General features: G+C 37.5%; 4 protein-coding genes, 1 long non-coding RNA gene and 1 pseudogene across 12 annotated transcripts; 4 read left to right on the top strand and 2 right to left on the bottom strand.

The window, feature by feature from the left end:
- Nucleotides 1-30145: 30145 nt before the first annotated feature.
- LOC120259980 (LRR receptor-like serine/threonine-protein kinase EFR) lies at nucleotides 30146-31350 on the top strand. Its single transcript, XM_039267430.1, has 2 exons — nucleotides 30146-31233; nucleotides 31326-31350. Exons 1-2 carry the CDS (start codon nucleotides 30146-30148, stop codon nucleotides 31348-31350), a joined length of 1113 nt encoding a protein of 370 aa, XP_039123364.1.
- LOC120259844 (probable LRR receptor-like serine/threonine-protein kinase At3g47570) lies at nucleotides 31286-33649 on the top strand. The gene is made up of 2 exons (XM_039267291.1): nucleotides 31286-32708; nucleotides 32796-33649. Exons 1-2 carry the CDS (start codon nucleotides 31442-31444, stop codon nucleotides 33155-33157), a joined length of 1629 nt encoding a protein of 542 aa, XP_039123225.1. The 5' UTR covers nucleotides 31286-31441; the 3' UTR covers nucleotides 33158-33649.
- A 587-nt stretch (nucleotides 33650-34236) lies between these two features.
- On the bottom strand, nucleotides 34237-37538 carry LOC120259845 (annotated as a pseudogene).
- On the top strand, nucleotides 36160-38622 carry LOC120259846. Of its 6 annotated transcripts, XR_005536352.1 has the most exons (5): nucleotides 36160-36757; nucleotides 36954-37073; nucleotides 37668-37842; nucleotides 37928-38006; nucleotides 38419-38622. It is a non-coding gene; the product is annotated as an uncharacterized LOC120259846 (long non-coding RNA). The 6 variants fall into 6 exon arrangements; XR_005536354.1 differs by having other exon boundaries at nucleotides 37726-37842; nucleotides 37928-38622; XR_005536350.1 differs by having other exon boundaries at nucleotides 37928-38622.
- A 22089-nt stretch (nucleotides 38623-60711) lies between these two features.
- Nucleotides 60712-67089, bottom strand: LOC120261593 (probable 1-deoxy-D-xylulose-5-phosphate synthase, chloroplastic). Of its 3 annotated transcripts, none has more exons than XM_039269533.1 (11): nucleotides 67020-67089; nucleotides 66272-66509; nucleotides 65567-65686; nucleotides 65297-65461; nucleotides 65017-65167; nucleotides 64267-64535; nucleotides 63523-63778; nucleotides 62863-63170; nucleotides 62022-62303; nucleotides 61560-61844; nucleotides 60713-61278 (listed from the first exon to the last, which is right to left on the bottom strand). In XM_039269533.1, exons 2-11 carry the CDS (start codon nucleotides 66449-66451, stop codon nucleotides 61129-61131), a joined length of 2166 nt encoding a protein of 721 aa, XP_039125467.1. In that variant the 5' UTR covers nucleotides 66452-66509; nucleotides 67020-67089; the 3' UTR covers nucleotides 60713-61128. The 3 variants fall into 3 exon arrangements, with proteins under 3 accessions (XP_039125470.1, XP_039125467.1, XP_039125469.1); XM_039269535.1 differs by lacking the exon at nucleotides 67020-67089 and having other exon boundaries at nucleotides 61129-61278; nucleotides 66272-66334; nucleotides 66467-66481; XM_039269536.1 differs by lacking the exons at nucleotides 65567-65686; nucleotides 66272-66509; nucleotides 67020-67089 and having other exon boundaries at nucleotides 60712-61278; nucleotides 65017-65189; nucleotides 65297-65359.
- A 211-nt stretch (nucleotides 67090-67300) lies between these two features.
- Nucleotides 67301-68959, top strand: LOC120260501 (E3 ubiquitin-protein ligase XBAT33-like). The gene is made up of 4 exons (XM_039267987.1): nucleotides 67301-67866; nucleotides 67998-68057; nucleotides 68355-68422; nucleotides 68519-68959. The coding sequence occupies exons 1-4, from the start codon at nucleotides 67588-67590 to the stop codon at nucleotides 68520-68522; spliced, it is 411 nt and encodes a 136-aa protein (XP_039123921.1). The 5' UTR covers nucleotides 67301-67587; the 3' UTR covers nucleotides 68523-68959.
- Nucleotides 68960-72089: the final 3130 nt, after the last annotated feature.

The following is a 72089-nucleotide window of genomic DNA, read 5'->3' as shown; positions in this document are numbered from 1 at the left end:
TAGGCAGAACCATTTCCATTATTTCTAGCACAAATATTTAAGTGATGACATGCATGGCATTACATATGTATATATATCTATATATATAGGCAGAACCATCTCCATTATCTCCATCACAAATATTTAAGTGATGACATGCATGGTATTAATTGGCTATGCAGAAAGAACAACAAGAGTGTAATCAGCATGGGTGCCCCCAAACAAAAGGCACTAGTATTAGAATTGTTGAGGATGTTGCTCTGAATCTTGATGTTGAGTATTCACTGAAGAGTCAGCTATTCTGTTTCTCTTGGTATAGACTAGCGGCTGATTGGATGGAGAAGCTGAATTGTGATCGGATGTTAGTCATCTTTAATTAAGGTTTCTATTCTTCAATTTGTCTTTATATACCTTTTGTGTGCTATCTTGCTAGCTGAGCACATTACTTTTTTGTCTTTAAATAGTCTTCTAGTCAATGTTTTAGTAAGCTTAATACAAGAATAGCTTTAGTTACTTTGCTCTATTATCCACTACAGAATACATAAATTTAAAATCCTGTGAAACATACATAGTCTTATCTTCTTCTTTAGCTTAATCAGTGGTATTAGAGAACTAGACATGGCCTGTTCCTCTTCATCCGCTAGAGAGGCCAATGTGCCATTCTTTGCTGGAGAAAACTATAACCTGTGGAGCTTGATGATGAAGACGATGTTTCGATCGAAGGACTTGTGGAACCTCGTTGAGAGGGGTTTCAGTGATGAAGGAGATGGAACTCGAATTAATCAGAGTGTGAAGAAGGATGCGAAAGCTCTCTTCCGCACTCAATAGACCCTTAATCGAAGAGTTCTTATAAAGATCTCAGAGGCCAAGACATCCAAGGAGGCTTGGGACATTATCAAGACGGAGTTCCAAGGAGATTCAAACACAAATTTGATCTCCTATGATTTTGATGTGTGTTGAGACCCTTTTGTGAGTATCAAGAGGCAGCGGTGAGACTCTCATTGATAGCTCCCATACATTGTACCTCATAGAGAGTCTTTGTCTTTAACATGAAGCCCGAGCATCAATATTAGTCTTGAGACTCTTCTATAAGCATCAAGAGACAATTGTTAGACTCTCATTGAGAGTTGTTATACATTGCAATTTATAAAGAGTCTTTGTCTTCAACATGAGGCTTGAACATCAATATAAGTTTTGAGACCCTTCTGCGAGCATCAAGAGATAGTGGTAGGACTCTCATTGAGAGCTCCCATGTATTGTACCTCACAAAGAGTCTTTGTTTTCTTCATCATATCTTTATCAACTCTTTCAAAACTGATGTCAACCTTCTAACCTTCTAACTATGTTGATTGAAGCCTTGGACAATAATCTTTTTGGTTGACAACTGATATGTCTCCAAAGTTAAGGCATGCAGAGTCTTTAATATCATCAAATTTATGAGGAGCCTGGATCCATTAGAATTCAGTTCACTCTAATTCTGTTATAAGATTTAGTGACATATAAGAGTCTATTATACTCCCTTTTCTCAACAACAGGTCTTTTTCAGAGAACTTAATCGATGGTGAACCAAAAATATAGAGATCTTATATTATGTGAGCTTCAACAAAATAAGCTTGATATTCTTAAGGGTTCTACCAAAACATGGATAAAAGTATCTCTCAGCTCTTGCAACATCATCAATGTGTCGAAGATGCTTGGTTGAGCCAAAATATTTTTTAAGTGAGCAGAAATATTATGGTCTTATTTCTTGGAAGTAGAGGTATTCTATGGTTTGTTATCTTCATTGATGTCAATTGCTTTCTCCTTGCCCTTATCTTTTCTTCCACTTGCTTGCTCCATGAGCCTTCACACACTATGAATCATCAGAGGTTCTTCTTAATCATTAGGCCAATTGGACAAGTTGTACCCAACATTGCATCCTTCTTTAATTGTTAAGGCATAGCATGTACTTGACAACTCAAAGTATTCTTCAGATAAGTTTGTAGCACTAGACTTAACTACATTGTGTAACCATCATTTGAATCCATGACAGTATTCTAATGCATGCCCTAGTACATAATGAAAAGGACAATAATTAGTGTTATTTTTCATACATGGAGCAATTTCCCCTTTGGCCTTTGGAGGGAATAGGCCCTCGTCAATCAACTTCTGAAACAACTTTTGGATTTTATTCCTTCTTAGAATGAATCTTTGGTCTTCTGTATTTCTCAAAGTTTGAGATTTACTTCTCTATTTCATGATGTCTCTTGATCCTCTCTATGCTGAGATTGTGACTCGTTCCTGCTTGAGAAAGCTCATGTAGCATCCATAACTTCATTTTAATTCCAAGGAATATCATATTTAGGGGAATAAGGCTTTCTACAGGTGAGGTCATATGTCATCCTTTAAATAAAGGATGGAATCTGCTCACATGGCATCACTTTTCTAAGTATCTTGTACTTAGGGTCCCTTCTTAGTTTCTCTTTTGGAGATTGTTGACTTGATCCATAGGATTGTGTTGCCATTTTTGCAATCTCAATTTCGCCATATAAATCCTTTCTTTAAAAGCTTGTCTTTTCCTTTACTTCTTACTTATATAAGGACTCTCATATTGATCATACAGTTGCTCATTCACTGAATCATCTCCATTTAGAAAATAATGCTCAAGCTCATCTTCATAATCATCATCTTCCTGTTATATCTCATCTTCATAGATAGTGATAACTTTACATGTATCAATCATGGGCTCCTCATCTTGAGGCTCATTCAACTTTGCAAGTAGCTACTTAACCTCATCATGGAAGTAATCTCCTAGTTTAATTAAAGCTCTTTCCTTTTGCTAGTAATCTTCTAAGGAGTCAATATATTCTTCTATAATTGACTTCTTAGAATGGAACTCAGCTAGCTTCACATGCTTTTGTTTCTTTTTCTTGTCTTTAGTTTTCTTATTCTTCTTAATTTTCTACTTGGGCTCTCTGCCACTTGATACCAGGGAGCTCTCCTAATCTCCTCAATATTTTTCTCGACTTTATTGAAATGAAAATCTCCACAAGCCTTCTGGGACTCCAAGAGGAGTAGATTCTTTGGGAACTTGAGAACTTGCTCTAATTTGCATGCCTTTTGATATGCCACATGTACTTTGCCTCCATAAAGTTTTCTTCTTGTGGTGCAACTGATACATAATTATTATATTCAACTAGATGATTGAGAAGCACACTTTTAGACTGAGTAATCTTCCCTTCTTGATATTGTTGCTCAACCCAATCTTTGAACACATAGAAGTTCTCAATCAAATGGCCCAACCCTATTTGGTATGGGTAGAAATTTGGGTGGTTTTTCTTATTTGCTTCTTCAGGTAGCTTGCTTTCTTGTAGTTGTAAACTCACCTTTAGTGCATCTCTAAATATCTTCATAACCTTATCCTTTTTAAAGGATTACTTCTTGCTCATCCTTGCAGAGAGCTTGAAGGCTTTGTTGGTTTGCTCAAACTTTCGAGAGCTGTTGGCTTTGATATATGTAATTTGGAGGTGTTGAAGCATCCTTCACTTTGCAGTCATAAAGGCTACATGTTTGACACCTTTCGGCTTTTGTGACTTTTTCTTGTCTAATTTTGTGGGCTGCATTATAGTGATTTCATCACTTACTCCTCCAAATCAAACTTTGAAGACTTCTCTCATATGTTGCCATGTTTGGATAGATTCAAATGGCAAATTTGTATATCACTTAAATACTATACTAGTTAAACTTGCTGCAAATTAACATAACAGGAGGGAGGGATTGTTACTTGTGTCTCCACATGCTGTCACAAAGTGGGCTAGGTGTTCATTTGGGTTTCGTAAGACATTGGACTACTTGAACTTAGGGGCATTGTATCCCTTGGGATAAGCCACTTGATAATGATAACTCAGGTAAATTTTATCACCATCGTTTTTGAATGTACCACCTTTAGCTTGCATTAGTTCTACAACAACTATCTTCTTGATTTCTTCTTTGGATATCATCGACTCAATAACTGTTGATGTTCCATCTCACTCATGTAACCCAAGAATTTCCACGTCATCATCTTCTTCTTGAGTTCTCTAGGAGTAAATTTCAGAGTTGATCGCTCAACCGAGAAATAACACCAGTCAAAAAGGCAACAATCTATATCATTGATATGTGATCTTTCTTTCATTGATATAATTGTTTCTTAATTTTTACAAAAATTGGGTCTTTATTGGATGTGAAAACAATATTGTCATCTTCTTTATCACTTGAATTATTATTCCTCCTAGGAGGAGTTTAAAACCCTGCTTGGGATATAGCCTTGGCTTTTTCTTGCATTACTTGATTAAGATCTTCTTCTGGCATGTACTTCAAGGTCCTTTATTATTATTGATTAAGATCTTCTTCTTCCATTACTAACCATGGTCTTCTTCAACCTAGTGAAGGAATGATCCGTCTAAGGTGGATGTTCCAACCTTTCAGTAATTACCTATATGGTATGTACTTTGAGGTCCTCTATTGCTTCATCAGTTTGTCTCCATTGGGACTTCGAGCTAGATGCTGAGGGTGTGGCCCTTGTACCTCCTTTATCTTCTTGTATACTTGTCCTTTTCGAATTGTAAGTCTCTTAAAAAAAAGCTCGCGACTCCAAGAGTAACTTCTTCTTCCTTAAGGAGAATTCCTTTAGTGTCATCTTCTCCGTCTGCAACTTCTTATAACATAATTATTATAAATCTTCTTCCTAAAATTCTCCTTATGACAATGAGACTTTAATGGCCTAACTCTTTTCCTCCTATCACTATACTAAGAGCGATGCTCACCAGTCATTGAGTTCTTCTTGACCATATGCAGTGCTTCAAAGGAGTTTGTAAATGAACCAAATGAATCCCTTCTTGAATCTTGGAATGTAATGAAATTTTCTTTCTCCTGAGGCAAAGGCGTTTTTCTCTTAGTCGGCCTTAGGCATCCCATTGTAAAGAATTTTGTTGGAATCACCTTGGGTTTCTTTCAAATGCCACTCTTGTCTGCTACAACAATGATAGTGAATGAAGGTTCTTCATCATCCTCTCCCTTCTTGACATTCACAACTCTCTTAAAAAAAAATGAGTCTATCAAAGACAGATGTTCTTGTAATAGGAAAATCTTCTTTGAAGTCAGTAGGTGGTATCACCTTCGGGTGGCATATGCTTGATGGCAAACGTGGAACATGAACTTTAGTTGATGATGGTGGTGGACTTGGAACAAATGTAAGGTAGCTTCACTTTAGTACCCTCTTCCAAAAAAATGGTGCAAGAAGTCACAGTGTTGTTGCTTACCAATGCCATCACGAAATTCTGCACAAGGAAGAATATTCACATTAATATTTTAGAATTAATTTCTTAAACTCTCAAAGATAGGAGAAGAAGTAATGTCCCACCGAGCGTGGCAAAATTTGCGGGGTCCTGTATTCTTGCTTGATCTTTAAAAAAAAGTTGACCAGGCCAAAATAACTAGATCATAAATCAAAATTTTCATTATTTGAGGTTTCAAGTGATTGTGGGCTCATGACTTCCTTTAAGGGGCAAGCTCCAAATGTTAATTACCCATACAATGTCATGGGAACCTCCGATTAAGAATAAGTGCAACCAAGAAATGGAAAAACATAAAATTATTTTTATTGACTTTAAAAGACTATGAGTACGTGGAGTTAATTTAAAATATATAATCTAGAAATTCTAATTCTCATAACCATATTTTCCTAATTTTCTCCCATCTTCACATGATTTACACCTATTCGACTATGTGAATAAGGTCATGATATTTTGGTTTCTTATGACTTTTTAGCTGAAAAAAAAGCATGCTTGAATGTCTCTCTTGACTTTGTTGACTTTGATCATATTTGAATTCTTAAGTTTGCATCGTGAGAGTTATTTTAGGCTCAAGGTGTGATCCCACTATGTTTGTGAGTAACAACTTGATCCCCTTTAATTTTGATGTTTAAAGACTTCAATGTTTCATACTGATGAAGTCTTCAAAGGTTTGGACTTGTGAAGCTTATCTATGTCACTAACTTCTTGATGTCTTTAAGACTCTGGAGTTCATTTAAGTTTTTTTAAGTCTTAACTCTATTATGCCTTGGAGCCTTAACCTGTACATCATTATGACTCTTACATGATCAGGCCACTAACTTGATGACTTGGACTTATATACTTTTAGAATTTCTTGTAGATCTCAAGTTGTCTCCCTATGGTTACAAATCACAAACTTGATCTCCCGTGAATTTGATGAGTGGCAAGACCTTTTTGTGAGCATCAAGAGTGATAAGTGCTTGTGTGATAAGAATGCAAAGTGTTCTTTACTTATGTTGAGCATTACTTTTAGCGGGTTTAAGTGCTAATACATGTGTATTTGTGTTCTTTTGCGCATGTAGTGTTGTGAACCTAAGTATTGAGAAAAGAAGCCAAAACTAGATCGTAAACGCATTATTTGGTGGAATCTTGGAAGGAACAAACGCGAAGACACTAGTAGGACTCCAAGATACGTGAATGTGTGCCAACCTCCATGAATTCAAGTCACTACAATGAGTTGGAGAGGCACAAAAGCTGTCACATTTGTGTATCCCGACTTGTGTATTGATAACAAGACCTCCACCAATGAAACTTTTGATTGAAGAAGACGTGCGATCTACGGCATAAACGTGTGCCCGTTTATGTTACCTCGATGAAAAGCATGGAATCAGGAGTGTTTTGACAGAGTACTGTAGCAGGCACTGTAGCAAAACACTGTTGCAAGTACTATAGCAGTTACTTTCGATTTCATTGTTGATTTTATTGTGCTCCATGGAGAGCTAAACCCCCTAGTGAGTACTTGCATTTTATAAACCCTAGGATGTTATTGTTTCATTGATCTTTTATTATGCTTTCCTTAATTGATGTTTCAATTGAGTTCCAATCTTGAATGCTTGTTGAATGATTTCTCCCTTAGAGTGACACTAGGGTTGAGAGTCCATCTTGGTAATCGTTATAGATGAGTGACACACTACGAGGGTTAGACATTGCTTGATTGGAGAGAGTTAAGAGGGTGAATCAAGAGATAGCGGAGCATCCCCTTTCCCCTCCGGTGTGATTTATCCTACCTCCATTTCCTTGAGTTCTTTGCGGTCACAATAGAGTGAAGTTCTAGAGGAGAACTCCGCTGGGGCTTAGTTGCGCGAGCAATAGAGTGAAGCGTGGAAGTGACTCTAGAGTCTAGGGCTTAAATGTGACTAGGGGCCTTTCGCCTGGACCAAAGGGTTAGGTCTATACATAGGAAAAGGGTTTATCACTTGGATTCCCTAGAACTCCATGCAACTTTACACAGTGTGAGGTATTGAGACTGAGCGATTTCTCCGCCGAGACATAGTGTAGAGTTAGTTACGGTTAACCTTAGATTTTCCACCGTGTGCTTAAGGATTTCCATGACTCATTGAGCATTGATTAGGAAGTATAATAGTGGGTCTTGCACTTGAAATATTAATCCTAGGGAGAGCATTGTCTGAGTACCCCACTTCTATCGATAGCCTTACCTCTCACTTACTTGTGCCTCTCATTCTTGTTTCTTTTATCTTTGTTCACATTACATTTAATCAACACTATCATTGTTCACTTTCACGTGGTTAAGTAGCAATTTAAGTATTTTTACTCCCTACTCCCTGTGGATACGATACCCCACTAACCTGGGATTTATTACTCGATAAACCCATGCACTTGCGGGTCACACGCAAGGGACGTTGTCAAGTTTTTGGCACCGTTGCCGGGGAATAGGCGTTTAGAGATACTTTACACTTTGCTATATTAGCTATTCATTCATTTATTTTTCTATTTCACATCTTCTTATTCTTTCATCGTTCTGATTTGTTTTTCTTTCTTTTGTGCAACTCCAAGTTATCACCTGGGGGAACCCTTTGACATTGCTTAAAGGTGATCCTGAACTTGAATATACACTCAGAAGAAAGGGTAAAGAACCTGTGCAAGAACTGTTAACTCAAGCTAAAATAAATATTGAAGGGTTCAAAAACATTGCGGAACAGAATGAACAACACAGAATACTTTCTGATTACGCCAGACCATCAGTATTGGGGACACAATCTAGCATTGTGCAACCCCCGATTACAGCTCTGAACTTTGAGCTGAAGCCAGCATTCATCCAGATGATTCAGCAGTCAGTGCAGTTCAATGGTTTGGCCGATGAGGATCCAGACAATCACATTGAAAACTTCTTGGAAGTTTGTGGCATGCTGAAAATCAACGGTGTTACGGATGATGCTATTAGATTGAGGGCTTTCACATTTTCTCTAAAAGGAAGAGCAAAGCAGTGGTTACATTCTTTACCGCGAGCATCCATCACGCCTTAGAATGAGATGATCAAAGCTTTCTTGGCTAGGTACTTCCCTCCGGGAAAGTCAGCAAAGCTTCGCAATGGGAGCATTTCAAAGATCTTTTGCGGAAGTGTCCACAACACGGATTCCATGAGTGGATGAGCATTCAAACCTTTTACAACGGGTTAAATCCAAGTACAAGATAGCTTTTAGATACCGCCGCAGGAGGTACAATGGGTAATAAGACCCTCGATGAAGCCCAATAATTAGGAGAAGAAATGGTCATGAATAGCTACTAATGGAATGCAAGAGAAAGAAAAAAAGTGGCCGGACTCCATGAAATTGATGCGGTTACATCGTTGGCGGCCCAAGTAGAGGCATTAAGTAAGAAGTTAGACACTCTAACTTCTCCTAGATTGGTGGATGTAACAAATTATGATGGATGTGGGGGAGGACATGCCCCATCTGATTGCCCGATAACCGTTGGTGGCACTTCATCCGTTGAGCAAGTTGACTTTGTGGGTAATGCAATGAGAAACCAAGGCAATCAGTATAGCAAAACCTACAACCAAGGGTGGAGGAACCACCCCAATTTCTCATGGAGTAACCAAGGGCAGCAAAAGGCTATAGCACCACCGGGTTTCCAACAACAACAAGCTCCGAACATGGAGAATAGAGTTTCAAGCTTGGAGATTCGGATGACTAATTTGGAGAAAGCCTTGACTAGATTTGTACAATCATCGGATACACGGTTCTAATCGGTTGAGGCTACACTTTGCAACCACACCGCTTCATTGCACAACCTAGAGAATCAAGTGGGGCAAATCATAAAGTCTCTATCGGAGAGACAACAAGGTAGTTTGCTTAGTAATATTGAAACCAGCCCATGTGAACATATGAAGAAGACCACTTTGCGAAGTGGTCGTGAGGTGGAGGGCAAACTTCCTAGTGAGAAGACCAATGTTGAGGCACCGGAGGTTGTGGAGGTTGAGGAAAGAGTTATCAAAAAAAAGAGATGGCACCCCCATCTTACAAGCCAAGAATCCCTTATCCTTCAAGATTGAAGAATGACCAAAATGATGAGCAATACAAGAAGTTCTTAGGTCTATTTAAGCAATTGCACATCAACATTCATTTTGTAGAGGTGTTGTCTCAAATGCCTAGGTATGCTAAGTTCTTGAAAGATCTTTTGACTAACAAGAGGAAATTGGAAGAGAGTGCATTGATGATCTTAGATGCATCTTACTCAGTGGTCTTGCAAAAGAATATACCGAACAAGAAGAAAGACCTAGGAAGCCTCATTATCCCGTGCAATATTGGCAATTTGGGTGAAGAGATGGCATTGGCGGACTCAGGGGCCAGTATCAACGTCATGCCATACTCTTTCTTTCATAAGCTAGGCTTGGGAGAGCCTAGGCCCACTCGGATGACATTGCAATTGGCGGACCGAATGGTGAGACATCTGAGGGGCATCATTGAAGATGTGCTTGTTAAGGTGGACAAGTACATATTTCATGTAGACTTCGCAGTGTTGGACGTCGATGTGGATGCAGATTTTCCTTTGATACTTGGGAGGCCATTCTTGCACACTTCCAAGGCATTGATCGACATGGACAGCGGGGCATTGACACTGAGGGTTGGAGATGACAAGCTCATATACCGCTTTGCCAAAGCCATGCGACATTCTCTTAATTTTGATGATACTTTATATTTTCTTGACACTACTGAAGAACTAGTCGATGAATATGTGCAGGAAATGTTGTATCCAAACCCATACGAGAGGTTGCTAGACCAAGACAAGGAGAACGAGGAGTTTATGATGCTTGGTCTAGAGGAGAAAGTACTACCTACTCGGGGGATCATGAAAAATATGCTCTGGAAGATAAAGCGAGCGAGAAGACGCCACAAGAAACAAAAACCCAAGGCTGTTGGGAATGTGCATGAAAGGAATAAGGGTGACAAGCCCTCAAGTGGTAACAAGATCGACAACTCCCTCTACCTTCAAGAGGTTATGTTCATCATGCTTCCAAGTCATGGGTAAAAGGAAAACCTTCATCTATGAGCCCCCGTGAGGTAAGACAAGGTACGTCAAGCTTAGTGACGTTAAACAAACAATTTTTGGGAGCAACCCAAGTCTATACTATTTTTCTAGTTCTTAGTTTAGTATTTGCATAAATAAGGTTTTGAGTGTTGGTATCCTGATTTTGAGATGCTATTGTTGTGATTTCTCGTGGATCTTTGGTGCACACGCGTGTTTAAATGAGTATGGTGAAGTTTTTAGTCATTTGAGCATGTTGTGCGTTTTTCTCTGGTGTAATTGCATGATGAAAATAAGCTCTGATTGTTTTTTAGATATTTAGGAATTTTCTGTAGAACCTGCAGAGTTTTCTAAGGCATCCAAAGAAAACGCACGGGCGTGTGGAAGGGTCTCTACTGAGAGCTCATCCAGAGAAGGCACAGGGGCATGGACTCGCCCATTTGAATGACCTTGTGAGATTCACACGCCCGTGGGTAATTTCTGCATGGGTGTGTGTCTTCCTGCAGAGACTTAGAGATTTTTCCCGAGAAGACACAGGGGCGTGGACTCGCCCCTGTGGATGACCCTGTGATAAACACAAGGGCGTGGATAATTTCCTCACGCCCGTGTGTATCTCTGCAGAGAAGCTCTCTTTCATCCCGAGAATACACATGGGAGTGCGAGTGCCCCTGTGAGCTGGCCTTGTACAAGTCCACGCACTTGAGGAATTTTCACACAGGCATTTGAAACACTTAGAGTTTTCTCGGGTTGGACAGAGAAGCCACAGGGGCGTGGGTCTGCCCCTGTGGGTCGGGCGCACGGGCGGTGGTAATTTCCGCATGCCTTTGTGGTTGCGTCCAGAGGGCATTAAGTGTTTTCCCGAGAGCACACAGGGGTGTGCGTTCATCCCTGTGAGTCTCTCTTGTAGAGTCGCACGGGTGTGGGTAATTTCCACACGCCCGTGTGGATGCGCAGAATTCGAAGAGATGCGAATTTTTCTTTAAAATCTCATTGAGATTTTTCTACATTACACCTTCAACCATTCGAAGAGCATTCTTGATCAGTTGCTCGACCTCGCATTGCTGGGTTAGAGGGATTTTATTTAATTTCCGCGCCGATTTCGAAGTTTCCATACTCATTTAATTGATAAACATTTTACCCCCTCTTTTATTCGCCATTTCTTGTTTTTTTGGATTAAAAGTGGTAGTGTGGTGCGATTTTCACTCTAGTTTGGCTTATGCATGTTTAGAAAGAGTTTAGACATAGTTTTAAGTTGTATTTTGGGAATATTGCCATACCTCTCACTTATTTGTGCCTCTCATTTTTGTTTCTTTTATCTTTGTTCACATTACATTTTATCGACGCTATCATTGTTCACTTTCACATGGTTAGGTAGAAATTTAAGTATTTTTACTCCCTACTCCCTGTGGATACGATACCCCACTCATCTGGGATTTATTACTCGACAAACCGAGTGCACTTGCGGGTCACACGCAAGGGGCGTTGTTAAAGTGGCAATGGTACGACACTCATTGAGAGCTTTCATGCATTATACCTCACAAAGAGTCTTTGTCCTCAACATGAAGCTTGAACATTTGCGTTAGTCTTGAGACACTTCTGTGAGCATCAATAGACAGTGGTGAGACTGTCATTGAGAACTCCCATACATTGTACCTCACAGAGAGTCTTTGTCTTCGACATAAAGCTTGAACATCAATATTAGTCATGAAACCCTTTTGTGAGCATTAAGAGACAGCGGTGAGACTCTCATTGAGAGAATTCATGCATTTTCCACAATTTTTGCAAATAAACCCAACTTTTTATACTTTCTACATTTTTCTAGCCATTATGCAATTAAGACCTATAAAATTTTAAATCTTCTCATTTTTTTCATCAAACTTTACAAATAAATCTCTCGATTTTCTACTTTTCACAATTTCCTTTAATTTTTCAAATAATCGCTTTTTTGTTTTTATTCTTTTTACATCAAACCTAGGAATTTTGCAACTAGGTCCCGAACCTCACATTTTCACATTTGTACCTCTTCTATAAATTTATGCAACTAAATCCTTAAAAATCCCCTTTTTTATTTTTTTATTCTTTTTTATCTTTCATCATGTTCATCAATGAAAACATATTCAATTTATTTATCATTAAACCGATGTTCATATGTTTACCAATATATTAGCTATACTCTTAAAACAACCTGTGCCATGAACCATAGATATATCAAATCATCTTCATGTTCTTATCACAAAACATGAAATCCAAATTCTAAACAGTATATAAATCCAAATTCATGTATGCACCGATCAAGTAGTGATGTGTGCATGAAAGCAGGGTATCGATCCACAAGGACAATTGAGAATACTAGTACTAGTTCTAACCTTAAAAACTAACCTACCCAGAGTTATAATGTGTGCAAACAAACTAAAGGGAATAGAAAATAAGAATCAAGAGAAAAGTAAGGGAAACGGGATGCTCGAGCATAGAATCCCTCAAAAAATTAACAGTCAAGGACAAATATTATATAAGTATAGCAATTATAATTGAACCGTGAGAAATCCTAAAATATACTAAATCCTCTTGCAAGGGTGAATAGTAACTGATTCAGTATAGTACTGATACAGACACCCCACAACCGCATTGCACTCTATGAAATCTCAATGTGAATTAACAAGAATTCAAAAGTAGACAATCCTTCTTGCAAAAGAGATTATCGTTAATCCCATAAAGAATAGAAATGTGATTTCTCCTAAAAGTTATTCCCTACGATCATAAAAAGCATAGAATTACTTATTAATTCACTCAGGACAATTGAGGGAGGAGAACTCTCGACTCCAAAGTATCCTATTTCTAGGGTTACTCCCAATCCCCTCCAAATGCTGCTTGCATATGCTAGGTGGGTATTTCTACCCATCATAAAGCACATCAACAAGAAACTAGGGCTTTTTCCTTAATAGCATCCAATACATTGAAAACACGGAATTAGATTCAAATAGAATGGATTGCAATTATGAAATAATGAAAGCATAATGATCCACAACCAATGTCAAAATAGAATAAACCCTAGAGTTCATCTACGCCCAAGCATCCACAAAATTAACTCTCCATTAAAGAAGAGCAAGCATACAAACAACAAGACACAAATAATAAACCAAAGAGACATGAAAATCCCTTTCTCAATTAAGTTGATAGGTAATTGAAGTAGAACGCCTAAGAACCTTCCAGGAATGCTGCCAAGACAACCCTTGATGGCTCCAATCCCTCTAATCCAAGCTAGGTGGACTGATTCTTCCTCTTGATTTGCCTTCAAAGCCTTGGAGATTCACCCTCCTTTCTTTCCCCAAGCCTTGCCGTCGAATAGAACAAAAGATACCCTCAAAACCCTCATCAGAAATATTTATACCTACCCACTTACGGGCTGCTTACGGGCTTAAGAACGCGGTCGTAAGGAGCTGGAGATAATAGATCACGAGCCTTAAGATAACACTTACAGCCGTAAGTCCTGTTTGTAAGGTCTTTTGTCTGGTGTTGCAGTTCAACTTACAGTCATAAGCCCTGGATAGAAAACTTCTCTAGATAGCCCTTGTGACCACCCTTATGGGCATATATTGTGCTCGCAATCTCTACTGGAACAATCCTTACAATTTGACTTACGAGCTTAAGTCCTACCGATAACTCTCTTTGACTGTCCTTATGCTTCTCCTTACGGGCATAAGCATGCCTGCTAGGTTCTCTAGAAGAGGCTTATGACCATAAGAACAGCCATAAGGTGCCCATAAGTGAGTCTATCTGGCCTGTTCTTTAATGAATGATGCCTAGAGAGCTCCATCTTCATCGCTTTGGCTCTAGAATACTTCTTTTCTCTCTCTCTCTCTCTCTCTCTCTCTCTCTCTCTCTCTCTCTCATCCTTAAGCATTGTTTGAAGCCTAAGAATGCAAAATACACCGTGTTTAACATCAAATTCGATAATATTACTCTAATACATGCCTAATGAGTGTACAAAATGATATTAAATATTATATACTTATACACTTATCAAATTCCCCCACATTTAAGCTTTTGCTTGTCCTCAAGTAAAAAAGAAAACATTACAAACCTAGAGGGAAAAGTGCATGACCTCGGGTGATCAAAAATTGGGAAGTTCTGAAAGTAATCATGTGAGACAAAACAAGAATGCTAAAAATTTCAAGTTCTAAAAATAGTTCAAAATCTATTCAAAGTTATTGGGTGCGTATGTGTTACAACTCTCTACTTTGTTTCTTTTGATCTACAAGATTTTAATAGCAAAATTCACAAAAAAGCTTCTTTTTCTTTTCATGGTGGTAGCTTCACACAACTCCTAAGATAATCTTTTCTCACGTGGCTCCATAAAGTAGCTTTCACACTTAGAAGTGGTAGCTCTTTCCACATCTTTTCCTATAATACGGTAGCTTTTACTAGTCTAAAGAGGTACTTCTTTCCTTCGTTAGGGCATACATAGTATCTAACTTAGCGAGAGTAGCTTAACATCTAATAGGGGCAGCTCTTTCCTTCTCCAACATTTCTCTTTTTTCAACAAATTCTTTCAAATTTTACAAAAATTTTTGACAATTATTCCACTTGAAGTATGATTAACGAAAAATATACAAAGTCATAAAAGGTCTAAGTTGCTACAATAGAGAAGTCATGCGCTTTAATTGGACAAATAACCAAGAATAGAGTGAAAACTAAAAAAATAGAACTAAAAAAGAAACAACTCATATATGTCCACTCTTATACTAAGGAACTCCCACTAGCTTTCAAATGCCATTATGAGTCAACAACTTGAAAGTAAAAGAGTTCAATAAATCCTAATCAACAAATCCTAAACTCCTCCCCACACTTAAAATCATACATTATCCTCAATGTGTGTACATGATGATAAAAGATATGAATAACAATGCAACAATAAAATGGGAGATGAATGGAAATGAGTACTTCCCCAATTTATTGTCCTTGAAACCGGCATGGTGCATTCCTTAATGTGCCAAAGTGGTGGGGGTCACTCAAGGTCAAGGAAACAAGGAGTGAGCATCCTCTTTAGATCGAGGGTATTGGGTGTTACAATACAAGTCCTGCGAGGTCAAGTGTAAAGACATTAAATCCCAAGAAAAATAAAATAAAAAAAAATAAAAATAAAAAACCACTATAAGTCTCAAAATAAGTACAAAATCGGCAGGGTCAACCCCTGCTATAGAAATGAATACATGATATGAAAAATAAAAGATACAACTAAAGCTACAATAAAATCAATGCTCAGGCTCTGGTGATAGATCGGGATCGATCAGTGGGTGGTGCAGTGTCTCGGGTGGCATCTCAGGTGGCTTCTAGGTCGGAGCTAGATCAGTAGAGGAAGTGGCCAAGTGACCCAGAATCTCCAAGGTAAAACCAAGGTCAGCCTTAAGCCGTACACAGGTGGGCCGCACATAGTTGGTGGTGATCACCTGTTGGCCCTTTCGAAGCTGTTGAATCTCTGCACATAGCTTCTATATCTCCAATCGGCATTTGGGAAGAGCAACTTACATTGCTAGGCTGGTTATCACAGAGGGGAGTGGTGAGTCACTGTTAGACTCTTAGTCTAAATCCTTATCTAAGTCCTCACCTGGACCTGGTGGAAGTATACTGTGGCGAGAAGTGAGGATGTACATAGAACCCCGTCTGGTGACCATCCCCATAGAATGAAGAGTATCCATGCTTAAGGGTGTCGTGTTACCAACAACCTCCTCCGTGTCAAGCCGATCTACAAGACCCATTCCCCGAATGAGTCACATGATATATGGTCCTGCAAAGATGGCGCTCAATCGGGTATGCTAGCCATAATGTGTGATGTACTCAGCTAGCATATACCAGAGATGGAGGTGGTGACGCTCGGCCAAGTTATGAAGAAACAACATCTCCTGCCACTCCACCACACCTGTACTATTGGCTCACCCTGCAAGAGATTGAGCCATCACCCTGTCTACATACCCCTAGATTCTCTCCAATTTTTTATTTTGCACAATTTTGCAAATAGACGCAACTTTTCATATTTTCTACATTTTTCTAGCCATTTTACAAATAAGACCCTGAAAATTTTCACTCTTCTCATTTTTCATCAAACTTTACAAATGGATCCCTGAATGATATACTTTTCACAATTTCCTTCAATTTCACAAAATAAATCCCTTTTTATTATTATCTTTTTACATCAGACCTAGGAATTTTACAACTAGGTCCTCGAACCTCACATTTGTATCTCTTCTATGAATTTTTTCAACTAAATCCTCAAAAATCCACTTTTTTGTTATTATTTTGTTCTCTTTTTTTTATATTTCATCAGATTCATCAATGGAAACATTTTCAATTTATTTATCATTAAACCAATGTTCATATGTGATGAGTGCACTTTATATATATGTTTTCATCCCTAAATCCATCAATGTACTTGTTCTTAAGCTTACTTCTATGCATATGCGGTGCTATTATGAGTATTGTTATTGTGTGTGCAGGAATGGGAGGGCTAGACATAATTTAGAGTGAAATTGGGAAAAAAACAAAAGAATACTTGGAAAGGGCTTAAGTACCCAAGCTGGACACGTGTGAGACATTCTCGTGTCCTTCCTACTGAATATTTCAACTTGATGTGTGTCCCAGTAAGAATACTATGTAGAAGGATGTTCTCAAGCTTAACACGGTCTAGACACGGTCGTGTCTGTGTTGCTGAAAAACTCAACCTGAAGACAATTTTACTCAAGAAGAAGTGACACGTGTTGGGTGCTCCTGACACATTCGTGTCCCACCACCGCATGGTCGAGACACGATCGTGCCACTTCGACTGAATCTTCCAGGCAAGCCTTTGCCCATTTCATTCAGAATTTCCCCGACACGACATGGTCCCGACATGCTCGTGTATCGACCGTGTCGAGCCCGAAATCTACCTTTTTAACTCCAGTTTCTAGGGTTTCGTTGCCATCTTTTTTCGGGGATTTTCTTCTCTACCAAGAGGACATTGATGAGAATGAAGATCAAGCTGATCCACACATTCTAAGGCAACAAGGAGCGAGTTGGAGGCTCAAAGGAAATGGTGCTAGCACATGGAGCACGACATCAGAGGAACATCTTGAAGAAAAGGGAGTCATGTCTTCTTTTTATAGATTTATTGTTATCTTCTACATGTTGTACCCACCAGGAGGGGCTACTCAGCCACAGTGCTCTGGGATGGGATCTATGCCACTTTATATGCTTTGAACACTTGTATTTTTCTTAATTTACGGAGTTCTTTTGGTTCTTGTGTTAAAACTTGTGTTGCAAAACTTAATGTGCTTGATCTGCATAGTTGTTTAGATAAAACTCGATGGTGGAGGCCATAGTTGTTGTTGCCCTAGGCAATGACAAAACTCAGTGTGCTTCAACCCATAGTTATCTCTGCAAAACTTGATGCAGTTGAGAGCTGTAGTTGCAACATTGCTCTTGAGCACACACTAGAACCTAAGAATGTACCTAGTAAATCTTGAGAGCAAGCGAGCATCACTTAGTGCATAGGAAACATCCCGGGGCATTGTTCTCTTATTGTTAACACTCTATCCATTCTGTCTATTATCTTCACCTGTTCCTTCCCCTTTATCTCTTTTGCTATTCTATTTGTCTGAGTTATTCCAATTTCTAATCCATTTTTAGATAGAGATCAGTGTTAAGTTAGTATTTTTAGTCCAGTCCCTGAGGTTTGATAACCTATCCCTCACGGGGTACCACTGTATTACTTGTGTTCGACCCGTGCACTTGTAGAGAACATATCAATATGTTTATAAATATAATATCTATGATCTTAAAACAACTTGTGACATAAACCATAGATATATCATATTATCTTCTTGTTCTTATCAAATAGTAAAACTGTCACGCCAGAAAATACAAATACATGAACACCATATAGAGGTCAAGTCTAGTGGATCCATAAAGTTTACATGCACACTATAATAAACCTAAACAAGGAGAACAGATAAATCACTCTACTGCTTGCACAGCACAACTTTGCCCAACGTCGCAGTCTGAAAAAGAAGAAAGGGGAGTGGTGAGTAATAGATGTTACCCAGTAAGTGGTGACAACATAGATGTAATAAAGTGATAAAGTATTTCAAATAGTGATTCCACAAGAATAATAATGTATAAAATCAGTTCCAAGTATTTAACATATTAACAAGTAACACAAGTTTCATCAATAGTAAAAGCAAATAGCATTTTAAAAACACAATGAATATAGCTCCAAAATACAGGCTAGCCTAAAACAATTCCCACGCTAATCATGACTGAGACTAGCTATGGGACCACCAAGGAGTTTTAAAACTTTTTAAAATTTATAAAGGTTGTCTTTCCTTGGTGTTGGCCACTGAGATCCCCGTGTGGTGACCCCGGGTTTCTCACATAAAAGAACCCCCTGTCAATGGCTTCGCACACCTCTTGACCAGGGTAAACCAGGGTTAACCACACCGTCTCCTATCAGACTGGACCATGGAACCCCACACTGCAGTGTCGGACTAAAGTCCGCCATCACCATCAAAACTAAATGCCACAATATAATTCTTTCCAATTTCCAATTCAAAGAATCCATCATACAATGTTTAAACCAGGAAATGTACATCAAACCATGTTCCATTTGCATATAAATACGGAAATATACATCAAACTATATCTCATTTGCATATAATTACGGAGATGCCAGTAAACACATTTCTTTCAAAATAAATAGGTATAAGCATTCTAGGTTTAACCATTTCAAGTAAATTCGTGTTCAAAATATATATCAAGGAAACCAATTTATCATCAAATTTAATGTGATAAAACACATGAAGAAATACTTTAGTACTCTTATTAAATCTATGCAATTATAAATTTAACCACTCACAGAACCTGTCGTCTCATCCTGAGACGCGCTCACTGATCGGCGTGCTCATTCCCCTTAGAGGACACTTCGCCACCTAGATACAAGTAGGGAATTCAAATTCTAATGAACACAAAAATGATAGCCAAAAGAAGATGCATCAAAATGCAATTATACATGTCTAATACGAAACCTTAGGGTTTTAGGGCAAACATCATCATTTTCAACCCAAACGACCTCAGAATGGAGTAAACCTAGTTCCAATGAGTTTAGGGTAAGAAGAGCTTCAATGTGGACCAAAGAATACCAGAGAAGGCTCAAAATTTTCGGTGCTACAGTAATTTCGAGGTTACTACAGTACCCGACCCTTATACTATGGTTTTCTCCCAATTTACAACACTAAATCAAGAAATTTCTTCAACAACATTTTCACACATGAATCATAAATCATTGGCTTCAATTTAAGCCTATAAACCATCAAATCTATGGAGAGATTGAAGTTTTTATACATTTCCAAAAACAAGGAAATACGGGAGAAATACATAATAAAAACATTGGATCTAAGGCTTACCGAATTCAGGAGTGAGAGAGGAAGGATTTTGGTTTTTGAGTTCGCCGGAAATTCTCACCGGAAAAAAAATTCTTCTCACGTTGAGGTCGGCTGAACAAGAAACAAAGAAGAAGAAAATGAAGGGGACAGGTCGGTTCCTTTTTCTCATTCATTCATTCTTTATATATATATATATATATATATAAGAAATGACCTAATTTCCTTCCTAATAGAAAAATCATAGAGAATGGATCCAAATGACGGAATTGCCCCCAATTTTTCACATAAAAGCCTACTATGCAAACATGCAAAAATGCCACTACTACTAAATGACCATTTTACCCTTAATGTAAGCATAAAAATCTAAATAGGCCCGAGGTCTAAATCAGGACAGGGTACAACAAAAGTGTTTGTGAAAGCAGGGTATCGATCCACAAGCAATATTGAGAGTACTAGTACTAGTTCTAACCCTGAGAACTAGCTTACTCAAAGTTGTGATGTGTGCAACCAAACAAAAGGGAATAGAAAGTAAGAATACGAATATAGAATCAAGGGAAAAGCAAGAAGAAACAGGATGCCCGGCATAGAATCCCTCTAGGGTTTTAACAGTCAAGGACAAAGGTTCTATAAGTATAGCAATCCTATTTGAACCAAGAGAAATCCTAAAATATAATAAACCCCTCTTGCAATGATAAATAGTAACTAATTCTATACAGTGCTAATACAGACACCCCATAACCGCATTACACTCTATGAAATCTCAATGTGAATTAACAAGAATTCAAAAGTAGACAATCCTTCTTGCAAAGAGATTGTTCCTAATCCCATACATAATAGAAATTCGGTTTCTCCTAAAATCTATTCCCTACAATCGCAAAGAGAATGGAATTACTTGTTAATTCACTTAGGAGGATTAAGGGAGGAGAACTCTCAACTCCAAAGTACTACATTGCTAGGCTTACTCCCAATCCCCTCTAATCACTGCTTACCTATGGTAGATAGGTATTTCTACCCGTCATAAAGCACATCAAACAAGAAAACTAGGGCTTTCACCTTGATAGCATTCAAAATGTTGAAAACACGCAATTGGATTCAAATAGAATGCATTACAATTAAGAAAGAATTAAAGCAAAAAGATCCACAACCAATGTCAAAAAGAAATCACAACACCATAATGGCTCGTTAGTGGAGTTTAGTTTGCAGCGTTTTTAAAAAACACCGCTATATTTGGTGTTTTCGCTGCATTTTTCCCTAAACGCCTCTAAAATCACAATTTAGCGGCGGTTTTTAACAAATACTACCAAATTACTGAAATTTAGCGGTGTTTTTAACTAAACCGCCACAAAATTATTGATATTTTCAATTTAAAATTCATAAAATTTATATTTAGTGGCATTTCTCAAAGCAAGCCTAGAAGCTATAGATACTTTTTTATTTTAAAATTAAACTTTCAAGGCATTTTGCAACAAATGCCTTCAAATTATAAAATTTTTTAATTTAAAATTTATAAAATTTATTTTTTGCAGCATTAAATTTAAAATATTTTTCAAAAAACGCAACAAAACTATAAATATTTTTTAATTTAAAATTTACAAAATTAAACTTTAGCGGCGTTTGTGCACAAAAACACCACTAAATTAGAAAATTGAAAATTAGAGCCATCTATTTTGGAAAATTTAAATTTGGTGCCCTTTATTTTAAAATTTATATTTAACTGTGTTTTCTCTAAAAAAAAAAGTCGCTAAGTGCCATCATTTTTCATTTCCTATAAATACCCCTTAATTAGAAGATAATAAAAGAGAAAGAAAGTGGAAGAAGGAGAAGAGAAAAATACAAGAAGGAAAGATGAAGATGATGATGATGATGATGATGATGATGATGACGGACGACGATAAAGCTAGGATAAGAAAAAGAAGAAACAACAAGAAGTGAAGAAAAAAAAGAAACTAGAAGAAGGAGGAGGAGGAGGAACTAGAAAAGAAGAGAAAAGAAAAAATAATCAAAAATAAAAGCAAAAAAAAAATCTGAAAATAGAAAATTATACTAATAAAAATTAAAGGAGTGGATTTACTTGTTTAAAAAAAAATCAGATTAAATTAGCCTTATTTAAAAAAAATCATTTTTTAATTTAATTATTTTTTTTAAAATTATTTTTAAAAAACAACTAAAGGTCACAAAAAAACCGCTAACATAGTGGCGTTAGTCTGAAAATGCTTGTAATTTAGCTATGATTGCAGATAAACGCCGCCAATTGCTGGAACATTGCTAACACCATCTTCGCCGGCCTTTTTCTGGGCATTTTTTGAAAATGTCGTTCTGATATTTAACAACGTTTTAAAATTCCTCTAAAAAATTTAATGTTGTAAATAAACCCTAGAGTTCATCTACGCCCAAGCATCTACAAAATTAACTCTCCATTAAAGGAGAGCAAGCATCCAACCAACAAGACGCAATAAGAAACCAAGAAGACATGAAAACCTCCTATTCAATTGCGCCGAGAGGTAATTGCCATAGATCACCCAAGAACCTTCCAGGAATGCTACCAAGACAACACTTGATGGCTCCAATCCCTTAATCCAAGCTAGGTGGGTTGATTCTTCCTCTTAACTCGCCTTCAAAGCCCTAGAGATTCCCCCACCCCCTCTTTTTTTCTTTCCACAAGCCTCACCATCGAATAAAAAAAAGATGCCCTCAAAACCTTCGTTAGAAATATTTATACCTAGTCATTTATGAGCTGCTTATGGGCGTAAGAATGCAGTCGTAAGGAGCTAGAGATAATAGACCGCGAGCCTTACCAGAACACTTATGACCGTAAGTCCTATCCATAAGGTATTTTGTGTGGTGTTCCGGCCTAGCTTATAGCCGTAATCGCTAGACCGTAAACTTCTCTGGATAGCCCTTGCAACCACCCTTATGGGCGTACACTATGATCAAAATCTCCTTTGGAATAGTCTTTATGATCTGACTTAGTAAGTCCTATCTGTAAGTCCCTCTGACTATCCTTATGCTCATCCTTACGGGTATAAGCATGGCCACATGGTTCTCTATAAGAGGGTTACATCGTGAGCATGGCCGTAAGTTAGTATGCCTACCCTGTTCTTCAATGAATAATACTGAGAGAGCTCCATCTTTATCGTTTTGGCTCTAGAATGTTTTTTTTTTTGCGCTCTCTCTCTCTCTCTCTCTCTCTCTCTCTCTCTCTCTCTCTCTCTCTCTTCCTTAAGCCCTGCCCAAAGCCTAAGAATGTAAAATACATCTTGTTTAACATTGAATTTAATAATATTACTCTAATACATGACTAATTAGTGTACAAAATGATATTAAATGTTATGTAGTTGTACACTCATCATAAAATTATACACTGCCCTAGGATTCTCTCAAAGTTAGAAAAATTAAAAGAAATATGTAATGTGTACATGTCAACATGGTCTAGAGGAGATTAATATCAGGCTTTGGGGTATGATGGTCAATTTGTGGTTGATATTAGAGAAAGAAGTTGTAGTTGTAGAAAATGACAACTAGCTAAAATTCCTTGTAATCATGCAATATCAGGAATATTCTATAATGATGATATGCTGAAGAACTACTTGCATGAATGTTATAAAGGCTCTACTATCCTTAAAACTTATGGCCATATTCTACACCCAAGAGTGATCAAACTTCCATGCTTCGACCTAAGCCAATAAATAAGAAGAGAGGCAAGAAGACCTTTCTTAGAAGTAGGGAGGCAAATGAGCAAAATGTGGGTCTCACCAATGGCAGAGTATGCAAAAAAGGAATTGCAATGAGATGCAGTATTTGTAAAAGGTCCAGCCATAAATAGAGGTTCCATGGTGTGCAAGTATGTTCAGTTTAAAAAATTTTGTTCATTTTTTTTCCATGACCTAAACATATTTGCCTTGGATTCAAGGCTAGAGGAGAGCAAGTGGACAACCTAGTAGGCATTTAATTGGAATAGGCAATGCAGATGATGTGAGTTTTTTTTAGTGTTAAATAAAAAAGGTTCTTTTGCAATTGTAGAGTTTAATTAATTTTGTTATGCTTACTAGGGTGAAAACAATGATCCCATGGCAACCGTTGATCCCAAGGTTCTTGACGATCATTTTGTTCAAGTTTATCATTAAATTTCTTTTGCATTTTTTTTGGTTGACATCTAATTGTATGACATAAAACTAATTGTCTTTCTATGAACATTGTAAGGTGAATCACCTTAACATAAACAATGAGTTGGTGCACTCTCACAATAGGTTAAAGTTGTAGTAGAAGCTATATCATAGATGAGTTTAAATGCTATAACATTGATGCTACTTTTAATTAGGATTAGATATATGAACAAAATTAAATCTGGATGATAAGTGCTATTTTATATATGTTTTATCTTTATTTTTTTAGCACTTAATCAACCATATTGAGCTCTATTTCTATGGATAACTGGTACTTAGTTGTCTATTTTGTATCTCAGGTTAAAAGAAGCACAACAAAAGCCAAATGAAGAAAATCAGGAGTAAAGTGGTGCCAAAACCATCAAACAGAGGGATATACTTTTAGGATACATGCCTAGTGTACCTGCCCGTGTACATTTTGGCCGGGCAGCACTCAACAACCTCCTGATCACTTCTACTGGGAAAAACACGCCTATGTATACCAAGTACATGCCCGTGTACATTTGAAAGATCATAGAGCACGCCCCAAACAAGAGCACGGGTAGAGTAAAGATTGCATGGGCGTGTAATTGAGGAACAAGAAAAGAAGAAGTCCTGAGAGTTACGCTGAATGAGATAGAAGTACATGGCCTTGTAAATTAGCCCATGTACACCAAGATTTTATGAGATTTGGGTCTTCTCCTGGGAGTTACACAGGCAAGGTACACGCCCGTGTATCTGCCCGTGTAACGGTTGGGCCTTGTTGGTGTAAATAGAAGATTAGAAGAGCTTTTTAGGGCATCCAAGTTTTGGCCGAATTTGGGGAAAACGAAGGAGGAGTACGAAGGAATGGTTGGAGTGACGATCCATTGGTGATGATCCACTGGCATTTAGAAAGAGGGTTTTTCTTGACATGTTTAGGGTTTTAGAGATTAAGATTTACTTTGCTTTGATGAACATGAGCCTCATGGAAGGCTAACTCCCTTGAGTGCCCGGATTGATGTAGCTTGAGATTACTTTATCTTTTGATTGCTTTTAATTTAGATTTACCTTTTGCTTCAAGATTCATCCGTGTTTTCATTGTTCGTTTAACGTATCAGAAAGTGGCTCTGCCATTATGATTTTGTTTGTGTATTGAGAGATCCTTGCGAATAGATCACACTTGGATGAGTAGGTATCACTAATGCTCACTAGAGATAGTAAGGGAACCATGTACCTTTTGATTAAAATTTCGGTGGTTCATCCCTGATTCTCGACATGGAGATCCTAGGCTCATAACAATCGTGTGAGGATAGGAGTAGGAGAGATTCACTTCCACCTTACGCATAGGTTTAGACACTAAAGAGTCTTGAGAGAACACTTGGTATGTTTTTGGTTTCCTTCATTCTAGTTAGCTAAGGTTTAATCTCTATTGAATTACAATCATCTTATTCATTAAATTCCCAAGTGGAATCAATTCGGACACTGCTTTATTCATTACGTTCAGTTCCTCACTCCCTAGATTTGGTCTTTTTCTTGTTTTTATTGTTTCTTTTTAATTCTGAAAGTAATTTTGATTCATGTTTTAGTTACCTAACAAAGATAGGTTTAGTACTTCTACTATCTAGTCTCTATGGATTTGACCTTGCTTTTGCATGTATTATTTCGATTGATATGTAAACTTGCGTACATTATGTTGATCACTGGACATTCTAGGTTATTGGCACTTATGAATAGGCTCCTCTTGGAGAAACAATTATGAGTGAGAGAAGGCCAAAGAGGAATAAATTACCAACCAGGGAAGGCAAAAACAATGCTAATGCTGGGTACCAACTGAAAGATCCTGCGAAAGAAAAAGAGCATCTGGTCCGGCAAAAGAAAAGGAGCATGCGGCAATTAAATCAATCTCAAATAAAGAAAACTCCATCAACTTCAAGAATTCATATTCTAAGACCTCATGTGAATGATAAAGTAGGGGCTTCTACAAAGAGAAAGAAAATATGGGTACCAACTGGTACTGGAAGGTATGTTGCTTCTGGTAGTACCCAGTGAGACATAATGAAGACTGGTCTTTACATGCTACTAAATTTTGTGATTGTCATTAATGCTATCCTAGAGCTAAATTTTTTGTAGTGTTTGAAAACATTTTTTTTATCAAAGAATTAATGAGTTATGTGCATAGCTTGTATAGTTTATAAATATTGTGCTCCTTATTATGTGCACGCCAGCAAGGCTTTCAAATTTTGGAACATATCTTACTTGTAATGAACGTAACATGTAATTTTTGACAGCATTGTCTCCATTATGAGGATATTTGTCTATTTTCAAACCAAATGATCTAAAAATTATTTAATATGAATCAATAAGTGTTGACTTACACAAATTCATATTGATGTATACTGTGGGTTCTAGATTACAAGCCTATATTTAAGCATTGGAACATGCATAACAATTGATTTTATAAATATTGATGTGCTTCTGTACAAATCCATCATTTGTGTTCATCATATACAATCTTTATTCCAAAGAAAACCCTTGTTACAACATTCACAACCCTCTACAATAGAACCCTACACCTACAAGCAAAACAACTACAAAATGAAACCCTATTCTAAAAGGAACCTTTTTTCAAGGGATTAACACTTATTGCAACATTCACATGAACAAAAATCGAACTGGGAATATCTTGGGCACTAATGCAAAGAGATAGAGAGAAATAGGGACAGAGAGAAGAAGGATGTTTATGACAATTGAAATGCTTGTTTAGAATTTGTGTATCAACCAGTCGTCGAAATTCTTGTTTAGGATTAGTATAGGTTACAACAATCCTCCAAACAAGTTAGTACTATACATAATGTGCTCAATGACTTTTCCTCGCTAAAGCTCTGTGTTCTAGTTTGAGCGAAGAAGAAGAAGAATAAGATAATGATGATGATGATGATGATGATGATGATGATGATGATGATGATGATGATGATGACGACGAGGAGGAGAAGAGGAAGAAGAGAGGGAAGAACGAGATGTTGATGTGGCCCCAAAATTTTGGTGGTATGGATTAAACGGGATGATGTGGATTGAAAAGGTGATGTGGCTCTATTACGGGTGATGTGAATTAAAAACATCTTGCTGGTATTCCTACATCAGTATATGACATGTATAAACACACTCCACGTGGTCATTTTGTCGTCACGTCAATAATTTCTCACCGAAAAAGCGCAGGTGATGTGGCCCCAAAATTTTGGTGCCATGGATTAAACAGGATGATGTGGATTGAAAAGGTGATGTGGCTCCATTACGGGTGATGTAGATTAAAAACATCTTGTTGGTATTCCTACATCAGTATATGACATGTATAAACACATTCCACATGGTCATTTTGTCGTCACGTCAATAATTTCTCACCGAAAATACGCAGGTACCCCCCCCCGGGTAAGTGAATCAAAGTGTGGTATCCCAAAAATAACAAATTGAAGTTCGATTTCTATTGTGATATTTGACCATAGTTTGGTGACCTCTTAAGAATTTTTTGGCTTGCGCATACTTATATCAAAAAATTAATAGTACCATTTTATGATATTTGTTTAGTTATTATTTCTATTCAATGACATGTATAACATGACTTATAAATGGAATCATATTCTAAAAATAAATATACCACAATTGTCATAGTTCTCATTATCACTAATTTTGCTTTAACATAATATAGAAAAAGAGAAGTCAATTCGCCATGCAAGCTTTTGCAATATAGATGAACAATGCAATATTTCAAGAATAATATATTGCTCGGATGAGACTAGTATATTCATGCATCATTTTTCAAATAATAATATATTTTTAAATAAATAGTTTAATATTTTATATTTAATATTACATATATTTTAAATTTAATAAATAATACATTAAATTAATTACTTGATTAAGTTTATGTTTTTTGAAGAATATTTAATTGTTAGTGATAATAGCAGAAAATGACAACAATTTTACCATCACACTTACATGGTAATTATACTCCTTAATTTACATCAAACTAAATAATAAAAAACAAATATAATATTTTTAATTAAATATTACTGTTATAATTTAAAATACAATGTTTTTATTTATATTGAAATTTTATTTACACTTTATTTATAAGCAACCAAATACCCTTAACAGGATTAGAAAGAGCAAGGGTTGTTGTTCTCAACTTGAAAGTGAGGTTTCCTTGAAAGTGAGGAGCACAGTCTTTGGTTCTTATCTTCATGCTATTAATTATCATTGATTTGGCAGCGCAAGGTCGGCTTCCATCGTTGACCACTGACAATATTACACACCACACGCACATATATATATATTAACAACTTGTTTGGCGGTGCTTGCTTTTTAAAGCAACCTCAGTTGAGCTTTCTATTTGTAGAAGTATCTGTGAACTAGGGCATTTCTTTCTGTGAGCTCCCACCGTTTGATTTCACACTCCATCGCATCCATATCCCACTAGAAGTATTAAAATTTAAAAAATATTTGAAAAATATATCAAACCAGTTTATTTTATGAAAACACATTTTAAAAAAAAAAACATAAATCCAAAGTATTTACCAATGAGATTTTTTTTATGTATTATGAACTATCTTATTTATTTTATATAGAATACCTTATTTAATCTCTTTAATATAATCAATTTGTTCATTTGATCCCTCTAATATAATTTGTCCCTAGTCTCTGACATTTCTCAAATGTTAAAATAGAGTAACTTTAAAAAAAAAAAATTGTTGGAGAGAGGGACTTATATTTTCCAAATTTTAAAATAAAAAGACCTCCTAGAAATAATTTATATTAGATGGATCAAATGAATAGATTGACTATATTATAGAGACTAAATAGAGTATTTTATTTTTATTTAAAAAAATTACATGAATATTTGAGTAGGTGATAAATTTTATGGACAGGTTTCAATCATAACATGAGATAATATTTTAAATAACAAGTGGTCAACAAGGCAATAACATGGAAAATAAAAGTATTTTTTTTTTAATTATCATGGTGGAGAGTGCATGACGAAAAAGCATAAATGGTATATTTTGTGGTGATATAAGGCCACCATTGGTCAATAAAAGATTTTTGTACACTAATAATGCAAATGGTTCACATCAATAATGTAGTAGAGCTTGAGATACGGTTTAGTGTAAAATGATAAAATTGTGCTTATGTTTATCAACGACTATAATCATTAATTTCAACTAAACCATTTCAAAAATAATTCGCATTATAATAATCATTATTGATTCAAAGGTTTTTATAAGGTATAATATCCGAATTGGTCCCTCTATTTTTCTCTCTCTTTTCTTTTTGGTTCCTCTACTCAGAAATACTCCCGATTAGTCTCTCTGTTTTTGAAAATGTGTCCACTTAGGGAGAAATGCTCCCAACTAGTCTCTTTATTTTTGAAAATGGACCCACTTAGTCCCTTCACTTAGACCCATTTTCAAAAATATAAAGACTAGTTGAAAGCATTTCTTTTTAAATAGGCATATTTTCATAAGTAGATGGACTAGTCGAGAGTATTTATGAGCAGAAAGACCAAAAAAGAAGAGAGAGAAAAGTAGAGGGACTAATTAGAATATTATACCTTTTTATAATGACAAAACTTTAGCATCCGGTATATGATCAGTCAAGAATATATGATCTTCTCACCTTGGCCTGATTAATTACAAAAGAAAGATATATTGTTTAACGAGGGTGTATGATGTAATTTCATGTTTGAATTTAAAAGGAAGCAAAAAAAATAAATAAATAAATAATAATAATAATAAAATTCTGCCCAACTTGGGAAGTATTTAAAAAACAAAAATACAAAACAAAATAAAAACAGAAACAGAAGAATACAGAGAATATCACATGAAAGCCAAAAAATAAAAATAAAAAAGGTCATCTTCTAATCTTTGTTTCCGAGCTATAGATGTAGCCGCCAGCCTGGTTTGAATGCAGATCACATTAAGCTCCTGTTCATACTTAGCCCTTGGGCTTCTTTGTCAAAAAAAAATTAAGCTCCTGTTCATACTTAGCCAGTGAATCATATGGCCAGAAGTGGGTACCATTGCGCTTGTTATAAAGCTTGATTACTAATAAGTAGTAACACAATCCCTTCCTTCCCTCCAAAAGTGAGCAAACAATGGATCTTATTCATACAATATTGCGATCCATATCTTGGTTATCTTTGCTTTCTCTCCTACTCTCTTTCCACCTATGTTTAATACAACGTCCCACCGAGGCCGCATTCTTGCCTGGAATCCAGACCGACAAGGTGGCACTGCTCAAATTCATGGCCGGAATAACTGATGATCCTTTTGGAGTTTTTCAGTCATGGAATGACAGTAAACCTTTCTGTGACTGGACTGGAATCTCATGCAGCAAAATACATCCAGGGAGAGTGATTTCCATTCAACTTGATTCACAGAGCTTGTCTGGCTCCATCTCCTCCTCCATTACAAACCTTACATTTCTCCATAGCCTCCTCCTCATGAACAACAGCTTCTCTGGTGGCATCCCGCCCGATATTGGCATGTTACCAAGGCTTCAGCATCTCAACCTTAGCTATAATTCACTTACTGGGGTAATACCTCTGGGTCTCAGCAACTGCTCTGATCTTCAAACTCTTGGCTTGCACTATAACCAGCTCCATGGAAATATTCCATCAGAATTTGGCTCTTTGATGAAGCTCCAAGAACTCGTTTTAGCTAAGAATAACTTCACTGGATCCATTCCTTCATCACTTTCCAATATCTCCTCTCTTGTAAAGCTCAGTTTATTGTCAAATTCTATACAAGGAAACATCCCTGAAAACCTTGGCCTCTATGCTACCAATCTAAGTTTCTTGCAGATGGCTCAAAATGAGCTTTCTGGTACCATACCTCCCACTCTTTTCAATCTATCATCTCTGAATTATTTTAGTGTGGCGGTTAACCAGTTTCATGGCAGCCTTCCCCTTGATATTGGTACCACTCTTCCTAATCTCCAGGCACTTTTATTGTCTGATAACCAGTTTGGAGGAACTCTTCCATCCTCACTGATTAATGCTTCTAGAATCAGGCTTCTAGACATGAGCACTAATAACATTGGTGGTAAGGTGCCTTCAGAGCTTGGAAAGCTGCAAGATCTTGTTCACCTGAACCTCGGCTCCAATGAGTTTGAAATAAATGATCCTGATAGTTGGAGGTTCATGGATTCATTGACGAATTGCAGCAAACTCCAGGTACTGGCTCTGAACAGAAACAATGTGAGTGGTGTGTTGCCGGAATCGGTGGGCAACCTCTCGACCAATCTCCAGTCACTTATGCTATGGACCAATAGCATAACAGGGAGAATTCCTTCAGGCATTGAAAACCTCATCAACTTAGAGCAACTGCAACTGTCCAAAAATAATTTTATTGGTACCATTCCAGATGGTATTGGAAAGCTTACCAAGTTGCAGGACTTAGACTTATTCTTTAATGATTTGGCAGGGCAACTACCTTCTTCCATTGGTAATCTCACTCAACTGCTGCATTTCTACGTGTCTGATAACAATCTCACAGGCCGCATTCCTTCCAGCCTTGGAAACCTGCAGAACATAGAAGCAATGGATCTCTCTAACAATGGATTCAATGGAAGCATACCTGAGGAAATTCTCAGCCTCTCCTCTCTCTCCTTCTTTTTGGATTTGTCTGGCAACTCTCTGTCGGGGCAACTTCCTGCAAAAGTTGGTAGCTTGAAGAATTTGGGGATATTTGGTCTGTCTCGTAACAAGTTATCTGGTGCAATACCTGCAACATTAGGCAGCTGTCAGCAACTGGAAACACTACTCATGGACAATAACTTGTTTGAAGGTACCATCCCTGCATCTCTTGGTAACATTAAAGGTCTTCAAGAGCTTAACCTCTCACACAATAGCTTAAAAGGGCCAATTCCAGATTCTCTGACCAAATTGCATGCACTGACCTCCTTAGATTTATCTTTCAACCAACTCAGTGGTGAAGTCTATCAAGAAGGGGTCTTTAAGAATGCGACGGCAGTTTCACTGCTCAGAAATGACTGTCTCTGTGGAGGCATTTCATCCCTCAACCTTCCTCCTTGCCTTGAAACTTCATCAAAGAAAACAAAATGGTCTAGATCACTGAAGATTGCAGTCATAGTGCCTATAGTGGCATTCATTTTACTATTGATCTTTTTATCTTCTCTTGCGTTCCTAAACCGGAGAAAGAGGTTAAGGAAAAAATCTCCATCAATACCTTCATTTGCTGACAAGTATCTCAAAGTATCATACAATGAGTTGTTCAAAGCTACTGATGGTTTCTCTTCCAGCAACCTACTCGGCACCGGAAGCTTTGGTTCTGTTTACAGAGGGACTCTGGATCCCAGTGGCACAATCGTGGCGGTGAAAGTCTTCAACCTCCAACAACGAGGTGCCACCAAGAGTTTCATAGCAGAATGTGAGGCCTTGAGAGGCATCAGGCATCGGAGTCTCATCAAGATCTTAACTGCATGCTCAAGTATTGATTCCAAGGGTAATGACTTCAAAGCTCTGGTGTATGAGTTCATGAATAATGGGAGTTTGGAGACATGGCTGCATCCTAAGGATGCTGGCTTCTCCAACCAACTGAGCTTGGTTCAGAAATTGAACATAGCTGTGGATGTTGCTGATGCACTGAACTATCTCCATGTCAATTGCCAGCCACCAGTCATTCACTGTGATCTGAAGCCTAGCAATATTCTCCTGGATGACAACATGAATGCTCTTGTTGGGGACTTTGGGTTGGCAAGGATCGTTTCTGAAACCATGAGCATATCTCAACATGATTCACATAGCTTGATGGGAATCAAAGGGTCCATTGGATATATAGCTCCAGGTATACTCCTTATCACTTCCTTTTAACAAAGATCTCTGCTGAATTAATCTTTCAAATTATGCCTGAGTTGCATTGCATGCAATGCAGAGTATGGAGCTGGAATTCAAGTGTCTACCTCTGGAGATGTTTACAGCTATGGAATCCTTATGCTGGAGATTTTCACCGGAAAGAGACCGGTTGATGATATGTTCAACGATGGCTTGGATCTTCGAGAATATGCTCATATGGCTTTTCCTGACAGAGTTATAAAGATTGTAGACCCTGCAATCAATGAAAACAACACCATTGGCATTAACCAGAGAGCACAAGAAGAATGTTTGGTTTCTGTCATCAGAATAGGTCTTGCTTGCTCAGAAAGATTGGCAAGAGACAGAATGAGCATCAGAGATGTGGCCAGTGAGATGCATGCTGTCAGAAATGCATACTCTAAGGCCGGACAGTCGCAGTGAGATAAGAGATTGATGGAGCTCAATGAGGAAATAAGAATTAGATGAAAATCATTATTAGCTTTGGTTTGTCTTTTATCATTCTCTATTGTATTACTAATAAGGGGCCTGTGATTCATGAGCAGCATTTGGATGACAATACTAATTAATAAATCCCAATTATCATATTTATTGATTCAAGTTGCATTCATATCCAAGCATAGAACAAGATGGATTTAGTGATAATGTTCTTCAATCTCCATGTCTTGATTGTAGTCGAACTTAAAAGTACAACAAGAAATGATATCAACCCAAAAGCATATAATATCTGGCCAGTTCTTGACATCTTAATAATAACACATGTGTTTTCTGGTAATGACTGGTCATGCATAGATAAAGGAATCCCATTTGTGAAATGCCAGATATTTCTATACCTCCATCTCTTTGGTTGTGATTTCCTCTAATATCTTACCATCAAAGAATTCCACTTCAGCATTGTCGTCATTGCTGCAATTCCTGCAAATATAATAAATTAGAACAACCATATTCAACAAAAAACATGAAGAGAAAGAAGATTTCAGAAACTTGAAAATATATTTGCATAATTGATTTCTGCCAGGAAAGGGATTGCCGCAATAACTTTATAATCAGCAGTCTTCAGTTCCAACCAGTGATGTTGACTAAACAATCAGGATATAGCATGCTGTCTAATAAGACCCAAGAAAAATATCATACAATTAGTGTTAATGTCAAACACCGAAACATAACAGTAGATATGTTAGTTGGAAATTGTGAATGCTGAGTAGTTCCAAAGGGCAGTATCTTCACATAAGGGCATTTATGTTTACGATTGATATTAATTATCAACAAATTGAAATGCATGACAAAATGCAATTTTTTGGCTTGAACATCTCATCTGATAAACAGGAAAAAAGAACTGGACCCATAATACATTTCGTTCCAACAGAACAGTCATCAGAATTTATTAAGTTGAATTTGATCCTCCGACAAACTTTTATTATCATAATCCCAGAAAAGAAAAGGCCTAGAGAAACAACGTAGAGATCCATCAGTATTAAGCAATGACACATATGTTGCAGATATAAACCAAAAAACGTTGCATATATAAACAAATTATGTTGTAAAAAAATGATCATCCAAAAATATCGCTAATTTTGTCACAAAAGCTTTTGCACCTACTATGCAATAGTTTGCGACATAGATTGCGACACATTATTTGTAAAGCGTCGCAAACTTTGTCATAAACGTTAGCACCTAGTATGTAATTGGTTTGCAACACAAATTACAACACATATACCTCTTGGAAAACTTCAATTCAATAGAAAGTCGCCTCGCACACAAAATGCCATATGTAACTTTTCAAAGGGTTGGAAAAACATCACGAATTGAAAGCCGCGCAATCTCTTCGAATCTCTGCATTAGTTCCCGTCTTCACCCCGTCCGCCCGAGCTTCACCATCGCCGTCACAAACACCGCGAAGAAGTCGCCGGAGCTAGAGGCAAAGTCACTCACCGTCGGCTGCGAGATCTGCTCCATGAACAGCACCTCGTCTGACGTGAACAGCCCCTTCCCTTGCAACAAATTCTGGTTATGCGTTGTCGAAAGCGTTGGGGGTCGAAGGATCCATGTTGATGGCGATGGTCGGATCGACGTTCGGCGGGCAATCGCGGATCAGGTGCTGCGCGTATGAAGGATTGAGTGAGGGATCGATCCGGGAGGACGAGTTGAAGGAGTAGAGACGAGCGGAGAACTTGGAGCAGTGGGAGAAGCTGACGGTGTGAGCGCCGGAAGGGGCAATCATGTCGATCATCGAGAGGTTGTTCTTATTGAAAATCCAGTTCAGGAGGTTAAGATCGATGGTCGATTCCGGGAGGTTGCCGGCGACGCGGGATGCCTGTGAGATGAGGCCGTCTCACCGTCCGAGCTCAACGTTGAAGTTTGGACCGCCGCTCTGCCAGGTAGGTGTTTGATATTATGCTTCAATGGAGATGAGATTGAGAAATGGGGGAAGAGGAGGGCTTACGAGGACGACTACGTCTCTGGCGGCGATGGCAAGGATGTCGGCGCAGGAGACAACGTTGGGGCAGACGGCGTCAACGGCTTGCTTGGCTTTGATGACGGTATCGAAGCCGTCGCCGGCGAGGGAGAGGTTGTCCGGTGCATCCTTCTCCGCGTCTCCGTTTGGTGATGCTATCATCACTGATCCATCACAACCCTGCATTTAAAGGTCATTTTTTCCCTTTTTTTTAAATTATTTTTATTTATTTAAATCATGCATAAATCTTCAGTATTTTTTTCGTATTTTCTAAAAAAAACTATTTTTTGGGTTCAACTGAGGCAGATAAGTGGTGATACAGAAATGAAATATAAAACTAATCAAACAATAGTATTTTATCCTCTTTGGTATGCATGTATGCTGTAGCCATTTTAGTTTGTTAGTCAATGGCTTCATATGAGAATAACTTCATAACTTGGGATGCCAGCTGAACTCAAATGGTAAGATAATGAAGACTAAAAGAATATCATAAAATTAGTGGACAAACGAGCCACCCAAAAGTGTAATTCGGCCGTCCTATACAACAGCTTGCAGCAACTCAACATTTTCTTAAAACATTAGGTTCTGTTTGTACTGAGGAAAATCAAGCATGATGGAAATTTGCTTATTCTGTTGTTTTGGTTGAATGAAGAGCAACAAAACCAAAAGAAAGACTTGTTTTTGGATTGAAGAAAGCAAGAAGAGAAACAATGAATTTTCTGAAGTTTTATGACATAATTTGCAACAATGGGCAGAATCACATGAATCGAAAGAAGAGCATGGCATATCAACTACCCCAACGAAACAATCATGGAAGAAGAGCCTAAGAGTCGCCGGAATGGTGATGAATGTCTGGCTTATCTTGTTCGTCACAACCTGTTGAACAACGGCTTCAACACTCGGACACGTGAAGCTGTAGAAGTTCTCCACCAGTTGCCCTTCTCCTGTTTCTACTGCCATAAGCAGCAACACTGTAAAAAAGGTCGGTTTTCATAATTCCATCTCCAATACAATCTCTACTGGCTGTTAGTTTGTCTTGTTAGATATAAAGGAGAAGCAGAGCATGCTCTCAACCTCAATTTGCACTCAATTTAAGCAATCTAAACTTGGTCTAAGGGTAAGCCTTGCAAGCAAACCTAAGTAAACAAATGCCCTTTTAAGTATACAATATTCCTCCTAATAAGAAAATGGCATGGTCTCAATCTCTTGCTCAATCATAAGCCTCTAGGTTTGGTTACTTAACTGCAGCTACTTTCCCATGTTTTGTTATGGTCTTGATGGCATCCATATGAGAGGATGTTGACATACCAACTAATACAGAGTGATTTAATTGTTTATTTTGCAGCTTCAGGAACAAATAGACCATAAATTCAAAGTATGTTAGGCTTCACATGAAAAAAATATTCATGTGAATTCAGATTCACATGAATCTGAATTGAAGTTTCAACTCTTAAGCTCTTCTCTGAAAGTATACAACCATGGAAAGATGCCTTGCAAAAGAACATCTTCACAATTTGCACCACTGAACCTGAAGTTAAATCCTCACCTCCAAAAGAACCAGCATTGTGGTACGTTTCCTTTTGATTTTTTTTTTTCTGTTTGTTATACTTGTTCTGCAATATATTTCATTAATATCTTTTATCATTCTTCCAAGTAGATAGCTATTAAAGAAATGAATAGCAAAATGGTTTTTATTTTACACTAATTAAGCAAGATATTTGCATGCAATTAAAACTTAGCTCTTGCCTTTTGTACCTTTAACAGAGCCTACTTTAAAATGAAGACAATACTGAATCAGTGTTGATGAGAATAGCAGTAAGAGTGGAAGAGGCAAACACAGCATTGCGTTGTGGCTCAAACTAAACCATATTTTTTTTTTTTTGGGTAAGCTAGTTTGCATCCACATGACTCTCCTCTGCATGCCCCTTCCATTTCTACTATTATCTCTATTCCTCATTCTTGCCTTTCATTAAGCTTGATTTTGCCTATATAAATAGTGGATGTCTTTATTTCTCTAGTTTAGTATTTTGTGTACTTCAAGTACTATTTGCTGAATAGTACAACTCCAAACTTGACGCTTGAATTGGTAGTACATTATGTACTGCAGTGTCATGGATCTAATTCACTTTTCAAAGACCATCTTGCTCTCTTTTTTCAAGCATTCAATTTAGCAATTTGGGTTTTTGATGATTATTTTTGCTCGGTAACGTGTAACTTTTGGTTAATAATTGTCAATTAATCACCGCAGAAGACCTTTTTTTTTTGTTTTATTTTACCTTACAGTTACAGTCCCTCTGTTTAGTTCAGTGTATTTGTTGTCCATGAATTTTGAAAAGTTATTTATATAATTTTTTTTAATGAAAATAGTGATATATGATCTTGAGTGTCATGTTCCTTTTAAAAAAAGTTAAAAAGAATGTGTTTTTTATTATTTTGATTTTTTTCAAATTCTAAAACCTGAGAAACTTTGCAAAGAAGGCTGTCGAATCTGTCGTTTTGGTGATTGATGAGGAAGGAGTAGAGTCCTTGATTGCAGAACTTCTTAAAGGAGCTGGAGATAGCCAGGTTAACTCAAATTGGTCGGAGTGATATATTGCTGTTGTTTATTTTCCCATTAATCTACTCATATGGACTTCTTGCTGGAGATGGCCAGGTACCTAAAATGGATTTTCTTGTAGATTTCTCTAGTTCTCTATAATGTATTCGTTGAACCAAGTGTTTGGAAATATTCTGTACAGGTGCAGATCATGTCCAAGCTGCACAAAAGTATATTACAGGTTTGGATGCAAGAAGACTATCAAAATTCTTTGAGAACAGGTACATTTTGTTTGGACCCTTTCAGTTCTTGTTGGCCTTGCGCCAACTGCAGCTTGCAATCTTGGTAATATGGGCATTTTGTTTTTTACAAGATATAATTATTTTTCAACGACTATGCTACCTATTAAGTATAGATGGTAGATATTAAACATGGCCACATATTCATTGTGCTATTTGATATATAGCCAATGAAGTGAACCTCAGGTTATTCAACTTTTTTTATATATTTATGTAGGAGCCTTACTAATATGGTCATTGGCTTCTTGTTACTGGTGTATTCTTGGTAGCTGATGAAACTAATCTTTGTCAGTTAGAAGCTAATTAGTGTTTTTAAGAATATTATTCAGTGCATCAAGATTGGAAGCCACTGAACAATAGTGATTTTTTTTTCTTTCAATTTTCCATCCCTTAGCGGAAGATCACAAAAGAGTTTCAGGCGGCACCCAAAATTTATGGCAACAAAGAGTTTGATGGTGTGTGATGGATGAAGTAATGGGTTTATCTCTGGACTTTTTTTTTATATAATTTTGTTGTGATTTTTCAGTTTGTGAACAGCCTCAGCTTGTCGATGATATTATAACAAAATGAATGTGGTGTTTTGGATTATTACATTAAATACTTGGACTTTTACATTTTCTACTATTATTTTGTATTTGTTTGTTGTATTAGATGTTTGAACTATTATATTTTGTATTGCATTGTTATTCTATATATTTATCGATTGGAATGTTTATTTTGAAAAATATTATAAAAGTTATTGTTTAGAATTGTAAATTAGGTTTTGAAACAGGTTTGTAAAAATAGTTAAAAAATTATTATAAATAATCATTCTTATGGGTAATTAATTTGCGACATAATTTGCGACAATAAAATTGTGTCGCAGAATATCTCACCAAGATGCAACACAATTTGCGATACATTTTGCAACAATTGAAATGTGTCTCAAATTCTGTTGCAAAACATCACACACATTTGCAACACAATTTACGACGCAAAAAGTTTTGCGACAAACAAAATGGGTCGCAAAATTTGTTGCAAAAAGACTCAATATTTGCAACACAATTTGCGACATATAAAGTTTTGTGACAATCAAAATAAATCGCAAAGAATGTTGCAAAAAGTCTCAAATAGTTGCTACATTTATTGCGACACAGAAATTGTGTCGCAATAAATTGTCGCATATCGTTGCAAATTGAATGGCAAATATTGTTTCAGAAGGTTTATAAATTGCGATTAAATTTGCAACGATTTTATTTTGTGTCGCAAATTTTGCGACACAGTCTTCAAAAGTGTTGCAAATATTTGCGACATCTGAAACGTGACACATTTTATTGTGTCGCAGATTATGTTGCAAATTGCGATCTGCGACATATTTTTGATCTTTTGTGTCGCAAAAATGTGTCGTAAATTGCATTTTTTTGTAGTGCATGAAGGAAACATTATTACAATTAACAATCAAAACAAATATCCAAAATTTCAAATCAACGCCATCTTAATTTCTTTAAAAATCATAAGGGGGACCCAGCATTTTGATTAAACTTGCATACAAACAAATCTAGCATTCCAAAGATACAAATTCATAGTAGTATCCAATATCAGTCTACAAATCACAGTAAAACTAGAGTTGTCACCCAGAGAACGATAAAAAATGGTTTATTAGAAATAAAAAGAGTGAATGTAACAGTATTCATTATCAACCAAACAAAATTAGAGAAACACTAACTAAATAATTTGCTTGCAAAGATAAAAGAACAATATTATCTATTTCCCCTTGAACAAAACAATATCTTTTGGGGACCAACAACTTAGTCAGCAAGTTATTTTGAATGGGTTGGACATACTTGTTTTTGCTATCTTAATAACAGTAATTCTAAATATTGATTTTCTTCCTTGTGGTTTTCATGCAACACATGAGTCTAGCCACTCTAACATGGTAGAATCCAAGCCTTCGGTGAAAAGAAGCCTTGACATATGAGAGGGATCTTATACCTCATTATTGAGGGTGAAACGTATTGTGACTTTCCAAAGTAGTCCTTGTTATTTGTTTTTCCTCAAGCCCACTTCTTCCTCCTCTTTTATATCAACTATGCTTTGTATCAACTTAGTTGTGGGCCCCACACCATTAATATATATTTTTTTTAATTTCTGTAGGTTTAGCAGTTATGTTAATTAAAAACGAAACCCTTTTATAGTCTATTTTTTTTCAGTTTTCTAAACCCTAGCCATACGTCTCCTCATTCCCTTCCATTATAGGTCCCCGTTTGGATTAAGAAAGAGGGAGAGATCTAGCCTCTTTCCTCTTCTTCCTTTTTGGTGTGTGGTGCCGGCGATGAGGACGGAGATAGGTCTTTTCGTCAAGGGTTTTGTGTTGTTTTCTTTGTGAGATAAGCGTTCTCTTTCTAGGATCTAGGGCTAAGTGGTGGAATTCTTTTTATCTCTTAGATCTTGTCATGGCATTGTTTAATGTTCTTGATTGGGGTTTATGTTATGTGCTTAGTGGGTTGATTATCTCATGATGAAACTGGCCATTGCACAATGAATTTTCTACATTGATTTGCAAGCTTGTTGTTGCCTCCATGCTTAAATTCCCTATGTTTTAAAAGCATCATTTTTTATTTGGGAAGAATCATTTCTTTTTCAAATTTGGTTTTTTTCATTAATTGTGGAATTCAGTGTGTTGGTTGTCGTCCGCTATTTTAGCACACACATATAGTACATGTATATATATATATTAAGTTTATGGGTTATGATGGCTGTGTTCAGTGTAAAGTTATGTTATTTATATATTGATAATATATGTTGCTTTTTATTATAAGGATGCATAGTTTTGTAAATAGGGAATAGTGGAGGTTATGTATATAAGTTATATATATATATATACATATATATATATATATATATATTATAAGTGATTAATTGTTTTAGATAGTGTATTTGCTTAAGTTTTATAGGGAATAGTGGAGGTTCTGTATATAAGTTGTTAAGATATATATATATATATATATGTGTATATGTATGATGGTTGTGGAGTGGAATTTAATTCCAGTGTTGGCGTCCACTCTTTTAACACACCCACATATATAAACATTATATTGTTGGATGTTTTAAGTAGTATGATTGTTAGTGTAGGGAATTGATTAACTGTATATCCCTATGTGATTATGTTGTTTATTTGGGGGATCTTAAACCTATTAAAATAGTATTAAAGATTTTTATACTCATGCCAAAGCTCCCTAGCTTAACCTTGTTATAATTGTCTACAGGAGTTAGTTTAGAAAAGGTAGTCTTTTAATGAGTGAGGTTATTTTGGTATAACTTTTAGGCTTGTGTGGATCATTGTTATAGATATTCTTGGAATGCATTCTCAAATATAGGGTATTCCGTGGATCATTGTTATATATATGCATTTTGACCCTTGAAAAATTACCAATTTTATTTTATTCACTTATTTATCTTGTTAATGATATTTTTTTTGTTTAATCATCGAATTAGTTTTTAGTTAATATTTATTAACTTTCTCATTGTTTGTATTTTTATTAGTTATTTGATTATTTAGTTTTAAATTCTGGTTTATTTAATCAATATTTAAATTGATTATTTAAATGGTTATTTAATAGTTATTAAGTTTGATTTGAACACTATATGATGTATGTGAGCATTTATGAAAAGATTTTATTTAACTTTTATCAAATCTTCAGTTAGCTATTCAGACTTTTGTGGGCTTTAATGAAAAATTCATTTTCTTTAAATTTTTATCAGAAATCCAGTTACCATATTTCCCTCTATTATGGAAACTAATGATTATTTTCATATACTTGTTAAATACTAAATATTGTTGTCACATGATTGATTAAATTTCTAAATATTGTTGTGAGACATTAGCATTATCTTATTTTGAAATAATTAGAATTATTTTCATTAGAAAACAGGATCACTGAATTTCAGTATTTCTGCGTTGACAATAATTTTGGACATACCGATATATTTTTGTATAGAATTCATAGTCCCCAATTAATAATGCACTAACCCTGTTACTGGGATTAAACACTGACCGTGTCGACACGTACTTATGACATATAAACTATAGTTTCGCACCATTCCGTCGCTGAAGAATAACGGCTTCTGATATTCTAGCTCGGGTCACCGAGGGTTAACATATAAGCTCTGAAATCTGACTCGGTTTAAATAATTGAATTCTGATGTTTTGTTTTGGCATTAGTTATTTAGGGGACTTATATGCTTGTTCTTTTGATAAAGTATATCCATTTTGAAATATTCTGATTTCTAGGTTTTATTCTAATATTTATTGTGCAATGTCACATCTGAGTATGTTTTTGAAATTTTTGAACTTATTATGATCCCAATATTTTGCAATGTCACATCTGAATAGGGTTGGATGGTGGACAGCTTAGCGAGGTCATTGAGCAAGTCGTCGTCTAGTTCTTAACAAGTTAATAAACTCTCTTTGTTGTAGGCGTAGATCTTCTTATCTTTTGTTTAATTGTCATGTCAGACACTTGTTATTTGTTTTTGTTATGTTTCGACCATTGTGACGCTCCTTTGCTTTTGAAATTAGTGTCTCTGTTAAATGTTGTTCTTCTAGTTTGAGATAGGTATTGAGGCCTTGCGTGCCAACTTGGTTACAGCCTTGTAGGTATGCGGCCGTTTGTCAATGCTTCGGGTTCGGGGCATGACAAATCTAAGTGGTATCAGAGAATTTTTTATTTCAGTTAATTATGATCCTAGTTTTCCCAACAGAATCTTCTAATTTAGTGTGTTAGGGCGATCTGACTCGTGTTTAGTTTGGCATCCTTAGGTTCTAGCTAATCAGATAGGATCTTTTGTTTGTGTTGTCTGATTCTATCTGGCTTTACTTTGCAGAATGCCTCCCCATAGAGCTACTAGCAGAAGTGTTGCTAATTTGATGGGATAGTCCTCTACTGTAGGTAAGATTCCCGCTAAGGAAGGGACTGATATGATTGACAAGTGACAACTATGAAATTCCTGCTGAAGAAGGGACTACTAGGATTGACAACTAGGAAACTTTGATGGATCTGGTTTGAGAAGTGGTAAGGTTGGTGCGTGATCAAAGACAGCGACAGGCATCAGCACCACCTTCACCATTTTCTCCTCCTCCTCCGCCCTTTCCTCAAGAGCCTAAGAAGAAGACCATCATAGAATTTAAAAAATCTGGTCCACCACCATTTAAGGGTACTAGTAATCCAGATGAAATGGAAGTCTGGGTGGAAGAAATGGAGAAGGCTTTCGCTGTGATGAAGTGCACTGAAAAGGAGAAGCTTAGGTTTGGTGTGTACATACTCAAATGACCTGCAAATCACAGGTACCAAGGGAAGCTTCGCACTCGTCAAGGGCAGCAGTTTAGTTCTTGGTTGCAATTGAGAGATGTTCTTTTCTGTAAATACTTCACCAGGGACAAGATGGTCCAGTTTGAGAAGAAGTTCATCAATCTTACTCAAGGCAACGTGATGATGGATGAGTATGAAATGGAGTTCGACAGACTTTCCATATATGCTTCAAAGCTGGTGGATGATAATCGGAGCAAGGCCCGACGTTTTCAGGGAGGATTACATGCACATATTCGCAAGGGATTTGTCATCTTGCACCTGACTAGTTATGCAGAGGTTATGAGTCATATCAAGTCCTTGGACACTATCTGGAGTGATACTAGAGATCAGAATAGAAGGTTACTGAAAAAATAGAAAACTTTGACAATCAGAGGAACCATCAGTCTAGGAGTGGAGGAAAGCCTAGGTTGGAGGCAAGACAAGGTGAATCTTAGACTGTCTATTGGCCATCGACACAACCATCTCATGGGTTTGCACATGTTCCATCTCGTTCTTGACAGAGATGTGCTACTTGTGGAGGTTCACACTCGACTGCAGATTGTAGACGCACTACAAAGGCTTGTTTCAGGTGTGCCGTTTGGGGCATCATATTGCTAAATGTCCACAGCGGTTTTCTAGGGCATAGAGGACATCTAGTGTGTAGGATTCGAGGTAGGTATTAGTGCCTAATCCTCAAGCGTCTTCAGGTTAGTGTGCTAGGAAAGAGATAGCCAGTGAGCAACCGACTTTCTCAACTCAGCAGAAGGCAGAAAGGCCAAAGACCAAGTGGCGTGTTTATGCAATAACTCAGGAGGATGCACATACCTATAAGGTAGTGGTGTCAGGTACATTAGCGGTTTACTCTGCATATGCTTGCGCATTATTTGATTTTGGAGCTACGCATTCGTTTATCTAGTCTACATTTATTCATAAGCATGCCTTGTCTGTTATAGCTGTGGATTATGATTTGTGTGTTGCCACCCCTTTGGGAGTTGATGTTGTGCTTAGTAGAGCCTGTGAGATTTGTCCCATTATTGTTGCTGGTCATGAGTTGGTAGCTTGCCTACATGTTATGAGCATGACTGACTACAATGTTATCTTAGGAATTGACTTTTTGTCTAAATTTCATACTGTAGTCGATTGTTATGCAAAAAGAGTAGTTTTTAAAATCCCTAGAGAAGCAGAGTTCACCTTTCATGGGAGTGATTCTGCATCACCGCCTCATATATTTTCCACCTTACAAGCGCAGAAATTACTTTTGGGTGGGTGCTCGGGATTTCTTGCAAAAGTGGTGGAAAACAAATCATAATGGACAATGTTAGAGGATATTCAAATAGTGAGGGAGTTTTCTGATGTTTTCCCTAAAGATCTTCCTAGCTTGCCTCCTGACAGAGAAGTTGAATTAGCAATTAATTAGGTTCTGGGAATGAACCACATATCTAAGGCTCCTTACAGGATGGCACCTGCAGAACTGAAGGAGTTAAAGAAGCAACTTGAGGAATTACTTGAGAAGGGATTCATACGTCCCAGTGTTTCTTCGTGGGGTGCTCTGATGTTATTTGTTAAGAAGATGGATGGTAGTTTGTGGTTGTGCATCGATTATCGGGAGCTGAACAAGATAACAGTGAAGAACAGGTATCCACTACCATAGATAGATGATCTTTTTGACTAGTTACAAAGTTTACAAATATTTTCAAAGATTGATCTTCGATCATAATACCACCAGTTGAAGATTAAGCCAAAAGATGTGTCTAAATCTCCATTTCGCACTAATTATGAGCATTATGAGTTTTTTGTGATGCCTTTCGAGTTGGTGAATGCCCCAGCTGCTTTTATGGATTTGATGAATCAAACCTTCCAACCTTTCTTGGATAGGTTCGTGGTGATGTTGATTGATGATATTCTGGTGTATTCAAAGAGTCAGGAAGAGCTTAAAGAACATTTGAGGATTGTACTAGGCATCTTGAGAGAGAAGAAATTGTTTGCAAAATTCTCTAAGTGTGAGTTCTGGTTGGACGGGGTAGCTTTCCTTGGTCATGTGATAACTAAGGATGGGATTTCTGTTGATCCCAAGAAGATAGAGGCAGTTGTCGAGTGGAAGAGGCCTACCAGTGTAATAGATATTTGTAGTTTTCTAGGGCTAGCCGGTTATTACAGACCGTTTGTGGATGGATTTTCAGTGTTAGCAACACCATTAACTAAACTCACCAGGAAAGGAGCAAGTTTTTCAGTGGTCAGATCAGTGTGAGCAGAGTTTCCAAGAGTTGAAACGTCGATTAGTATCTGCACCCATTCTCACACTCCCATCTCATGGTGGAGGGTTTATCATTTATAGTGATGCTTACAAGGCTAGTTTGGGGTGTGTTCTAATGCAGAATGGACATGTTTTGGCATACGCCTCAAGGCAGTTAAAGCCTTTTGAGATAAATTATGCCACTCATGATCTTGAGCTAGCTGTTGTGATTTTTTCCTTAGAGATTTGGATGCATTACTTATATGGAGAGGCTTGTGAAGTTTTCACAAATCACAAGAGCCTTAAATATATTTTCACTCAAAAAGAACTGAATATGAGACAGAGGAGATGGCAGGAGTTATTAAAAGATTATAATCTGACTATCAGTTATTAACATGGGAAGGCAAATGTAGTGGATGATGCACTTAGCAAGAAGTCTTCTAGCAGTGTAGCGGCGTTGATGACATCCCAAAGGCCAATCCTTGAGGATATGAGGAGGATGGAGCTACAGGTGATTTTACAAGGTGCAGGTGGTTCTTTGACGAGTTTAGTGGTGCATCCTATGCTCTTAGAGAGAATTATAGCAGCACAAGTAGAAGACAACTATTCTAAGAAGATTCGATATGAGATAGAAGCTGGCACTCAAGTTCAATTTAGGATCCACCAGGATGGTTCAATGAGGTTTGGAGATCAGCTTTGTGTTCCAAATGACTCAAAGTTAAAGAAGGAAATTATGGAAGAATCTCACTATACCAGTTATTCAGTTTATCTTATCAGCACTAAAATGTACAAGGATCTAAAAATTACTATCTAGTGGAATAACATGAAGCAGAAAATTGCTCAGTTTGTGGCACAGTGTTTAACCTGCCAACAGGTTAAGGTGAAGCGTTAGAGACCAACAAGACTTCTTCAACCACTTCCGATCCTTGAGTGGAAGTGGGAGAATATTGCAATGGATTTTGTGTCTGGTTTTCCTAGAACCAACAAGGGTACTAACAGTGTGTGGGTAGTGGTTGATAGATTAACCAAGTCCGTACATTTCTTGTCTGTGAAGACTGGCATGTCTTTAGAGAAGCTAGCGGAGTTATACATTGACCAGCTTGTGAGGTTGCATGGTGCTCAAGTGTCAATCATGTCATATCAGGACACCCGATTCATGGCACACTTCTGGAAAAGTTTGCACAGGGCTTTGGGAACTAAATTAACTTTCAACACAACCTTTCACCAACAAACTGATGGCCAGTCTGAGAGGACGATTTAGATTCCGGAGGATATGCTTCGGGCTTGCATGCTTGATTTTGGAGGATTATGGGATCGACACTTGCCTTTGATTAAGTTTGCTTATAACAATAACTATCAGGCAAGCATCTAGATAGCTCCCTATGAGACATTATATGGCAAGAGGTGTAGATCACCTATTTGTTGGGATGATGTTATAGTGAGAAGATTGTTAGGGCCAGAGATTGTGCAAATGATAGTAGAGAAAGTCTGATTGATCAGAGATCGTTTACGAGCAGCTCAAAGTAGACAAAAGAGTTATGCAAATAATAGGAGAAAAAGTTTAGAATTTGAAGTGGGAGATCATGTATTCTTGAGGGTCTCTCCAACCAAGGGAGTAATTTGTTTCAGAGTTAGAGGAAAGCTCAGTCCTCGATTTATTGGCCCATTTGAGATTTTAGAGTGCATTGGCGAAGTGGCATATAGGCTTGCACTACCGCCAGCTCTTTCTCGTGTGCATAATGTGTTCCATGTTTTAACATTGAAAAAGTTCATCGCAAATCCTGATCATGTGATACAGTTTTCATAATTTGAACTTAACAATGATATGACATATGAGGAGCGTCATGTGAAGATTGTGGATTTCAAAGAGCAAACTTTGAGAAGACTGATCATTCCATATGTAAAGGTTCAGTGGAGCAATTATTCAAAGCGTGAAGCGATATGGGAGTTAGAATCGGAGATGAATAGAGATACCCGTATCTTTTCATCTAATCAAGTAAGAGCTTAGAGGACTAAACCTTTTTTTTAGGAGGGAGGAGTTGTGGGCCCCACACTATTAATATATATTTTTTTAATTCTGTATGCTTAGCAGTTGTGTTGATTTAAAAAGGAATGCTTTTATATTCTATTTTTTCAATTTTCTAAACCCTAGCCGTACTTCTCCTTATTTTCTTCCGTTGTAGATCCTCGTTTGGATTAAGAAAGAGGGAGAGATCTAGCCTCTTTCCTCTTTTCCCTTTTTGGTGGGTGGTGCCAGTGATGAAGACGGAGATAGGTCTCTTTGTCAAGGGTTTTGTGTCGTTTTCGTTGTGAGATAAGCGTTCTCTTCCTAGAATCTAGGGCTAAGTGGTGGAATTCTTATAATCTCTTAGATCTTGTCGTGGTATTCTTTAATTTTCTTGATTGGGGTTTATGTTATGTGCTTAGTGGGTTGATTATCTCATGATGAAACTGGCCATTGCACAATGGATATTCTACATTGATTTGCAAGCTTGTTGTTGCCTCCGTTCATGCTTAAATTCTCTATGTTTTAAAAGAATTATTCTTGATTTGGGAAGAATCATTTTTTCCTCTTTCAAATTGGGTTTTTTATTTATTGCGGGATTCAGTGTGCTGACTGGCGCCCACTATTTTAGCACACACTATTTCAGCCTTGTAGGTATGCGGTCATTTGTCAATGCTTCGGTTCGAGGCTTGACATTATCTATTTGTCTTTTACTGCATAGACATTTGAAATTGTCTATTTGAACTTGCTATGGAATGTTAACATAATAGGGAGGATTTCTTTAGAGATTTAAAACCTCATCAATCTAGAGCAACTTTCACCATTCTGAAATCATTTTATCAGTACCATTCTAGATGGTATCAAAAAGCTTACCAAGTTGGCAGGGTTAGACTTATCTTTTATAACAATTTAGCAGGCCAACTTTTTTCTTTTGTTGGTAAATCTCACTCAATTGCAGCTCTACCTGTCTGATAACACTCTCACAAGCCACATTTCTTCAACCCTCAGAAACTTGCAGAATATATTAGTAAGGACCACTCTGATAATAGATTCAAGACAAGTATACCAGAGGAAATTCTTAGGCTCTCCTCTTTCTTATTCTTCTCTAATTTGTCAAGCACCCCTCTGTCAGGACCACTTCCTTCAAATGTCGACAACTTGAAGAGTCTGTGAATATTTGGTTTGTCTGTAAGCATTGTATCATGTGCCTGATCGATTCCCTTCAACATTAAGCATTTGTATAGCTAGAAACACCACTTATGGACAATAACTTGTTTTAAGGTACCATCCCTGCATCTCTCAGCAACATTAAAGGTCTTCAAAAGCTTAACATCTCATGCAATGGCTTGACAAGGCCCTTCCAGAGTCTCTGGCCAAATTACATACACTGACTTACTTAGATTTATATTTTTGGTGAAGTCTTAAAAAAGGGTCTTCAGGATTGCTTCAACAATTCCGATGCTTGGGAATGATGGTCTTTATGGAGGCATGCCATCGCTAACCCTGCCTCCATGCATTGAAATTTTTATGGTTTAGATTGGTTAATGGCCCATATTGGGCCCATACCACAAAACCCTAATATTTTCTCTATATATACCCTTTTCCTAATTGATATCCAAATTATTTTTCCTATTCTCACATGATACCAGAGCACTAGGTTAGACCCTAGAGGCCACCCAAAACCTTAGCCACCGCCGCAGCCACTCCAAACCCTAGCCTTCAATCCGCCGTCGCCACCTCCATTGCTAACCGCCGCTCATGTCTAGCCATTCTCGTTGTTCTACGGGCACCTGGTGATGTTCCTCTGCCCTCACCGGTGATGCCTTTGTCTCGTTGCTGAAGGATTTATCACTTCATTGGCATCTCTATGTCTCTTGGGCGTGGTAAAGGCTCCTCTTGTGGTGGTTGAGGAGCCGGTTGTAGTGATTCTTTAGGTAGGTTTGTGTGCACCTTTTGTCAACGGATAGACTACACTGGGAATCGTTGTTAGGATAAACATGATCGTTCGGTAGCGGTCAAGGCTAGTACAGAGTTGGCCAATCCGTCACCTACTTCTGGTGCTGAACAATTAGTCATTATCTCTTAGGTTGACTTAGCGCGGTTCCAACAGCTACAGGGCACAGTTTGTCAGGCCATAGTCTCTTTCTCCTATTTTCTCAGGTAATGCCTTTTTTGCTTCCAGGGACAGCTCCTGAATTATTGACTCCAAGGCCTCCTCTCTTATGACAGGTACAAAATCTTTTTTTCAAAATCTTTCTCCATTTGTTTTTTATTCTATGGCAATTGCCAATGAACGATCTTGCTTAGTGTCCAGAGAAAGAGTTGTACAGGCTTCCTCTCAGCTTAAACTAACTGATGTTCTTTTCGTACTTGAATTTTTTGTCAACTTGCTTTTCGTACTAAATAGTTGAATTGTAGTGTTACTTTTTTCCCCTTCACTACACTTTTCAAGATCTGGAGACAGGGAAGAGGATTGGTTTGGGGCGTAATCTTGGTGACGGCATGTATATGTTGGTACGTGATGATATTCCTTGTGGTTTGACAGCTTCTATTTCGGACACCAAGTCATCACTCATATAAAACTGTAGATTAAGTCATCCTTTTCTTAGTCGTCTTCAGCAGGCTTTGCCTTGGATTCAGGTTGAGTCATTTCAATGTGAGTCGTGTCAGTTGGGTAAGCATCATCGTGCTACCTTTAAATGTTCTAATCTAGTATCTAATTGGTTGTCATTTGATCTAGTTTATTGTGATGTTTGGGGACCTTCTAGAGTCGCCTCTATTTTCGGTCATCATTACTATGTTGTGTTTGTTGATGATTTTTCCCAAGTGTCATGGGTATATTTGTTAAAAGACCGTCGGTCTATTGTTGATGTCCTTCATACATTTATTTTGGAAGTACAAAATCAGTTTTTCACTGTTCTCAAATGTCTTCATACTAAAAATGCTTTAAAATTTGTATCTTCTGTTGTAAATTCTTTGTGTGTGTCCTTTGATATTATTCATCAAACCACCTATCCACACACCACTCAGTAGAATGAGGTTGCTAAAAGAAAGCATCATCACATCTTACATGTTGCACGCACTCTCTTAGTGGAGCCTAATGTCCCTAGTTATTTGTGGTCTGATGCTATCTTAACTGCAGTATATCTTATTAATCGTATGTCTACTGCACTCCTAAAGGGAGGAGAGGTCTCTCTACGTCATCTTTTACCTGGTACTGAGTTGTTTCGCTTGTCTCCTCGTGTTTTCGGTTATATTGGTTTTGTTCAGGATTTGACTCCTGGTTTAGATAACTTGTGCTCGCGTGCTCTTACATGTGTCTTTGTCGAATATTCCCGTACCCAACGTGGATATCATTTGTACCACTCAACTAGTCGGAAGTACTATGTGTCTATGGATGTCATGTTTTTTGAGTCTCAATCCTTTTTTTTCTGACTCAGAATCTCATGATTTGCTAACTATATCGTCTGATATTGTTCTCCCCATTCATGTTTTAGTCACTCGGTTATGTCTATACCTAGTGTGACGCCTCCTCTAGTAGATCCAGATGATAGCCATTTTAGACAGGTTTATCATCGCCACCAACATGTACCACCGCCAGATCCACCCCCTCTGATCGTCTCCCCAAACGATGCAGACCCGTCTCTTGATCTTCCCATTGCCTTTCACAAAGGTATTTGCTCTTGTACCAAACATCCCATCTCACTTTTTATTTCTTATGATAATCTTCACCTGTCATTCCGCGCCTTTGCTCTTTCCTCATCTGCTGAGTCAATCTCTAGGAACTACCAGGATGCACGTCTATTTCCTCAATGGCAAATGGTAATGGATGAGGAAATGGAAGCCTTGAGATTTCATTTTACATGGGAGCTCATGCCTCACCCTGCTGATGCCACTGTCATCACTTGCCGATGGGTCTTCTCTGTCAAGCACAAAACTGATGGCACAGTTGATCGCTATAAAGCCCAGTTGGTGGCCCGTAGTTTTACTCAGACTTATGGTGTCAATTATGCTGAAACTATTTCACAGGTTGCTTGTCTGAATTTCATTCGCATTCTACAATCAGTAGCTATAAATCGATTATGTGCACTCTGTCAACTCGATGTAAAGAACGCATTTCTCTATAGAAACTTAGTTGAGACAGTGTTTATGGAGCAACCTTCGGGGTATGTTGCTAAGGGGGAAAATCTAGTTTGCCAGCTCAAGAAAATGATCTATGATCTGAAACAGAGTCCTCGTGCATGGTTTGAAAAGTTTAGTGTAATTGCAGTTGCAGATGGTTTTCACAGGTGCAATCATCAGGGCATTCAGAGAACTAAAGGGCATTTAATAAATCATTTCATTACATAAGACATGGGATGACCAAGATACTTGGAACTGAGTTTGCATATGCTAAAGGAAAGATGATGCTCTCACAGTGGAAGTATGTGTTGGACTTACTTGAGGAGACTTGTTTATTAGGTTGTAAACCAGAGAGTACACCTATTGAGCAGTTACCACCCTTCTGGGAGAAATCTTCTCCATCTCTCAAAGATCCAGGTCAATACAAACGGCTGATTAGTAAGCTCATTTATCTAGCAGTTACTCGTCCTGATATATCTTACGCAGTTGGACTCCTGAGTCAGTTTATGCATGAGCCATGAGAAGTTCATTGGCAAGGTGTTCTGAGGGTTCTTGCATATGTTAAAGGAGCTCCCGGCAAAGGTCTTCTCTACAAGAATCATGGTCACCTAGACATTGCAGCCTATTCTGACTCGAGTTATCCTAGTGACAGAGGAGACAAAAAGTCTATGTCGGGTTTTTGTACGTATATTAGTGTAAACTTGGTTACTTGGTAAAGTAAGAAGCAAAATGTGGTTTCAAAATCGACTACCGAAGTAGAGTATAGATCAATGGTACAGACAGCTTGTGAGATGGTTTGGGTGCAATCTCTTCTATTTGAGTTAGGATTCCTTATCACAATGCAGATGTTGTCTGATAATCAGGTAGCCATCTTCATTGCAAGCAATCCAACATTCATGAGCGTACCAAGCATGTGGAGGTTGACTGTTAATATGTTCATGATAAGGTATTAAAGGGAATCTCATCTCTACAGCATACACCCAGTCTTCTGAGCAACTGATGGATATTTTCACTAAGTGTTTAAATGTTAAAGTCTTTAGTAATCTATATAACAAGCTGGGCATGTTTGATATATATGCTCCAGCTTAAGGGGGAGTGTTAGATTTTAGATTAGTTAATAGGCCATATTAGGCCCTGACACGTCTGTATATGCGTGTAAACCGCAAGTGCTCATGTGTCGAAGTAATAATTCCAGATGAGTGGGTATCGTATCCACAGAGAGTTGGTAATAAAGACACTTGAGTTGTTTCTTAACTAATGTGGAAGATAAATAGTGATAAGTGTGACAAAATATGAAATAACGAAAATAAAAACAACAAGATATAAGGCACAAGTAAAGGAGAAGGTAAGGCAATCGATAAAGATGGGGTACCCGGATATTGATCCACCTAGGACAATCGTTTCAAGTGCAAGAACCCTCTATTATACTTCCTAATTGATGTAACAATGAGTCGTCGAAATCCTTAATTACATGATCCCAAATCTAAGGTGAACCATATCTAAATATATAAATATCCTGGAGGAAAGATTGAATAACCTCTCAACCTCGCACTTGCATAGAATTGCAATGAGCTCTAGGGATTCCAAGTGATAAACCCTATTCCTATGTATAGACCTAACCCTTTGGTCCTAGTGAAAGATCCGTAGCCACAATTAAGCCCTAGGTGCTAAAATCACTTCAACGCTTCACTTCGTTGCACTCGTAACTAAGCCCTAGCGGAAGGTCATCCCTTAGCACATTCACTCTACTATGGCCGCAAAGAACTCTTGGAACATGGAGGTAGGATAGATCACACTGGAAAGGAAAGGGGACGCTCCGCTATCTCTCGACTCACCCTCTCAACCGTCTCTAATCTAGCTTTGTCTAACTCTCATGTTGTGTCACTCACTCACAAGAGTTACCAAGAAGAACTCCCAACCCTAATGTCACTCTAGGGGAGTATTCATACAATCAAGTCTCCAAGATTGGAACTCACAATAAACATCAATTAATTGAAAGCATAATAAAGAGGTTCAATAAAACGAATACATCCTAGGGTTCACAAATACCCAAGTACCCATTAGGGGTTTAGCTCTCCATGAAGCTAGATACAATCAATGAAATCGAATGTAAAAACAAAGCATCCATAGAAAACCCCCACGTTAGTCGTGGCGATGGTCTTGTCGAGAGTCCTCTACTTGTCGCAAAGGTCCCTTTGTCCGGCCTAGGATACACCTCACCGGATCGGTGCGGACGAAAGCTCTCCCACTAACTTTCTTCCAAACGGCGCGCGATGTCGGAGCCGTAGAACCTCTCCAAAGCCCTAGCCAATACCTCTCAAAACCCTAGCCGCCACCCTCTCTCAAGTTGGGAAAAAGATGGAGAAAAGAATGCTGAAATCGGAGCTGAAATTGGCTTTTAAAGGGCTGGAATCGGGAATCCACGCGCCCATGTGGGCACCCCTGTGAATTTTTCACACGGGCGTGTGGAATTTCCACACGCCCGTGTGGATTCTCTATTTTCTTGTTTTCTCGGCCGGCTGTAAACAATGCTGCTACAGTATCTTTGCTACATTATTTTCTATAGTACCCTCCTACAGTACCTGCCTGAAATACTCCCGAATCCATACTTTCATCGAGATAACGCAAACGGGCACACATTTACGTCGTGGATCGCCTTGCTTCTTCAATAATGAATATGTTGGTGGAGATCTTGTTCTATATGTACAAGTCGGAATGCTTGAATGTGACTGCCCTTGTGCCCCTCCAAATAGTTGTGCTAACTCAAGTACGAGGAGTTTGGCACACATTCATGTATCTGGAACCCTACCTATGTCTTCGCGTTTGAACCTTTAGCAAGATTTCCTCCAAAATTAGTGCATTACAACCCTACCTGCATAAAAGTAACATAAATACACCCATATTTGCATTAAAACCCAAGAAAAGTAATGCTTAACACAAGGAAAGAACACTTCGTATTCTTATCGCACAAGCACTTATCAGGCCCATACCACAAAATCCTAATATTTCTCTATATATACCCCTGTACTCTTTTCCTAATTGATATCCAAATTACTTTTCCTATTTTCTCAGAAATCTCATCCAAGAAACCAATATGGCCTGGATCACTAAAGGTCACTGTTATAATGCCAATACGACATTCATCCTACTCTTGTTCTTCTTATCTTATGTTGCATTCCTATGCTGGAGACACGGTGAAAAAGAAAGCTCCATCTAGAGGGGGGCACGGCCCGAGATTTGGCTCAGCCTGGACTGCCCAAACCCGCCGGGTAGGGCCATCAACCCATAACCGGCCCACACGATAGCAGGCCCGTTTACGGTTATTCTCAACCCGTAACCTGCCGGGTCACCCGGGTTAACCCTTTCAACCCGGTGAGTTAGCCTCTTTTTTCAATTTTCAAAAAATAAATGCTTCACATGGGTTTTGAACCCTTGACCCATGCTACAATTCAAAAACATTTTATATTTACCTGTTGGATTTAACAACACCCACTACATTAAGATGATGTTTATGAATAATGACAAGATAATAAAAGCTTATACTATATTTTATTTAATTAGTTACACAAAATATTTTTGTGTGTCTTACTCCTGCAATATAGTGTGAGTAGATATTTACTATTAAGTGAAAACATTGACACGCGTCCGAATATGCGTGTAAACCGCAAGTGCACGGGTGTCGAAGTAATAATTACCCCGGTGAGTGGGTAGTCGAATCCACAGGGAATAGGGCTACTAGTACTAACTTCTTCTCTGTTTTCTAGCCTAATGATAAATGGAAAGGTGTGGTGATCTAATGTGCGAAGAAATGAATACCGGAGACGAATATACAAGAGTGAAATGGATGGAGATCTCAATCAGTAAAAGTGGGGTATTCAGGCAATGATCCCCCTAGGATTCAGGTATTAGGTACCGAATGAGCAAAGTGTTTCTATGAAGAGTAAGTTAAGTCGTGAAAATCCAAATATAATGGGATCCGGCCTCCCGATCACCGATACTAGTCCCCTACGAGGTCCCGGTGGAGAAATCGCTCAATCTCAACACCTCACACCACATATGACCGCAAAGCACTCTAGGGATTCCAAGAGGTGTATCCGATTCCTAAAGATTGATCCAACCCTAATTCCCGACGAAGGATCCTAACCCCCTACAAGGTCCCGGCGGAGAAATCTCTCAATCTCACGCCTCACACCAAATATGGTTGCATAGAGCTTAGGGAACGGAGATAGAATACACCGATCGGAGGGGAAAGGGGATGCCCACTATCTCATGACTCGCCCTCTCAACCCTCTTCAATCTTGAGATTCTAACCCTAATGGAGACCTCTCTCTCACCAAGGTAACAAATCATGCAAACCAAATAACCAAAAGATCAATAAGGCAAGCAAGCATTAGACAATCAAGATTAAAACTTAATCAAACTCGGATTAAATAGAAACACTAAGCAAATCCACAAAAGATGAGAATCCTAGGGTTCACAAGCCCAAATACCCTCTAGGGTTTTAGCTCTCCATGGAGCAACATACAAAACACACCATCAATGAATGAAAGTACATTAAAACCATAGAAATAAATCCCTTATATATGAACTGATGGCCTTGATGGAGAGCTTCGACGTCTTGAAGGACCCACTCCTAAGCTAGGTTCACCGGTGGCTTCCTTGATGCTATGACGGAGGAGGAATCAATCAAAGTTGGTGACAAAGCGCCTCCAAAGCCGCAAAGGCCTCCTCTCCAAACCCTAGCGTCTCACCCCTCAAGTACCGCACAAAAGATGAGAAAAAATAGGACAAAACGGCTATTTATAGGCCTTAGATCGCGCCTGTCACGTGCCCTCACGCGCCCGTGTGGATTTTCCACGCGCCCGTGTGGGTTGCAGGAATTTCCACGAGGGCGCGTGGAATTTCCACGCGGACGTTTGAATAGTAATTTGCTACAGTGAAATTGCTACATTACTTTTCACAAAACGCGGCCCAAACACTCTTCACTTGAGGCCACATGTCCGGGCACACGTCCATGTGGTAGGTTATAAAACTTTTCTTCATCGACGTATCTTTGAAAAGTCTTGCAATCTTTACAAAGAGAAGAAACATGAAGATGTGGCTGCCTTTGTGCCCTTCCAAATAGTGAATTGACTTGAATCTTCTTGGAAGTTGGCACACATCTCCACGTTTATGAACTCCTCTCGTGTTTTGGTCCTTGAATTGAACAAGAACTCCCAACATTGTGTCTTTATAGGCTATCTTTGCTTCCTTTTTACTCTTCAAGGCATTCACAACCTATATGCATAAAAGAACACCAAATACACAATATGAGACATAAACTATAGTAAAAATGATGCTCAATGCATGTAAAACATATATAAAAATATGTCTACTCAAGCACTTATCAAACATCATGAACATATTATGTTCCCAATTATCACCACTAAATATTGAAATGCAAATTTTTATAAATGATTAGAAGTGTACTTAAATTCGATAAGAAAAAGTAAAGATAGAATGCCCTAAAACTAGTAGTTTATTCTTCACTGACAATATGAGCATAAAAATAATAGTTTTTAAGAGTTCAAGAGTGAAACTAAGTTTTAGGTAAACATCAATAGTGACAAATAAGTAATTGAGTGGTAATTTTGATATAAATTAAAAAGAATTATATATGAACTCTCATTTCTACCACACTCAAAGAAAATATATAAGCAATTTAAGTCACACCTAAGTAAATATATAAATAGTGTCATTCAATAAGAAAACAAATTAAGTGTAAGCCCTTTCATAATTTGTTTAAGTTATTTTGATTTGTTTCAATTTTTTATTTATTGAAATTATTATTAATTTTACAATTTTTAAAATTAATTTTAAAAAAATATGGTTTGAGATTTTTTTTTTTATTATTCAATTGTTTTTAATAACAACTAGATAAAAGTTGTAGTGTGATTGGTTAAGGTGTTGGAAGGCTTTGCACTTGGTTCAAGTTTAAATCTCACAACTTACATCAAAAGGTAATTTTAATTTTATATAAAAAATAATAAAAACATTTTAAGTTTTAAATAACCACCAAGTTAGGTGGGCCAGGCCTGGACCCGGGTCCTGGTCTCCTTTGGATGGCTCCACGGGTCACTACTGTACACCAGGCCAATTAAGGTTGGTCAAAAACTGACCCAGGCCTGGCGGGTCTGGTTAACCAGCCAGTGCCCATGTTTAGCTCCATCTATGGCTTCATTTGCTGTCAAGTATATGAAAATATCATACAATGAGCTAGTGGTTTCTCTTCTAGCAATCTACTTGACACCTCTAATGTGAGGTCTCTCTGTTAAGATTTTATATTTTATACTAGTATATGGGTGCTACATGAATTTAGGGTTGAGCCCTAAATTTATGTAGCACCCATATACTTGACTTTTAGTGGCTTAACCCTTACACTTCTATCATACAACCGATGTGGGACTATATTTCTAGCACCCTCCCTCAAGTTCAACTAAGTCATTTTTTTTCTAGTTTGAACATGCTCAGAATTGTACACCAGTGGTCTATTTTTCATGGACTTGTAAACTACTTGTGTCCTTGAGGTCCTACTCACATGGATATATACACTTGTGTCTCAGAGGTATTTTTTTAATATATATATATTGGGCTCCACTATATTTTTTGGATACCATGTTAAGATTTTATATTTTGTACTAATGGGCCCTATATGGGTGCTACATAAGCTTAGGGGTCTTACACCAAAAACTCTAAAGACTTAGTGGCTCAACCCCTGTACCAATGTATAAACTCATTACACTTCTATCACACAACCGATGTGGGACTATATTTCTAACCGTCTCATCAAGATTTTAACTTTGAGCATAAGTATTGATTCCAAGAGTGATGACATCAAAGCTCTAATGTATGAGTTCAAGCCTAATGGGAGTTTGGAGGCATGGCTGCAGACCAAGGACCTCTGATGGGGAGATCTTGGTTGGGGAGGAGGACAGAGGTCAGGAGGAAGGGTAGGAGAAGAGGAGAGATAAGGAAAGGAAGAGAAGAGAAGAATTGGGATAATAGCTTTGCCACTAGTGTGGCTTCTTTCATTTATTTAAAGCAACATGCAACAGTCTGCCATGTGGACACGAGATTCCACTTAACATACGATAAACACATAAGACTTTATACTTAGGATTCCCTTTATCGTGATAAAATCCATGTACTTCGTAGTTCGCGTCAGTCTTCTGTTGGTGCGTTTGCTTTTGCCAATTTTGGGCCTGTCGGCCACTGCATTGTATTCCCATGCAACAGCATCAACCTCCCAAGCCAGCTGGGCTATTTTCAGAGAATTAACACAGCTCTGGATGTTACAGATGCACTGGACTATCTTCATCAAAGTTTCCAACCACTAACCATTCACGCTGATCTAAAACAGACAATCCTCCCTTTGATGAAAAAATGAATGCACATGTTGCACACTTGAGGCTCACAAGGATCTTTGTCTTAACCGATGAACAGATTTCTGCATGATTCAAATAGCTTGATGGGAGTCAAGAGTCCATTAGATATATAGCGCCAGTTGTACTTCTCACTGATTGTATTTTGACAAACATTTATGCTGACTTGATTGCATGCACTTCTGAGCATGGAGCTGGAATTCAAGTGTGTACTTCTGGAGATGTTTAAAACAATGGAACCCTTCTGATGGAGATGTTCACTGGAAAGAGACCATTTGATGACATCATCAGGGATGGCTTGGAGCTGCAAGGATTTGATCAAATGGCTTTTCCTGACAGAATTATGGAGATTGGGGACCCTCTGTTTATTGGAAATCCAAACAATTGCAGCAAGCAGAGAGGAAGCCAAGTATGATTGATTTCTGTCATCAGTATTGCTATCATTTGCTCAGACAGATTAGTAAGAGAAAGCAAGAGCATCAGAGATGATGTGTCAAGTGAGATTGCATGAAATAAAAGATTATACACTAGGGCTAGACATTCACAGTGAGATGAGAGTCGGAGACTCAAGACAGAATAGGAAATCACACAATACTCATTAATAACTTCAGTTTTTCTTTTGTTTTTTTTTTCTTTTCATTTATCATTCTCAATTGAACAGTTAAATGGAGAGGTGGTACTAACATTTTAATATCAAAATTAAAGAGATAAATAAATAAAATGCACAATCAAATCTATAATTATTATGAGCGCATTACCAGTCAACAGAAAAGAAAAAATTATAGATATAAAAAAATGTTGTAATTATTACAATAGAAAGGGATAGTATTTAAATTTGGCTGTCTTTTAAAATTCTGTTAGCTTAACAAAATTATCTATGGATCTATATATAACTTTTTTATCTATCAGAAATAGGGGTTTTTTATTTTAATTTTCAATGTCTTTACTCTTGATTTCTCTGATATCTCATTGCCAAAAGGTTCAGCGTCAGCATTTTGTCATTGCTGCAACTCATGAAAATACAATTAATTAGAAAACTCATATTCAGCAAGAAAAAAAAATGGAAAGAAAAGTAGAGATGACTTCAGATGACTTCATAAATATATTAGCACAATTTACCTGAATGAGGATTGAAACAATTTCTACATATTCTCAGTGATCCTAACTAAAGAATTGGAATAAAGCATAGCTCATTGAACTCATGGAAACAGAAATCTCACATTATCTGAAGAACTAAACAATGGAAATTTCTCTGGAAACCAAGAGAATCGTTATCAGAATTCAGTAAATTCAGTTTGATAACCAGATTACAATCTTGTTGTCATAATCTGAGAAATGGAAGAACAACAGGGAAAAATTAATCATCCGTCAGTAATAAGCTATGGTATATAAGAAATATTATGACTAGTGAGAAAAGCATATGTCCAAACTAAAAATCGTCTGAATTTCTTAAAAAATCATTCGTTAAATTAGCCAGGGGAGGTTGTCAAGCCATGCCAAGGAGGTGAACTGGAGTTTCAGTTAGAAAATGCTTCCTGTATGACAGCCCCTAAGTTCACCTATGCTAGATGAATATTACCCTAGTGTTTTCATAATTTGAGCACTTTGATGAATCAATTACAGTTGTAGATAAAAGTAATTGATACCAAGTACATATGACTAACATAACCAAATTTCTCCCCAAACCTGAGATAGGTTGATGAACAAAATGAACATTGTACATAAACAACACACAACATTCTCTTCTTAATGCACAACAATGTTATGTGCATCAAAAGAAATATATATAGCCACCACCAACTCACATCTCTCTCACAGAGGTAACAAATTTGCACACGAGATATGCACCAGTTACCTCTATCCCTTGTTTGTCACTGGCGCAAGCACCATCTCCTCATCAACTTGCATGATAACGAAATGCCAAAAGCGCATGCAAGATCATTGATTATTTGAAGCCAGCCCTGCACAAGTTGCTCTCTTTTTGTGGTCATTCTTCTCAACGCAAGAGCATGAGAGCCTCTCTGTTTCGTCCTAACAGTCTCAACGCTGTGGCTGCAATGTGATGACCGCTCAAGCCAGCTGTATCAAGCTGTTCTATAAGGGTTCCATGCTCTATGTAACTGTCTGGCAGTACAATAGGCCTCCACTGACAAAAGTTTCAATAAGAAACGTCAGAATTTCTTACAAAATTTGAAGCATTCTCAAATTTCTGAAACTTATTATTATTCAGGAAAAAACTCCCAAATCTTGAAAGATTTATTTGAACAAAAACTGTATTCAAATGGGAGAAACACTTTATGTGATAGCCCACTCCCTTGATGTAATAATAGTCCTCACCACAGTTAATAAAAGCAATGATTTTAGCAAATTGGAGAGAATAGAAGTGGTGGGCAAACAGCAAATTTCAGAAACTAAGAAAATATTTACCTTGGTCCTCCCATCTAGTAATCCATCAAGAGCAATAAACTGCGCAACATGCGAACCAAACCCTCCAATGCTCCCCTCCTCTACAGTTATGAGAAATTCATGTTCTCTACATAACTTTCGAACAAGCTCAATGTCCAATGGCTTACAGAACCTCGCATTGACTACGGTCACCTGGATATTGAGCTCAGCAAGCAGAGATTGAGCCTTTAGGCAGTTCTGAACCATCACTCCGTACCCAAGCAATGCCACATCCCTTCCCTCAACTAGAATTTCTCCTTTCCCTACCTGCATCACAGTAGGAAAATAAGTGTTTTCATTACATGATCAAAATCTAATGGAGGCAAGCACTTCCACAAATTCCTTCATCATATGAAATGGTTAAAAAGGGTTAGATATCAATAGCATGAAGTTTTAGTGCCAGCTGGAAAACCATTATCAGAACAAATCACAATGGAAAGTTACCTCAATTGGTGTCACACTGCATAAGGGACCAAATATCCCAGAGATAGAACCCACACCAGGGCATCGAAAACAAACAGGCCTGTCATTAGTATTTGCAGCAATGCCCACCATGGAAATTAGTTCATCTTCATCTGCTGGTGCCATGACAATCATGTTTGGTAAACATGCCATGAATGCAATATCAAAAGCTCCACATTTTGTAGGACCATCTGGTCCCACTAACCCTGCACTTGTGACAGCAAATCGCACAGGAACATTCTGAAGATCAACATCTTCAATGATCTAACAAAACAATAGAGTCAGAAGATGCATTAAATATAAGATATTACAACATTTGTTTAATACTTTAATAAAAAGCTTTTCAGTAGCAGTATGCATTACAGAAATTAATATCATATGGATATTAAAAGACCAATAATTGATAATTTAAAAAAAAGAAAAAGAATACAAGGACTAAAGTCTGAGCGCTCAGCCAACAAAAGAAAAGAGTCCAAGTAGTCAGACATTCTAGTAACAGCATTAGCATAAGGTTGACATCAAATAATGTTTGATTGTAACATATTAAAAAGCCGCACACAAGCATACTTACAAAGAGTAAAAGGCAGTCAATTATTACTACGTCATAGTGGAGATCAGTTAGTCGTAAATCTAGTCATTCACTGAGATAGTAATAAGAAGGGAGGATCCACTATCTAAAATTTATCATACAAGAATGAATCTCAGAGTGGCAGGAATGTGTCAATCCATTAATGGAAAATCGATAAATGAGGGTATGCATTACAAACACCATGAGTTATAAATTCAGTTTTTATCATAGAAAGGAGCAGAAAGTAATTAGGACCTGATCATATGCTCTTTGCAGAAAAGTAGATGGAATTATGCAAAACGGCTTCAACCCCCCGCAAGAAAGGCCAGCAGCAAAAGTAACAGCATGTTGCTCTGCCATACCCACATCAAAAATTCTTTCTGGAAATTTCGACTGAAAAAGATTGAGTGATGCATCAATTCCCATGCCTGCATGAACTACTACTATGTCTTTGTCCTTCTCAGCTTCGGCAATTAAAGACTCAACAAGGCAATCATTAAATGTCCCAGATAGTTTGCATGAAATAGTATCAGGAGATGCTAATAATCCAGAATTTAATGCCCCTGTAATACTAACAGAAATAATCAGCACCAGATAGATCCATCAGATGATAGCAAATAATCCTCAGGATCACAGCTTCCAACTAAGATTTTCAAATAAGGTCAAGAAAATAGTTCTCAAGTAAAAGGTGAGACAAAATGAAATATTTGATCAAAAGTTCCTTAAAATTCTTTACTTGGAAGAACTGTTTGTAAGACCACATACTTTGAAAAACCCACTAATTATTTACTTTAAAGAATATCTCATTGTCCCAGAGGCAGCTCAATATCAAGTTCCTGGTTTTCTGCGCTGGATCTATGGATGCATGCTTAAGCATCTTTATAATGTGTGCATAGTTCTCTGAGTGTTGCTCACCATTAGTTATATCAGCTAGCCCCTGCTCAGCCTCTGTAATAACATGTATCAATACAGGTCCAGTTGAATCTAGTGATGCCACTTCATTAAGCACACATATAAGATCTTCAATACTCGTCCCATCAACTGGTCCGATATAATACAACCCAAGTTCTTCAAAAAGGGTTGCTCCAAGAGGAACTACCATGCCACGAGCAAATTCGTCAAATTTGGCTGCCCATTCATGCATACCTTTACCGATTCTTTTTGTAACAACCTGGAAGCATCATATGTGAAAAAAGTGAATGATAGTACCGGGACAGTACCAGGACTCTGATAGACTGATAGTGGGAAAAAGAAAATACCACACAATTGCACCCATAGCACTTGGTATAGAAACTAATGTACTTGGAAGGTAAGGTAGAAAAATTACTGGCATGTGGCTGGATCAAAAAGTTTAATCAGAACAGGGAAATTCTAACCATCAGAATAGAAGGAAACTTGAGGACAATTTAAAGAAGGAAAAGCAGAAGAAGGTTGTCCTCAATAGATCACAATCTAGTGAAGTGCACAATGAACATATTCAAAAAATACCAGAGGTCATAGAAGAAAGGTTTAAATATGAACTCAATGTATTGCAGATTGACTTCGAAAGAAACATTTTTCTGGATCATATTTTCAGATTTAAAACTGAAATACCAATCTCAATTAATATGTCATCCGCAATAAGTAAATTCAATGGTGCTAGAATGAAACTGCTCACACCTTTGCGGCTTCTCTAAATCTGCGAAAAGATTTACTTGACTGAAGCTTGCTTAAGGTGCTTGAGAGGGCATTAATCGTTGGTTTTACACCTTCCTCTTGCTTAGGATGTAAAGAATGTCGGCTATCATTCAAAATTACCACCATGTTAGAATCAAGATATCCAGCATTGCCCATAGCCTCATACACCTGACCAGCCATAGTTGACCAATTACTAATTACCGTAACCACCTGGTCCTTCTTTCCTTTCAAATCTCGTGCTACTGCCATGCCTGAAGGAAAAAAAGAAAATAATCCTATAGATCAGAGTGTAAAATTTATAATTGACAAAGTATTGCCAGACCTCAAAGAAAGGCAACAATCAGTTGTAAATGGAATCCATACTTCTTGGTGATGTCATGAAATAGAGGGGGTAAAAATATGCATATAAGATTTCAATGAATCATCATAGGAAGCACCTCAAGGGATCATATATAGAATATCAGATTTATATCTGGTACCATGCAATCATATATTGTGGATGTGTATTCAAACCTTAGAGGTGGTATTTTCTTTCCATCAAGAAACCTTCCAGCTCTTAGACAATTAGAGTGCCAGCCTCAGTTACAACAGCTTAAAAAATCTGATGTGCTAGATCTAAACTCTATCTGCTAAAATGGATTCATCTCTTAAAAAAATTAAGAGTGTTGGCATCGACTTTGAGAGAGAGAGAGAGAGAGAGAGAGAGAGAGAGAGTTTGGATTAAACTAGTACCAAGTCCGGCTGAAATACTATTACATCCATGCCCAGCACCAAATGCATCGTACTCACTCTCCCTACGAGATGTGAAACCAGAGATTCCATTCTTTTGCATGATAGTATGCATCAAAGAGCGCCTTCCTGTGAGAATCTTATGTGCATATGTCTGTATTGGTGGAAAAGCATAACTATTCATTCAAGTTGGTTCACCTGCTTATACTTGAAGTAGAATAAAACCAAGCAACTTATGCGCAATTTATATATGAATGAAGTTCACAAAGCAAGGGGTGTATACCTGATCTCCAATATCCCACAGTATCTTGTCAACCGGGGCATTAAAAACATAATGTATGGCAATTGTCAGCTCCACTACAGCAAGACTTGCTTTGAAAAGAGGTCCTGATTTTGACATTATAAAAGATATCTCCGAACGAATTTCCTCAGCTAGCTGTTTTAGTTCCTGCAATTTTGACCAATTATTCATGTTCCTATCTCCCAGGAAAATCTAATAACTCAAGTGCCAGTTCAGACTTGGTGAAGATATCAATGCTCAAGTTGTGCAAACCTTGATAGATAAATTCTTCAGATGAATTGGTGTATCAACCATGTCCAGAATTGGTGTTGGAGCCTTGTCCGAGAAGAAATCATTAGCATCTGGTAATGCTGCAACTTGTCCACATAATCCCTGCTTCACATGGAAATATTTAAGGTGCTTCAAGATTTTGATAAATTAGGAAAAAATGGGAAAAACAATGGCACATTAATGTTACTTGATAATTCCACTATAAATAAAGTTTAGCCTCATTGACAAGCATCCTTGGCATTCTTACTATAACATACTAAAAACATCATGCCACAAAGCATAAATAAGAAGAACACAAAGATGATGCAAAAGAAGGTCCCTCAACTATATTTATAGTCATAGATAAGCAAAAAATGGTGTAGGTTATCTTGTGCCTGAGCTTCTTTTATTAGTAGGAAGTTGAAGAATAGACTAATCAATGGTCTTGCAACATGGTGAAAAACGTGCTACCCACAATCAGGAGGACAAAATTGTCACTATTACTCTTAAGCTAGTGGCAAAGTACTCGAGTCATCAACATGAGTAATTTCAAGATCTCTACACATAGACAAACTTTTCCAAAGCAACGGAAGAAAGAAAAATGCATTATAACATACTTTTGACCATGTGTAACGAATGCTTTATTAAAGAAAAAAGACCAAATCATACCACAGAACATGTAGATATCTATTAATAAATGGCATATACCTTCCGAGAATAAGAAGACATAGATTCTGTGTGCAGATTGGTCTTAAAAATTTCACCTTTGAACTGTTTAGCAACCTCAAAAAAGTAAAACTTTGACTGTTGGAGACTACATTCACTATGAAGAAACAACCTGCTTCTCAATGAGAGATGCGACCAAGAAGAAGCAGAAGCCAAGCCCATCCAAAAGCAAAGTACCTTCTAAGAATCCGAAACTGCTGAAATGCAATATTAGGTATCCCTACACCAAGAGAAACAAAAATAAGTAACACAAAAAACATTAAAGTAAATAAACCGAGGACCAATTGAACAACAACATTATTAGATTGCATCATATTGCTCCAAATTAGAATCAAGTTACTAGCTTTTCAACAGAAGCAAAGAAAAACAAGAAGCAAAAACAATCCCTAACTCATTACAATAGAGCATTGTAAATCACAACAGAACTACATCAGATGACCTAAAAGCAAATATCAACCAGTTTCAATCCAAGAACAAACGTGGATTAACGCACGCTATAAATCGAGAAAAATACACTCAAATCCGGCAAACAAACATCCCAAAATTCTTTTCCTTAATGAATCAGTAGCTTATCCAATTTTATCAAAATAAATAAATAAATAAATCCCAAAATCAATGAACAAGCAAAGAAATACATCGAAATCTAGAACAGATTAGGATAAAAGAACCGAAAAATCGAAATTCCACACAATTTCACTGAATTCTCGTCAAAATCAGAGAGAATCAACACCTGAAATGCGGCAAAAATCCGGCAAAAATGAGAGCAAATGGATCTCAGACAAAACCAAGAGACGCTTGAGAACCTTTTCAGAGTGAGATCATAAGAGTAACGAGATGCTGCCACGTGGCAGCTTAATCTAGGGATGGACTATATATAGTGTGGGGGTGGGGTCCATGCGAGCTTTATATATTCTCATAGAGAAATGCTATTTGGGACGAATTAGTCTTCCGAAATAATGGCCGGAATGACTTGAATGCCTATGTGGCATCCACATCATTCCTTTCTCATGTTTTAATGAGAAAAACAAAGATGGGAAAACCAAAGTCATGGATGCCCTCTTTTCCAAACCCTATTTTCCTCTCCGAAGACACCCCTTTCCTCGCCGTCCAGTCTCGCTTGACGCCACCGGCGACGTCATCGCCGCCGCCGCAGTTGCGGAGCCCTTCTCGCCTGACGCCACCGGCGCAGCTTGAGTTTTATTCCTCCCCCGACGTCGCCAGCCCCTTTCTTCGTCGTCCAGTCTCGCCTAACGCCACCGGCAACATCGTCGTCGTCGCAGCGAAGCCCTTCTCGCCTGATGCCACCGGCACACCGTCATCGTAGTTATATTCTAAGAAAAAGAGCATTTCTTGGAAAGAGAGTTTTAAAGCAGAGAGAAGAGAGCTTGGGGAGAAGAGGGATGGGGAACTCGTTGGGGTGCTCGGCCTCCGGGGAGAGGCTGGTGTCGGCGGCGAGAGATGGGGACCTGACTGAGGCCCGGATGATTCTCGAGTTCAACCCAAGCCTCACCAAGTACTCCACTTTCAGTGGCCTCAATTCCCCTCTCCATTTCGTTGTCGCGAAGGGCCATTGCGAGGTTTATCCTTTTGATTTTTATCTCTTTTTTTTTTGTGTTTATGTTTTTGATTTTGTTTCTCTGGTTTGATTCGGCTGGGTTTTCGCTCTTGATGTTGTGTTTTGTTACTGATTTTTTGAGTTCTTGGTTAGATCGTGACGCTATTGCTTGAGAATGGGGCTGATGTGAATTCCAGGAACTATTGTGACCAGGTTGGTTATCGGCAGCGAAAAGTTTGGATTTTTAGATTAATCTATTCCATGATCTTTTTAGTTTGTATTGTTTTCTTATAATTTTGAATTCCAGATCGAATGTTGGTTTTCGAATTAATCTTTAAGTTCTACCTTTTAATTAATTTTTATTTTGTTATTGTTCATTGGATGATGGTCTGGGCGAAAGTTGGGATTTTTTAGCTGATGTTTGATTTTGGAACCTGGTGTATAATTATTCAAAATTATAGCTGAACCTTGTTTGTTTGGTCTTGTGTTTTCTATATTTATGAAAATTAGACTGCGTTGATGCAAGCTTGCCGAAATGGGCATTGGGAGGTGGTTCAGACTCTGCTGCTCTACAGAAAGTAATGTGTATATCGGATGATGAGTTTTTGTGTTTTATTTGTTTCTTTTGTTGATTAATTAGTATAAAAGCTTTGATGTTTGATTTTGGGTTTAAGGTAATGAGAGCAGATTATCTGAGTGGTAGAACAGCTCTGCACTTTGCTGCAGTGGAAGGGCACATTTGATGCATTCGGCTATTGGTTGCAAATTTCATTCCTAGTGCGCCATTTGACTCGGCTACGGATGGCGACAAAGCTATTGAAGTCTTTTGTTCCATCGAATGGAGATGGAGACTATGTGCTATTATCTAATGTGTATGTTTTCATCCATTTGAAGGAGGTGCTTGTTCATGTAACGATTATTAGTAATTAGTGTGCACTTTGAGATTCATATTGAATCATTGCTGATACATGTATTTCAATTGCTTGACGGAAGTTGAGCATGTATATCAGAAGCCAAGTTTTTGTAGCTGCAAGATTGAAATTCAGGAATTCTGTAATCTGTATGGAACACTGAGAATGTGCTTTGGTGTAAAACTGTTTTTAATCAGGTTTTCACCATGTGAGACTTGTATAGGTCGTATGGGTAGTTAATTGGATTCTGCAACCTGTTACAGAATAAATGCTGAACACACAAATGCTTAACAGAATGGAAACTTTCCAATAAACCAATAATCCAATATGGATTTTACTGAATAAATATTGAGTAAAATAAATGCTGAAGACACAAATGCTGAGCAGAATAATCTGGATTTTACTGAAGCATGAACAATCAAATGTTTAACAGAATGGAAACTTTCCTGGAAAACTTGAATGCCACAAACAACAAATCAAGCTTTCATGAAAAACTTGAATGACTCAAAAAACAACAACAAGAAGCTTTCATGAAAAACTTGAATGACACAAACAACAACTACAACAACAACATACATTCTTCTCAAGCATCTTCAACTAATCCATATGCCCAAAATAAAAACATGCATTTGTTACATTTAAAATAATCTGTGATTAGTTAAAACAAAAGCTATTAGTTAAAACCAATAATGCATCACACAATCTCACCAAAAAATTGCCCATTGATTGCTATGTCACTCAGGAACCAGAAATGTTTTCTAACAAAAAGGGTCCACTTTCAAACATCATCACACAAAGGCAATTATTATTTACCTGCAAAATCAAATCAATAATGCATGATTGCTAGAAAATCCATGAACACAAAATCCATGAACACTGAAAAAAAAACCTGAATTAAAATGGATATTGCCGCAAGTAGATGTTCCAATATCATTTGCAAGCATCTCTCCACTATTATCAACAGGTGTTGAATAATTTGATGGTTGACCCTGTCACATGTAACTCAATAAAAAAATTCATTTGTTCATCATTGTATAAATTAAAATGCAAATATAGAGGTATTTCATTTTTTTTTCATACCTGTGATGAAATATCAATTCCAACATTTTGCCAATTGAAGTCATAGACATCCACATTCATCACATTTGGGAAAAAAATTGGAAGTCACCTAATGAGGAAAATTGTTGTCCAATTTATTAAAACATCTCATGCAATATTATAATAAATATAGATATAGAAAAATAGAGCAATACCACACTTTCTTGAGTGTGAATTTCAACAAATGTATCATTTTGCATTTGTACAATCCCCTTTGCTTGCGTTTTCTGAAGAAAATATTAATTTTAGTCAAAAAAGAAGATTAAAAGAAACAAGAAAAATTATGTGAAGTATAAGTACCGTTTTTTTTATTTCTAATGATCATCTCTTCAACTTTTGACTTTTTCCTCTTCGATGGTGGCCGGCCTTTACTACGCACTTTTAAAGGAGTTAGGAACTTTGAAGCTGTTGCTTGATGGTGCTCATGATCCTTTTCCAACAACATTGGTGGCATAACTTGATTCGAGTGACCCTCCAAATAATTTGCATTGTCCATGAGTTTCTCTATTGCCTCATCCACACACTTCATCAAGAAACTATATTTTTCAATGGATTCTACCCCGATTTCAGCAGCTTTAGAAAAATGAGAGCACAGTTTATTATACCGCACTTTTTGCTCACTAATATGTGTATCTTCATAACAATTCTTCACATAAGTATGGCGGCGTTTAATATCCTTTCTCCAACGAGGTAAAATATATTGAGATGGAATCTCTTTGACATTCCTCTCAATAAAAACTTTGCATATATGCCTACAAATAATCCCTTTGAACTCGAATAAACGACATGTGCATTTAACATCAAACTCGAGCTCATTTTGATCCATAGTAAAACCCACTTGTGGTCTGACTCTTCAATCTTTTCCTTTTAAAATGTCTGTCACCTGAAATATATTTCTTGCCCCGTCTGATCTGATAAATGTAAGATTGCAATATAGCATTCCTCTCAACTTATCTTGGAATAGCTTAAAAATTTCATTGGTATAGGCTTCTTGTAGTTGCTTCTCAAAACAACAATCAATTAGCACTTGAAAGCTTGAGTTAAAAGTAGCAAAATCAGCCTTGTTTTCTTTCTCAATCTTACTTTTTAATGCATTGTCATACTGCTCCACAAATTGCTTTAAGGATGTTCTTGGTCCAACATAACCATCAAAGAAAGCATTTATGCTTTCACTTCTTTTGGTGGTAGACATTCCAGCCCAAAAAACACCTTTAACATATACAGGGGTCCATCGATGACGATTTGTATATAAAAATTTCAGCCATTCATTTTTCCTGAGGTTGTAATCTTCTATCATCTTCAACCAAATGTTTTCAAATTCTTGAATATCTACTGCCTCATAAACAATACTCTTCAAAACTTTTTTTATTGCTTTGTAGTGTGTTAGTCCGCCAAGCTTCTCGGGGTTCTTCTTCATAATGTGCCAAAGACATAGTCGGTGATGAGAATTTGGAAAAATTGTCTTGATTCCACCTTGAATAGCCATACCTGATCTGTAATTATTGCCTTTGGAGCCTTACCCGACATACATTCCAACCAAGTTTTAAACAACCAAATATAGGTTTGTGTATCTTCTTTCGACAATAACCCACATCCAAATAATATTGTTTGCCCATGATGGTTTACTCCAACAAAAGGAGCAAATGGCATATCATATTTATTTGTTAAATATGTTGTGTCAAAAGATACAACATCACCAAAAGCTTCATATGCTGCTATAAACCTTGCGTCTGCCCAAAATACATTTCATAACCGACCTTCTTCATCCATATCAACCAAATGAAAAAAATTAGAATTTCTTTGTTGCATGCGTAAGAAATAATTGCCAAGTGCCTCCGCATCTCCAACTCCAAGTCTGAATTGCCTTGCTTTTGCAATATAATTCCGACAATCTTTTTCAGTGTAGGTTAAATTTTCATATCCACCACTTTCAACGGCCAATGAATGAAAGTTTTTACTCAAGCCTATCCCTGCTTGGTCGTTTAATTCAAGCCTTTTTCTAACATATGCATCCATTTTTTTATTGCATCTTTGGAAACAAGCCTTATGTGGACTTAGTGCATGATTATGCTCCAAATTAACAATAGATGGTAAAACACCCATCACTACCAACAATAACATTTATTTTGGCTTCACAGCTTGTTTTGATAGTTGAAAGCACTTTTTCCAGTAGATATTCTTTTGCCACCTCTTACACATGTGAGTGCATAATACTTTAATTTTCCATCATCTCCGA

The sequence above is a fragment of the Dioscorea cayenensis genome, chromosome 5, assembly GCF_009730915.1.
Source record: "Dioscorea cayenensis subsp. rotundata cultivar TDr96_F1 chromosome 5, TDr96_F1_v2_PseudoChromosome.rev07_lg8_w22 25.fasta, whole genome shotgun sequence".
NCBI lineage: Eukaryota > Viridiplantae > Streptophyta > Magnoliopsida > Dioscoreales > Dioscoreaceae > Dioscorea > Dioscorea cayenensis.
This window is presented reverse-complemented; position numbering and strand designations above follow the sequence as displayed.

Coding starts and splice junctions, on each gene's coding strand:
- LOC120259844 (XM_039267291.1), top strand. CDS start 31,442: ATGGATCTCTCTAACAATGGATTCAATGGAAGCATACCTGAGGAAATT. Junction 32,709..32,795: donor CATTGGATATATAGCTCCAG/GTATACTCCTTA, acceptor CATGCAATGCAG/AGTATGGAGCTGGAATTCAA.
- LOC120261593 (XM_039269533.1), bottom strand. CDS start 66,451: ATGGGCTTGGCTTCTGCTTCTTCTTGGTCGCATCTCTCATTGAGAAGC. Junction 65,168..65,296: donor TGTGGGATATTGGAGATCAG/GTATACACCCCT, acceptor CCACCAATACAG/ACATATGCACATAAGATTCT. Junction 63,171..63,522: donor GCTAGCTGATATAACTAATG/GTGAGCAACACT, acceptor TTAGTATTACAG/GGGCATTAAATTCTGGATTA.
- LOC120259980 (XM_039267430.1), top strand. CDS start 30,146: ATGGCCGGAATAACTGATGATCCTTTTGGAGTTTTTCAGTCATGGAAT. Junction 31,234..31,325: donor AACTTAGAGCAACTGCAACT/GTCCAAAAATAA, acceptor ATGATTTGGCAG/GGCAACTACCTTCTTCCATT.
- LOC120260501 (XM_039267987.1), top strand. CDS start 67,588: ATGCCACCGGCACACCGTCATCGTAGTTATATTCTAAGAAAAAGAGCA. Junction 67,867..67,997: donor TCGCGAAGGGCCATTGCGAG/GTTTATCCTTTT, acceptor GTTCTTGGTTAG/ATCGTGACGCTATTGCTTGA. Junction 68,058..68,354: donor CCAGGAACTATTGTGACCAG/GTTGGTTATCGG, acceptor TATGAAAATTAG/ACTGCGTTGATGCAAGCTTG.